Here is a 72,089-nt window from a genome sequence, read left to right on the forward strand (position 1 = left end):
GACTTTGTATTTAAGCTATGATGAGTTGCCACCTCGTCTGAAGCAGTGTTTCCTTTATTGTGCTTTGTATACTGAAGATTCTACCACTCGTCGTGATGAAGTTACCTGGTTATGGATTGCTGAAGGCTTCATCGAGGAGCAGCAAGGCCAAACTACTAGAATACATATCACAAGAGTACTACTATGAGCTAATCCATCGGAATCTTCTCCAACCAAATAAGGTGTTTGTTAACCAGGTTGAATGCAAAATGCATGACTTATTGAGACAACTTGCTTTGAATATATCAAAATAAGAATGTTTTGTTGGAGATGTTGATACATTAAGCGGTGAAAATATGAAAAAACTGCGGCGTGATACTGCTAGGAGTAAGAAGGATAAATTAGTGTTACATGGCATGGATAAGGTGGAAATTAAGGTGAGAACTTTTCTAGCCCAACATGGTCTGTGGAGGATTGAGGATACATTGTTCAAAAGATTTATTATTCTTCGTGTTTTGGTACTGGATTACTCACCTGTACAAACCATTCCATATAATATAGGAAAACGGATACATCTACGCCTACTTAACCTACATTATACTGGTGTATCTTGTCTTCCTGCATCCATTGGCTCCCTAAAGAACCTTCAAGTACTGAGCTTGAGATGGTGTGTTGATCTGCATAGTCTTCCTTTGGAAATTACCCTATTGTGCAATTTAAGTTTTCTTGACCTTTTTGGCAAAGAAATAAATCAGATTCCCAAAAGGGATAGGAAAACTAAAGTTTCTTACTGTTCTAAGAGGTTATCACATTGGTGACGGAAGTGATAATGATGTTGTAGAATATGTATGGAAGTTGGAAGAGTTGTCTTCTTTGACGCATATGAGGTATCTTTGTCTTGTTAAATTGGAAAGAGTGTCTCATTGTAGTGCAACTGAAATGCTGGTGGACAAAAGGCATATGAAAAAACTAGTTCTGGAGTGTACTAAATGGAGAGATGGATCATATTCAGAAGAAATTGTTAGCAATACTGAGGTCTTTGGGCAGCTAATACCCTCAAGCAACCTAGAAGACCTAACAATTCTTGTATTCATTGGTCGGCAATATCCCACCTGGTTTGGTACGACCTGTTTGTCTTCATTAATATACTTGAAACTCATAGATGTGTGATCATGTGTGCATGTTCCACCCATTGGGCCGCTACCCAACTTAAAATATCTGAAAATTCAGGGAGACGACGCAGTTACCAAGGTTGGACTTGAATTTGTTGGTTGCAGGATAGTTGATCCCACATGCAATGAGTTAGTTGCTTTCCCTCAACTGGAATGTTTGGTCATCAAGAACATGCCCAACTAGGAGGAGTGGTTCTTTTTAGAGGAAGAAGTTACTGCTAGTGAACGGGGAGATGAGATTCAGAAACATGATGCCCAATCTGCAAGATTGCAAATGATTCCTCGTTTGGTGTTCTTGGATCTTTTAAATTGCCCTAAACTGAGGGCTCTCCCAAGACAGCTTGGAGAGAACATTGCCAGCTTGAAGAAGCTCGTATTAATTAGAACAAACAACTTGAAGGTCGTGGATGACTTCCCACACCTGACTGAGCTCCTTCGTATTGAGGATTGTGAAGGCTTAGAAAGGATCTCCAACCTCCCTCAAGTGACAGAACTTTTTGTATACGGTTGTCCAAAATAAGCCATGTAGAGGGGTTGGGCCGTTTGCAGCGTCTGGGGCTAGGCGAGGATATATGCAAGTGATCTCTTCATGCTGGGTGCCTGGGCTTCAAGAGCATCACCAGCGACTTCACGGGGAAGACCTAGATGTCTATACACTGTCTACCAGTTAGAGGGCACAAGGTATCATGCACTTATATTAGTTGGACATTAAGTTTTGTGTCTTTGATTCTCGGAACCATAATTCATATTGTGTTGTCTTTTTTATCATTGGACATACAAATTGCAAGCTTTGTTCAATTTTATGTAAGTTGCTTAAGCAATATAGTTTCTTAAATCTATTGTGCATGTACATATTCCAAAAGAGTTCTAGTAGATGCCCATGGCAGTAGATTGCCACTTCCGCTTCAGTATAACCCCCTTAGACACATCAATGGTTCAGATTAGCCCATACCCGTTCATAAAAATGGGAAGGATGGGGATAAAAATGTGCGTGCCGTATCGTGCCCAAGCGCGCCGCACTCCGCCGTACGCGGCCCGTACAAAGACGGGTCGCCTATACATGGCCCGCGTACGGCTGACCAACGCAAATCCTACCACGCCCTCCGCCCGCGTTACTGCGACGCAGAGGGCCCATTAGTCGCACCGCCCGCCATTACTCCGGCGCGGATTGTCGTGCTCATTACTCTGACGCGGACCGCCGAAGCATCCCGTCTACCGCATCGGTGGCATGCGTTTTCCCGCGCGGCGTCGATCCGCACGTCATATCGGTCAACCCGCCGACGCTTCATTCCGCCCGCCTTCTCGAACCCTACCTCGCCCTCCGCCCGCATTAGTGCGGCGTAGACGGCCGTTTAGTCGCGTCAACCGCCCGCCATTACTCCGGCACGGATTGTCGTACTCATTACTCCGACGCGTACCGCCGAAGCGTCCCGTCGACCGCGTCGGTGGCGCGCGTTTTTGCGCTCAACGTTGATCCGCACGTCGCCTCGATCAGCCCACTGCCGCTTCGGTCCGCCTGCCTTCGCCATCAATGCCCCTAACCACCGTCGCCGTTCTCCTCCTCCCGCTCGCCCTATATAAACGCCCCGCCCCCGGCGCCTGACTCCCGCACCAGCTCGCCCCTCTTTCCCTCTCTCCCTCGTCGCCTCTTCCCGCTCCTCTCTCTCCCGCCTCCGGCGATGATGCGCCCCAACCAGACGCTTGAGGAGGCGGAGGAGCTCGCCCACTTCGGCATCCCCACGGTGACGGATGTACGGATGCCGTCGAGGTGGTGCCTGAGCATCGACAGAGTGCCGGTGGCACCGGTGCCCGAGCCCGATACACACCTGTTCGCCCGCGCCGTCGGCCTCTACCGGGCGCGGCTGTCGCCGAAGGAGCTGCGGAACCTTTGTATGCCCCAACATGCTTGCCGCCGACCATGATGCGTGCCTCCACGCATTCCCAGGCCCACGACCGCCGGTGAAGGACAACGGTGCCCAGCGTCACGAGCTCTGGGACGGCCGCAACTTGGAGGAGGTCATCGGACCACATCGCGCGCAGGTGGCTGTCAGCGCCATTCCAGCCCCCATCAATGCTGACTTCGCTGCCTTCCGCCGTGGCGCCGCGCGGCCCTCCCGCATCTCCGTGACCATGGAGGCTCCAGCGGACGTGCATCGGTCTTGCTTGGCAACGGTGACCGCCGCACCGTTGCCCCTCGCACGACGGCGGGTGGCGCTGGATCGAGTCGCGCGCCTCCACCGGAGCCGGAGCCGGAGTAGGATCCTACCCTTTTGGCGGAGTACCAGCAGGTTGCGGCGCAGGAGGGCGACCCGGACAACATGTCGGGGCTGTAGGAGGCCATCCGGGCGTCAGAGATGGTCGTGCCATCACAGGTTGTCCAAGACTACATCCACATTGCGCCTGTCGCTGGCCACCCCGAGGACTCGCCCGACTTCCCCGGCAACAATGATGCCATTGCCGACTCCATTGCACTTGTCGTCGACGTGAGCAGCAACAGCGGTGGCAACGACGACGAAGACGGAGGCGAAGCGTTTGGCTTCGACGAGGAGGACCTCGGCGGCATCGATGACGACTAGGTTAAGACCTAGAATGTTTAGTTTAAATTTCATTCAACCGTTATGTAATATTTCCTAAAAAGTTGAATGAAATTAAGCATTTTAAATTTTAAATAATTGTTTCAATGAAATTGACTAAGTATTTGCGTTAATTTTTTAAAAGGAAATTGTAACTTTTTAAATAAATTTATAAAAAATGTTGGGAAATAAAGTTTTATAAAAAATGAGTTATAAAAATGTTATAATAATAAGTCCCCGTCCGAAGACAAGACTCTAAATCAATGTCAAACAACGTTTTTGAGTTCACAGAATGATAATATGTAAACATTATAATAATGTAAATATAGCGCACTTCCCGAATTACCAAACATTGAGTTTCCCATGCGAAACAAAAAAGTTTTGACATAACGTCTGTTGGGGAACGTCGCATGGGAAACAAAAAATTTCCTACGCGCACGAAGACCTATCATGGTGATGTCCATTTACGAGAGGGGATTTTCGATCTACGTACCCTTGTAGATCGCACAGCAGGAAGCATTAAGAAACGCGGTTGATGTAGTGGAACGTCCTCCCGTCCCTCGATCCGCCCCGCGAACCGTCCCGCGATCCGTCCCACGATCCGCTTCGATCTAGTGCCGAACGGACGGCACCTCCGCGTTCAGCACACGTACAGCTCGACGATGATCTCGGCCTTCTTGATCCAGCAAGAGAGACGGAGAGGTAGATGAGTTCTCCGGCAGCGTGACAGCTCTCTGGAGGTTGGCGGTGATCTATCTCAGCAGGGCTCTGCCCGAGCTCCGTAGAAATACGATCTAAAGGAAAAACCGTGGAGGTATGTGGTTGGGCTGTCGTGGCAAAGTTGTCTCAAATCAGCCCTAATACCTCAGTATATATAGGAGGGAGGGGGAGGGACCTGCCTTGAGGCTCAAGGGAGCCTCCAGGGGTCGGCCGAAGGGGGGAGGAGGAGGCCTCCTCCAATCCTAGTCCAACAAGGATTGGAAGGTCGAGTCCTTCTCTACCTTCCCACTTCCCCTTTTTTTCTTTAATTTTTTCTATCTCCTCGGCATAGGGCCTCTTGGGCTGTCCCACAAGCCCACTAAGGGCTGGTGCGGCACCCCTAAGGCCTATGGGCTTCCCCCGGGTGGGCTGCCCCCCCCCCCCCCAGTGAACATCCGGAACCCATTCGCCACTCTCGGTACATTCCCGGTAATGCCGAAAACTTTCCGGTAATCAAATGAGGGCATCCTATATATCAATCTTCGTTTCCGGACCATTCCGGAAACCCTCGTGACGTCTGTGATCTCATCCGGGACCCCGAACAACATTCGGTAACCAACCATATAACTCAAATACGCATAAAACAACGCCGAACCTTAAGTGTGCAGACCATGCGGGTTCGAGAACTATGTAGACATGACCCGAGGGACTCCTCGGTCAATATCCAATAGCGGGACCTGGATTCCCATGTTGGATCCTACATATTCTACGAAGATCTTATCAATTGAACCTCAGTGCCAAGGATTCATATAATCCCGTATGTCATTCCCTTTGTCCTTCGGTATGTTACTTGCCCGAGATTCGATCGTCAGTATCCGCATACCTACTTCAATCTCGTTTACCGGCAAGTCTCTTTACTCGTTCCGTAATACAAGATCCCGTGACTTACACTAAGTCACATTGCTTACAAGGCTTGTGTGTGATGTTGTATTATCGAGTGGGCCCCGAGATACCTCTCCATCACACGGAGTGACAAATCCAATTCATGATCCATACTAACTCAACGGACACCTTCGGAGATACCTGTAGAGCATCTTTATAGTCACCCAGTTACGTTGTCATGTTTGATACACACAAAGCATTCCTCTGGTGCCAGTGAGTTATATGATCTCATGGTCATAGGAATAAATACTTGACACGCAGAAAATAGTAGCAACAAAATGACACGATCAACATGCTACATTCATTAGTTTGGGTCTAGTCCATCACATGATTCTCCTAATGATGTGATCCCGTTATCAAGTGACAACACTTGCCTATGGTCAGGAAACCTTGACCATCTTTGATCAACGAGCTAGTCAACTAGAGGCTTACTACGGACAGTGTTTTGTCTATGTATCCACACAAGTATTGTGTTTCCAATCAATACAATTATAGCATGGATAATAAACGATTATCATGAATAAAGAAATATAATAATAACTAATTTATTATTGCCTCTAGGGCATATTTCCAACAATCTCCCACTTGCATTAGAGTCAATAATCTAATTCACATCACCATGTGATTTCAACGAATCCAACACCCATATAGTTCTGGGGTCTGATCACGTCTTGCTCGTGAGAGAGGTTTTAGTCAACGGTTCTGAAACTTTAAGATCCGTGTGTTCTTTACAAATCTTTATGTCATCTTATAGATGCTACTACTACGTGCTATTCGGAAATACTCCAAATATCTACTCTACTATACGAATCCGTTTCACTACTCATAGTTATTCGGATTAGTGTCAAAGCTTGCATCGACGTAACCCTTTACGACGAACTCTTTAACCACCTCCATAATCGTGAAAAATTCCTTAGTCCATTTAGTTACTAAGGATAACTTTGACCGATGATCAGTGATTCAATCCTGGATCACTCTCTGTACCTCTTAACAGACTTGCTGCAAGGCACACATCAGGTGCAGTACTCAGCATGGCATACTTTAGAGTATACGGCTAAGGCATAGAAGACGACCTTCGTCTATTCTCTTTATTCTGCCATGGTCGGGTTTTGGGTCTTACTCAAATTCACACCTTACAATACAGCCAAGAACTCCTTGTTTGCTGATCTATTTTGAACTCCTTCAAAAACTTGTCAAGGCATGCATCTTGTTGAAACTTCTATTAAGCGTTTCGATCTATCTCCATAGATCTTGATGCTCAACGTTCAAGTAGCTCAATCCAGGTATTCCTTTGAAAAACTCCTATCAAACAACGTTTTATGCTTTACAGAAATTCTACATTACTTCTGATCCACAATATGTCAACCACATATACTTATCAGAAATTCTATAGTTCTCCCACTCACTTCTTTGGAAATACAAGTTTCTCACAAACCTTGTATAAACCTAAAAGCTTTGATCATCTCATCAAAATGCATATTCCAACTCCGAGATGCTTGCACCAGTCCATAAAAGGATCGTTGGTGCTTGCATACTTGTTAGTATCCTTAGGATCTACAAAACCTTCTGATTGTATCACATACAATCTTTCCTCAAGGAAACCGTCGAGGAAACAATGTTTTGACTTCCTATGTGCAATATTTCACAAATAATGCAGTAACTACTAACATAATTCCAACAGACTTTTAGCACCACTACGAGTGAGAAAGTCTCATCATAGTCAACTCTTTGATCTTGTCGAAAACATCTTTGCAACAAGTCGAGCTTTTCTCAATAGTGACTTATCACCATCATCGTCTGTCTTCCTTTTAAAGATCCATCTGTACTCAATACTTCTACGACCATCAAGTAGTTCTTCCAAAGTCTACACTTTGTTTTCATACATGGATCCTCTCTCGGATTTCATGGCCTCTAGCCATTTGTCGGAATCCGGGCACACCATTGCTTCTCCATAACTCGTAGGTTCATTTTTGTTCAACAACATAACCTCCAAGACAGGGTTACTGTACCACTCTGTAGTAGTACGTGACCTTTGTCGACCTACGAGGTTTGTAGTAACTTGATCCGAAGCTCTAATGATCACCATCATCAGCTTCTACTTCAATTGGTGCAGGCGCCACACGAACATCTTCCTGCGCCCCGCTACACACTGGTTGAAGTGACGGTTCACTAACCACATCAAGTTCCACCACCCTCCCACTCAATTCTTTCGAGATAAACCTTTCCTCGAGAAAGGACACGTTTTCTAGAAAAAACACTTTGCTTCCGGATCTGGGATAGGAGATGCACCCAACTGTTTTGGATATCCTATGAAGATGCATTTATCCGCTTTGGGTTCGAGCTTATCAGACTGAAACTTTTTCACATAAGTGTCACAGCCCCAAACTTTCAAGAAATGACAGCTTAGATTTATCTAAACCTCAGTCTATACTGTGTCATCTCAATGGAATTACGCGGTGCCTTATTTAAAGTGGATGCGGTTATCTCTAATGCATAACCCATAAATGATAGTGGTAACTATATAAGAGACATCATAGTATGCACCATATCAAATAGGTCGCGGCTATGACACCATCACACCATGGTGTTCTTGGTGGCATGAATTGCAAAACAACTTCCACATCGTCTTAACTGTGTACCAAAACTCGCAACTCAGATGTTCATCTCTATGATCATATCGTAGACAGTTTATCCTCTTGTTACGACGAACTTCACTCTGAAACAGAATTGAACTTTTTCAATATTTCAGACTTGTGATTCATCAAGTAAATACTCCTGTATCTACTCAAATCGTCATTGAAGTAAGAACATAATGATATCCACTGCGTGCCTCAGCACCCATTGGATTGCATACACCAAAATGTATTACTTCCAACAAGTTACTATCTTGTTTCATCTCAATGAAAACAAGTCCTTGCTCATGTAGTATGTTTAGCATGTCACAAGTGATTCAAAATCAAGTGAGTATAAAGATCCATCAGCATGGAGCCTCTTCATGCAATTTATACCAACATGACTCAAGCGGCAGTGCCACAAGTAAGTGGTACTATCATCATTACCTTGTATCTTTTGGCACCAATATCATGAACATGTGTAACACTACGGTCGAGATTCAATAAACCATTGAAGGTGATTATTCAAGCAAATAGAGTAACCATTATTCTCTTTAAATGAATAATCGTATTGCAATAAACACGATCCAATCATGTTCATGATTAACGCAAGCACCAAATAACAATTATTTAGGTTTAACACCAATCTCGATGGTAGAGGGAGCGTGCGACGTTTGATCATATCAACCTTGGAAACACCTCCAACACGTATCATCACCTCGCCTTTAGCTAGTCTCGGTTTATTCCGTAGCTTTCACTTCGTGTTACTAATCACTTAGCAACCGAACCGGTATCCAATACCCTCGCGCTACTAGGAGTACTAGTAAAGTACACATCAACATCATGTATATCAAATATACTTTTGTCGACTTTGCCAGCCTTCTTATCTACCAAGCATCTAGGGTAGCTCCGCCTCAGTGACCGTTCCCCTCATAACAGAAGCACTTAGTCTCGGGTTTGGGTTTAATCTCGGGTCTCTTCATTAGTTCAGCAACTGTTTTGCCATTTCACGAAGTATCCCTTCTAGCCCTTGCCTTTCTTGGAACTTAGTGGTTTTACTAACCATCAACTATTGATGCTCCTTCTTGATTTCTACTTTCGCAGTGTCAAACATCGTGAATCGCTCAAGGATCATTGTATCTATCCTTGATATGTTATAGTTCATAACGAAGCTCTCACAGCTTGGTGGCAGTGACTTTCGAGAACCATCACTATCTCATGTGGAAGATTAACTCCCACTTGAATCAAGCGATTGTCGTACTCAGACGATCTGAGCACATGCTCAACGACTGAGCTTTTCTCCTTTACTTCGTGGACAAAGAATCTTGTCGGAGGTCTCATACCTCTTAACAAGGGCATGAGCATGAAATCACAATTTCATCTCTTTAGAACATCTCTTATGTTCCGTGACGTTTCAAAATGTCTTCGGTGCCTTGCTTCTAAGACATTAATGATGTGATCCCGTTATCAAGTGACAACACTTGTCTATGGCCAAGAAACCTTAACCATCTTTGATCAACGAGCTAGTCTAGTAGAGGCTTACTAGGGACAGTGTGTTGTCTATGTATCCACACATGTATCTGAGTTTCCATTCAATATAATTCTAGCATGGATAATAAATGAGTATCTTTAACAAAGAAATATAATAATAACTATTTTATCATTGCCTCTAGGGCATATTTCCAACAGGGATGGCTTCAAGCCAATTATGCACGAGCTGCCACAATCGCTACCCAAGAAGAGGAAGCGCATGCAAGCCGCAATGAGGATGATCAAACCAGAGACGACCAACACAATGAGGAGATCCGACCTACCACACCTATCAAAGTGATCCATATTGTGGGGTCAAAGCTTGGGAATTGCTCTGGAAAAGATGACGGTGGAGCTTCTTATGGAAGATCCGGCTGAATCCTCCAAGGATAATTCTGATGATTAAGATGAATGTTTTTCATTTGCTTCGGGGTGTGCCTGTGTTGCCCCCCCCCCCCAAAATCGTAGTTATTTCCTTAAAACTTGTTATATCAGGTGCTCTTTTGGCTGTCCTCTATTGGTGAACTCGAGACTATCTTGGTGCGGATCGTTCTGAAACTGTGATTTTGATGATTTTATCTTAAGTTTGTATCGATAGTATGTCTTCTAGAAGGTGGCTTGTCCTTTGCTAGAATGTGAGAGGGCTCAATTCTGACGCGCGTCAAAGAGCGGTCAGGAACAAAATTGATGAAAGTCTAGCTTCTGTTGTCTGTCTTCAGGAAACAAAAATGCAGCACATTGATCACAGATGCATTCAAAATTTCTGCCCTAAACGGTTCGATTTCTTTGCATATTGCCCTTTGATTGGGGCATCAGGTGGCCTTATTGTTGTGTGGAATTCCTCTTTCCTGAATGGATCGTTAGTGGATTCTCAACATTTTGGCATGATCATCTCCTTCACTTTGAAGCATAATAATGAGAAATGGACATTGGTCAATTTCTATGGGCCCTGTTAGGGTGAAGCCACGAACTTATTTGTAAGTTGGTTATACAACCTGAATATACCTGCTGATGAAAACTAGTTGTTGCTTGGATCTTTTAATTTTATTACGTCCCCTACTAATAGAAATCTCCCTGGGGCTGATGTTAATGATATTTCATCTTTAACGAAATAGTAAGTCATATTGGTCTCCTAGAATTAACTCTTAAAGGAAGATCATATACATGGTCAAACATGCAGGATAGCCCTTGATACGTCTCCAACGTATCTATAATTTTTTATGGTTCCATGCTATTATCTTGTCAACTTTGGATGTTTTGTATGCATGAATATGCTATTTTATATCTTTTTGGGGACTAACCTATTAACTCAGTGCCACGTGCCAGTTTCTGTTTTTTCCGTGTTTTTGACCTTTTTCAGAGAAGAATATTAGACGAAGTCCAAACGGAATAAAACATGCGTAATGATTTTTTTCCATAACAAAAGATACGCAGGGGACATGAGAACCAAGGCAAAGGACCCCGGGGGAGGTCACAAGCCCCCTAGCCGCGGCCTCGGGGGCGCGCCTAGCAAGCTTGTGGGCCCCCCATGGCTCATTTGCCCTACTTCTTCCGCCTATAAATTCTCTAAAAATCCAAAACTGCCACAGAGAGCCACAAAATACTTTTCCGCCACCGCAAGCTTCTGTCTCCACAAGATCACTTCTGGGGACCGTTCTGGTGCCCTGCCGGAGGGGGGGTTCGAACACGGAGGGCTTCTTCATCAACACCATTGCCTCTCCGATGATGCGTGAGTAGTTCACCACAGACCTTCGGGTCCATAGCTAGTAGCTAGATGGCTTCTTCTCTCTCTTGGATCTTCAATACAAAGTTCTCCATGATCTTCATGGAGATCTATCTGATGTAATCTTCCTTTGCGGTGTATTTGTCGAGATCCGATGAATTGTGGATTTATGATCAGATTATCTATGAATATTAGTTGACTCTCCTCTGATCTCCTATATGCATGATTTCGTATCCTTGTAATTCTCTTCAAGTTGTGGGTTTCGTTTGGCCAACTTGATCTATAATTCTTGCAATGGGAGAAGTGCTTGGTTTTGGGTTCATACCGTGCGGTGTCCTCACCTAGTGACAGAAGGGGTAGCAAGTCATGCATCGTGTTGTTGCCATCAAGGGTAAAAAGATGGGGTTTATATCTATTGCATGAATTTATCCCTCTATGTCATGTCATCTTGTTTAAGGCGTTACTCTGTTTGTTATGGACTCAATACAATAGATGCATGTTGGATAGCGATCAATGTGTGGAGTAATAGTAGTAGATGCAGACAGTATCGGTCTACTTGTCTCGGACGTGATGCCTGTATGTATGATCATTGCCTTAGATATCATCATGACTTTGCGTGATTCTATCAATTGCTCGACAGTAATTCGTTCACCCACCATAATACCTGCTATCATGAGAGAAGCCTCTAGTGAACACTATGGCCCCGGGGTCTACTTCACATCATATTTTCAGCTCTACACTTTTACTTTGTTGCACTTTCCACCTTCAGATTTCACCTTGCAAATAATCGTGAAGGGATTGACAACCCCTTTATAGCGTTGGGTGCAAGTTTGTTTGTTTTTGCGCAGGTACATTGGTGCCTCATCTCGATACTCCTACTGGATTGATACCTTGGTTCTCAAACTGAGAGAAATACTTATTGCTACTGTGCTGCATCACCCTTTCCTCTTCATGGGAAAAACCAACGCAAGCTCAAGAGGTAGCAAGAAGAATTTCTGGCACCGTTGTCGGGGAGGATCAAGTCAAGAATAGTCTCCCGTCAACATGCCAATTTCTGGCGCCGTTGCCGGGGAGTATTCAAAGTGAAGCATATCCAAGTAACTGTCGCAAACTCATCTCTTGCATTTACTTTGTTTGCCTTTTGCCTCTCGTTTTCCTCTCCCCCACTTCTGAAAAAAAATACAAAAATATTTTCCTTTTTCGTTCGCCCTTTTCTTTCGCTTGCTTTCTGTTCGCTTGTGTGCTTGTCTGCTTGCTGAGTCACCATTACTGAAAACACCAAATTGTGTGACTTCTCAAATACTAATAATAATGATTTTATTAGTACTTCGATTGCTCCCGCCACTAGTGTGGAATCATATGAAATTGATGCTGCATTGCTGAATCTTGTTATGAAAGAGCAATTTTTTGGCCTTCCTAGTGAAGATGTCGCATCCCATCTTAATACCTTCATTGAGTTATGCAATATGCAAAAGAAGAAAGACGTGGATCATGATGTGATTAAATTGAAGCTATTTCCTTTCTCATTCCGAGATCGAGCAAAAACTTGGTTTTCATCTTTACCCAAAAATAGTATTGATTCTTGGAACAAGTGTAAAGATGCTTATATATCCAAGTATTTTCCACCGGCTAAGATTATCTCTCTCCGTAATGATATGATGAATCTTAAGCAACTAGATCATGAACATGTAGCACAATCTTGGGAGAGAATGAAATTAATGATTAGAAATTGTCCCGCTCATGGCTTGAGTCTCTGGATGATTATACAAATCTTCTATGCTGGTTTGAATTTTGCTTCTAGAAATATCTTGGATTCCGCCTCCAGTGGCTTTCATGGAAATCACATTAGGAGAAGCCACAAAACTCCTAGACAATATCATGACAAACTATTCTCAATGGCACAGTGAAAAGTCACCTACTAGTAAAAAAGTGCATGCTATAGAAGAAATTAACTCTTTGAGTGCTAAGGTGGATGAGTTAATGAAATTGTTTGCTAGTAAAGGTGCTCCTCTAGATCCAAATGATATGCCTTTGTATTCCTTGATTGAGAATAGCAATGAAAGCTTCGATGTTAATTTTGTTGGTAGGAATAATTTTGGCAACAACAATGCTTATAGAGGTAACTTTATTCCTAGGCCTTTTCCTAGTAATCCCTCTAATAACTTTGGCAATTCCTACAACAATGCTCATGGAAATCACAATAAATTACCCTCTAATCTTGAGAGTAATATTAAAGAGTTTATCAACTCGCAAAAGATTTTCAATGCATCCATAGAAGAAAAACTGCTCAAAATCGATGAGTTGGCTAGGACCGTTGGTAGAATGCGTCCATAGAAGAAAAACTGCTCAAAAAAGGTTGTGGGGGGGGTTCCCTACAGTAGCCGGTCAAAAAAAAGAATGTCTCTTGATATTGATGCTTTGAAATTTAGATGTGCTCCTCCCAAGATTAATGTGGATGAAACTTTGAAAGCTATGCGTGTTTCCATGAATGAGAGTAAAGAAAGAACCGCCCAAATTCGTGCTAGACATGAATGGCTTAAAAAGGCGTGTTCTCGTGATGAGAATCACGAGATCTTAAAGTGCTTGGTGTGACTCCTATTGAATCCTTGTTTTCTAATGTCAATCCTAATGATGATGGGGCTGGATATGAATCCACTTTGGTTGAGAAATGCCCCAATGATTCGGAGTCTATCTATCTTGATGCTAAAAGCACTGAAAGTGGAGTAGAGGATATCAAAACTTTGAGTAGTGATGAAATTACTACTTTGGAGTTTAAGGAATTAAATTATGATAGTTGGTCTTTGATTGAATGTATTTCCTTGATGCAATCCATGCTAAACTCTCCACATGCTTATAGCCAAAACAAGGCTTTTACCGATCATATCGTCGATGCTATGATGAAATCTCTTGAAGAGAAACTTGAGTTCGAGATATCTATTCCTAGAAAACTTCATGATGAGTGGGAACCTATTATCAAAATCAAGATTAAAAACTATGAATGCAATGCTTTGTGTGATTTGGGTGCTAGTGTTTTCGCTATTCCAAAGTCTTTATATGATGTTCTAGGCTTCAATGAGATTGATGAGTGCTCTCTTAATTTGCATCTTGCGGATTCTACTGTTAAGAAACCTATGGGAAGGATCAATGATGTTCTTATTATTGCAAATAGGAACTATGTACCCGTAGATTTCATTGTGCTTGATATTGATTGCAATCCGACATGTCCCATCATTCTTGGTAGACCTTTCCTTAGGACTATTGGTGCTATCATCGATATGAAGGAAGGGAATATTAGATTTCAATTTCCATTAAAGAAGGGCATGTAACACTTTCCTAGAAAGAAAACAAGATTTCCTTATGAATCCATGATGAGGGCTACTTATGGTTTGAGCACCAAAGACTACGATACTTGATTTTATCGCCTTATGCCTAGCTAAGGGTGTTAAACAATAGCGCTTGTTGGGAGGCAACCCAATGAATTTATCTTTGCTTTTTGCTTTCTGTTTTGTTGTGTACACACCATCATAATTCTGTTATGATTGTGTTTTTTGTGTTTCTTTTTGTGTTTGTGCCAAGTAAAACCTTTATAACTAGTTTTGGTGATGGTTGTTTGATCTTGCTGAAAAAGACAGAAACTTTACGCTCACGAAATTATTTTTAGTTCCTATCCAGAAAGATATTTTGAGTTGATTCATTTTGCTTCTGGTTGATATGCAAATTTCCCTAATTGTAATGATTGTTCAGATTTTTTTGGATACCAGAAGTATACGAAGTATACAGATTGCTACAGACTGGTCTATTTTTGACAGATTCTGTTTTTGTTGTGTTGATTGCTTATTTTCATGAAACTATGGATAGTATCGGGGGGTACTAGCCATGGAAAAGTGATAATGCAGTAATCTAACATCAATCTAAATAGAAATCAAGTTTACTACAGTATCTAAAGAGTTGGTAGTTTGTTTTCTTATGCTAATGATATCACGAGTTTCTGTTTAAGTTTTGTGTTGTGAAGTTTTCAAGTTTTGGGTGATGTTCTCATGGACAATGGGGTAAAGAGTGGAAAGATCTCAAGCTTGGGGATGCCCAAGGCATCCGAAGCCAAATTCAAGGACACCAAAAAGCCTAAGCTTGGGGATGCCTCGGGAAGGCATCCCTTCTTTCGTCTTCAATCCATCGGTAACGTTACTTGGAGCTATATTTTCATTCACCACATGATATGTGTTTTGCTTGGAGCGTCGTGTATTATAGGAGTATTTTATTTTTGTGTTGTCGCAATCATCCTTGATGCACACCTTTTAGAAAGAGACATGCACTCATTGTGAATTTGCAAGAATACTCACTGAGCTTCACTTATATCTTTTGAGTTAGGCAATTTAGCTCGCATGTGCCTCACTTATATATTTTGAGCTAGATAACTTTTCTCTAGTGCTTCACTTAGATCTTTTTAGAGCACGGCGGTGTCATATTTTGAAGAAATAAAAACTCTCGATCTTCACTTATATCTTTTTGAGAGTTCTCTCTCTCAGTAACTTGGTAATTGGCTTGTGCTATGAAAGTCGTCCTAAAGATGACAGGCATCCAAAGAGGATATAATAAAAACTTCCATATTCAAGTGCATTGGTTAGTAAGAGAAGTTTGATTCCTAACAATTAAGTTTTGAGATATGGATTTAGTAATATTAGAGCTATGTTAGTAGGGTGTTGTGAATCTAGAAATACTTGCGTTGAAGTTAGTGAATCCCGTAGCATGCACGTATGGTGAACCGCTATGTTAGGAAGTCGGAGAATAATTGATTTATTGATTGTCATCCTTTGTGTGGCGGTCGGGATCGCGCGATGGTTAACACCTACCAACCCTTCCCCTAGGAGTATGCGTTTAGCACTTTGTTTCGATTACTAATAAAACTTTCGTAATAAGTATATGAGTTCTTCATGACTAATGTGAGTCCATGGTATAGATGCACTTTCACCTTCCACCACTGCTAGCCTCTCTATGTCGCGCAACTTTCACCGGTACACAAACCCACCATATACCTTCCTCAAAACAGCCACCATACCTACCTATTATGGCATTTTCATAGCCATTCCGAGATATATTGCCATGCAACTCCCACCGTTCCGTCTCATGACTTGTGTCATCACTTACATATTGCCATTGCATGATCGTAAGATAGCTAGCGAGATGTTTCAACGTCATACGCTAATCTAGATCATTGCACATCCCGGTACACTGTCGGAGGCATTTCCTATAGAGTCATCATTGCTCTAAGCATTGAGTTGTGAGTAAATAAAAGTGTGATGATCATCATTATTAGAGAATTGTCCCATGTGAGGAAATAAAAAAGAGGCCAAAGTTTCCCACACAAAATAAATAAATGAAAAGAGGCCAAAGAGCCCAAACAAAAAAATGAGAGAAAAAGAGAGAAGGGACAATGCTACTATCTTTTTCCACACTTGTGCTTCACAATAGCACCATGTTCTTCATGATTGATAATCTCTTGTTTTGACACTTCCATTTACTAGTGGGAATTTGCATTATATAACTTGTCTTGTATATTCCAATGATTGGCTTCCTTAAAATTGCCCTAGGTCTTCGTGAGCAAGCAAGTTGGGTGCACACCCATTAGTTCTCCTTTTGAGCTTTCACACACTTATAGCTCTAAGTGCATCCGTTGCATGGTAATCCCTACTCATTCACATTGATATCTATTGATGGGCATCTCCAAAGCCCGTTCATACGCCGAGTCGATGTGACTATCTCCTCCTTTTTGCCTCACAACCTCCACCACACTCTATTCCACCTATAGTGCTATATCCATGGCTCACGCTCATGTATTGCGTGAGAGTTGAAAAAGTTTGAGAAAGTAAGAGTGCGAAAACAATTACTTGGCCAATACCGGGGTTGTGCATGATTTAAATTCGTTATGTGGGGATGATGGAGCATAGCCAGACTATATGATTTTGTAGGGATAACTTTCTTTGGCCTTGTTATTTCAAAAGTTCATGATTACCTTGCTAGTTTGCTTGAAGTATTATTGTTTTCATGTCAATAGTAAACTATTGTTTTGAATCTTACGGATCTGAACATTCATGCCACAAGAAAGAAGTTACAAAGGACAAATATGTTAGGTAGCATTCCACATCAAAAATCCAGTCTTTATCACTTCCCTACTCGAGGACGAGCAGGAGTTAAGCTTGGGGATGCTTGATACGTCTCCAACGTTTCTATAATTTTTGATGGTTCCATGATATTATCTTGTCAACTTTTGATGTTTTGTATGCATGAATATGCTATTTTATATCTTTTTTGGGACTAACCTATTAACTCAGTGCCACGTGCCAGTTTTTGTTTTTTCCGTGTTTTTGACCTTTTTCAGAGAAGAATATTAAACGGAGTCCAAACGGAATAAAACCTGTGGAATGATTTTTTCCATAAGAGAAGATACGCATGGGACTTGAGAACCAAGGCAAAGGACCCTGGGGGAAGTTACAAGCCCCCTAGCCGCGGCCTGGGGGGCACACCTAGTAGGCTTGTGGGCCCCCCGTGGCTCCTTTGCCCTACTTCTTCCACCTATAAATTCTCCAAAAAGTCAAAACTGCCAGAGAGAGCCACGAAAATACTTTTCCGCCGCCGCAATCTTCTGTCTTCGCAAGATCCCATGTGGGGACCGTTCTGGTGCCCTGCCGAAGAGGGGGGTTCGGACACGGTGGGATTCTTCATCAACACCATTGCCTCTCCGATGATGCGTGAGTAATTCACCACAGACCTTCGGGTGCATAGCTAGTCGCTAGATGGCTTCTTCTCTCTCTTGGATCTTCAATACAAAGTTCTCCATGATCTTCATGGAGATCTATCCGATGTAATCTTCCTGTGCGGTGTGTTTGTCGAGATCCGATGAATTGTGGATTTATGATCAGATTATCTATGAATATTATTTGAGTCTCCTCTGATCTCTTATATGCATGATCCGTATCCTTGTAGTTCTGTTCGAGTTGTGGGTTTTGTTTGGCCAACTTGATCTATAATTCTTGCAATGGGAGAAGTGCTTGGTTTTGGGTTCATACCGTGCGGTGTCCTCACCCAGTGATAGAAGGGGTAGCGAGGCACGCAACGTGTTGTTGCCATCAAGGGTAAAAATATGGGGTTTATATCTATTGCATGAATTTATCCCTCTACATCATGTCATCTTGCTTAAGGCGTTACTCTGTTTGTTATGAACTCAATACACTAGATGCATGTTGGATAGCGGTCGATGTATGGAGTAATAGTAGTAGATGCAGACAGTATCGGTCTACTTGTCTCGGACGTGATGCCTATATGTATGATCATTGCCTTAGATATCATCATGACTTTGCGTGATTCTATCAATTGCTCGATAGTAATTCGTTCACCCACCGTAATACGTGCTATCATGAGAGAAGCCTCTAGTGAACACTATGGCCCCCGGGTTTACTTCACATCATATTTTCAGCTCTGCACTTTTACTTTGTTGCACTTTCCACCTTCAGATTTCACCTTGCAAATAATCGTGAAGGGATTGACAACCCCTTTATAGCGTTGGGTGCAAGTTTGTTTGTTTTTGCGCAGGTACATTGGTGCCTCGTGTCTATACTCCTACTAGATTGATACCTTGGTTCTCAAACTGAGGGAAATACTTATTGCTACTGTGCTGCATCACCCTTTCCTCTTCAAGGGAAAAACCAACGCAAGCTCAAGAGGTAGCAGCCCTCTTCTGGAGCAATTGGATTGGTTCTTCAACTCTGCTAGGTGGATTTCTTGTTACCCACTTACACCGTTACACAGGTGTTGCCTTTGGCCAAAACTACATCAGACCATGTGCCCTGTGTGGTGGCCATCAACACAACCATCCCCAAGAGCAACCTCTTCCGTTTTGAGAACTATAGGGTTGATCTTGATGGTTTCGTGGAATGTGTGGAGAAGTCTTGGAAGGTACCTCTAGGAAAAGCCATATAACTGCAATAATCACGGATAAGTTTAAATCCTTGAGGCAATCTCTAAAAAGATGGCAGACTGGGTTGTCAAAGATCAAAATTTTAATAGGCAAATGCAACCAGGTGATTTTTCTACTGGATAACATTGAGGAACTCAGACCTCTTTTCAGGCCTGAGGAAAATTTCAGCGTGATTGGGAAACTACATTTGGAACACCTGCTACATCTCAAGTTTCTATAGTGGAAGAAGATGGATACTATTAGGAACATCAAAGTGGGAGAAGAAAATACTAAATTCTTTCATGCCATGGCTACTAAAAGATATAGAAGGAATTCAATTTCCTCCTTGAAGCTTGAGTATGGAACTGTCACTACTGATCATGAGCAAATTGCAGGGTTTTTTGGTCAACTTTCAAAGCCAGGATGGGTCAATCACAAGGAATTAATCTTGCTTTTGACCTGCATTCTCTATTGAGCAAGGTGGGTAACTTGGATGATCTTACATTGCCCTTCACCAAAGAGGAGATGGATAGGACTGTTAAGGAGATGCCCATTGACAAGGCTCCAGGACCTGATGGGTTTAATGGTTTGTTTTTCAAGAAGTGTTGGCACATCATCTATGAGGATTTTACACACTTGCACATACCTAAGGCTCCTCCTCAGTTCTGTTAAATGGAGTCCCTGGCAAAAAAAAATATGTGCAAAAAGGGTGTGAGGCAAGGTGAACCTATGTCACCCTTGCGTTTTGCTATTGCTGCATATTTTCTATAGACTTTGGTAAATGATATGTTTATCAAGGGTAAAATTGAGCTCCCAATACCTTTTCATGACAAGGACTTCCCAATTGTGCAATATGCAGATGACACACTTAGGTATGGAGTCACAACTTCTGGAATTAAAAGCCATGCTGCTATTGTTCTCTCAATCCACTGGGCTTCACATCAATTACCATAAATCTGCTATGCTCCGAGTTAATGTGAACCAAGATGAGTTGCATATGCTATCTTCTTCTGTTGGACGCAAAGTTGGTACCATGCCCTTCACTTATTTGGGCTTCAAGTTGGTACAGCTAGGCCAACGATTGTTGATTTATTGCCTCTAGTGGGATAATATGGGAAGAAGGCTCTCTGCAAGGTCTTCATTCCTGGCTCAAGGGGGTAGGTTGCAATATCTCAACTCTCCTCTTTCCTTAGTACCAATCTTCTTTCTCTATAGCTTGGACATACCACCGGGAATTCTCAAGCAATTGGAGAGAATTCAAAGGCAGTGCCTATGGAGAACGAATGGTCGGGGTCAAGCACCAGCCCTTGCTGCTTGGAATTTGGTGTGCACACCAAAGACAAAAGGTGGGCTTGGCATTCTCAATCTTGTTGTACAAAATGATGCTCTGCTGCTCAAGCATGTTGATAAAGTTTTCAATAAGGCAGATGTGTCGTGTGTTCATCTAATATGGAATACATACTATCATGACATAACGCCACAAGGTACAGTTGTGTGTGGATCTTTGTGGTGGAAAGATATCTGCAAGAGGCTGGATAGTTTCAGGGCTATTACTTACATACAGCCAAACAAAGGAGACACTTTCCTATTCTGATTAGACTCTTGGATGGTGGGAAACTACAAGATCCCCTTGGCACATAGGTTCCATAGTTTATTCTCTTTTGCAATTGATTCTTACTCCACAGCTGAGGAGGTTTTCCTTCTTTTTGAAGCAAATGACATGACCAGTTTGTTCCACCTTCCACTATCTGAAAGAGATTTTGAGGAATTACAAACTGTGCAACGCCTAATACAGAACTTACATAGGGATCAGTTAGTGAATAATGTCTGGTTATGGAGTGAAGATGGAAAAGGGTACTCAGCCAGGAAATTTTACATGCATGTTCGCAAACCAATTATTTCCAATCCTTTACTCAACTAGATCTGAGAGAGTTGTTGTACTATGAAGGTCAAAGTTTTTGCGTGGATGCTAATCATGGATAGGTTGAATACCTAGGATATGCTGCAGAGAAGACACTGGAATGTCCATGAGTCTAACTTATCTGTTCTATGCCATGCAAGGATTAAAGAAGATAGGGATCATTTATTCTTCACTTGCATGTTCAACATGAGAGTTTGGAACTACCTGCAAATTTGTTGGCAGGGAGACTCCATGTGGGAAACTTCCAACGGGCAAGAAAATACTTCCACCATCCTTTCTTCACTGAAGTGGTTTTCACTGCTTGCTGGAACATATGGACTACAAGAAATGCAAGAGTCTTCAGGAATGAGCGCCCTAGTTAAAAAGATGGAAGGCCAACTTTCTGCATGGAATTTCCTTACTGGCTCATAAAATTAAGGCCAGTTATACGGATGATCTGTTAAAGTGGGTGTCCTTCTTACCCCCTTAAGGTTAGTTCTTAGAGTCTTACATGTATACTCCTAGACTAGCCTTGTACATTGTAATCTATGTTCTGGAATAAAAGAAAAGGCTTTGGGGTGTTTTGCCCTATAGTAGTCGGTCAAAAAAAGGTTCTTTAGCTGCAAGATGGAATGAAACAACTCAGTCAGTGAGCATGTCCTTAGAATTTCCGGGTACTATAATTGCCTAAACCAGTTGGGAGTTAATCTTCTAGATGAATTATTGGTTAAAAGAGTTCTCTAGTCACTGCCACCTAGCTACAAGAGCTTCAGATGAACTATAACATGCAAGGGATGGAGAAGACGATCCCTAAATTATTCGATGCTTAAGTCTGCGGAGCTAGAAATCAAAAAGAAGCATCAAGAGTTGATGGTAAACAAGATGACTAGTTTGAAGAAAGGCAAGCACAAGAAGGGAAACTACAAAAGGAACGGCAATCCATTTGTTGCGCCCATGAAGAAACCCAAGGCTGGACCCCAAACCTAAGATTGAGTGCTTCTACTACAAAGGGAATGGCCACTCGAAGCGGAACTGCCACAACTACGTGGCAGAAAAGAAGGCCGGTAACGTCAATAAAGGTATATTTTATATACATGTTATTGATATGTTCCTTACTAGTTCTCGTAGTAACACCTGGGTATTTGATACCGGTTCAGTTGCTAATATTTATAACTCGAAACATGAGCTACGGAATAAACGGAGACTAGCTAAGGACGAGATGACGATGCACGTCGGAAATGGTTCCAAGGTTGATGTGATCGCCGTCGGCACGCTCCCTCTTCGATTACCTTCGCTATTAGTGTTAAACCTAAATAATTGTTATTTGGTGCCTACATTGAACATTATATATGGATCTTGTTTCTTGCGAGGTGGTTATTCATTTAAGGCAGAGAATAACGCTTCTTCTATTTATATGAATAATATCTTTTATGGTCGTGCATCCAATATGAATGGCTTATTCTTACTGAATCTCGATCGTAGTGATACACATGTTTATAACATTGGTGCCCAAATATGCAAAGTTAGTGATCAGAGTACCACTTACTTGTGGAACTGTTATTTAGGTCATATTGGTGTAAAGCGCATGAAGAAGTTCCATGCTGATGGACTTTTGAAATCACTCAATTTTGAATCGCTTGAGACATGTGAACCATGCCTCATGGGCAAGATGATTAAAACCCCGTTTTCCGAAACGATGGAGTGGGAAGTGACTTGTTGAAAATAATACATATTGATGTATGCACTCCAATGAGTGTTAAAGCACACGATGGATATTGTTATTACAGTATCTTCACGGATGATTTGAGTAGATACGAGTATATTTACTTGATGAAACACAAGTCTGAAATTTTGAAAAGTTCAAGCAATTTCAGAGTGAAGTTGAAGATCATCGTTAGAGGTGAATATCTACAATATGATCTTAGAGGTGAATATCTTATTTACGAGTTTGGTATGCAAGACAATGTGGAAATTGTTTGACCACCTTGCCTCCTATAAATAGTGGAGGCATGCGGCAGCCCCCCCCCCCCCTCTCGTTTCTCCCTACGTTTGCATTTCGGGAGTGATCGGCAAGCCCTGCGAGGATAGCACCACCACCATCACCGCCACGCCGTTGTGCTCTCGGTGGTCCCATCTACTACTACGTCTCGCTTGTTGGATCAAGAAGGTGGATACGTTATATACACTTTCGTTTAACGATCTATAAGGGTACGTAAACACACTCTCTCCCTCTTGTTGCTATGCATCTTCATAAATAGATCTTGGTTGCTCGTAGGAATTTTTTGGTTTTCCATGCTTCGTTCCCTAACACGAGCCACATTCTTGATTGCATTAGAGAAAAAAATGAAGGAATTCACAAAACCGAAAAAATTCGTGTATTCACAAAAGTTCATGGATTTTGAAAAAAAGTTCATGACCTTGAAAAATCGTTCATCGACTTGAAAAAAGTTAATCGATTTGAAAACATGTTCATCAAATTTCAAAAAAGATCATTGAATTTCAGAAATGTTCATCAAATTTGAAAAAGGTTCATCAATTTTTCTAAGAAAGATCATTGAATTTGAAAAAACCATTCATCATTTTTGAAAAATATTCTTTGATTTTGAAAATTAGTTCAGCAATTTTGGAAAAGTTCATCGTTTTGAAAAAACTTTAATTGGATTTGGAAAAAGATCATAGATTTTGAAAAAAAATCATCAAATTTGTAATAAGGTGCATGAAAATGAAAGAAATCATTGATTTTGAAGAGAAAACGTGGAGAGTTTAAAATTGTTTATTGACTTTGAGAAAAATATCATTTAGTTGAAAAGAGTTGACGCAATGAAGAATAACAAGAAAAAAGGAACAAGGAAAAAAACTAAAAATTAACTCATGATTCACGCAAACTGAAGAAAGGATAAATGGAGAAAAAAACTAAAAATTAACTCTTGATTCACGCAAACTAAAAAAATTGTTGGAAAGTCAAACTTTTTTATTGTTTGATCATATTTATACAATAATACATCAACATTTATGCCATCAAACTGGTAGCATTAGATTTATGATAACATATGTTTTCATCATATACTTATTTGGTTTCACAAAAAATGATATAAATTTTTGCACAAACTCGGCCAAACTTTGAAATAGTTTGACCCTCCAACAAACTGAAAGTACACTCTCTGAAGGATGGAGGGGGTAGTGGTTACTAGCGTTCTTTGTTACTCCACAGGTCTCTAGTTTGATCATCATCGGTCCCATCCTTTTTGAAGCTTAGCAACAAGGAAACAAGATGTCAATGGGCCGGCCTAGCTTGGATGGGGGTGTGCACGGGATGGTGAAAATGCTTTTAACCGACGCGTACAGCGAATGCCGCTCTCGAGTCCCATACAAGCCTCGCCTCATGCGAGGTTATAGTGGGCCAGACTAATATAACATTGTGGGCTTCTCACGCAGGTGTTATTCATTCTTTTTTATTTTTTTATATTTTTAAAATATGATAAATACATAAATTCAAAAGGTTATTTTACTTATTTTTTTGAAACATTCATCGCACATTTAAAAATCATGCATGGTGAAAAAATGTCCGTGTAACTTTTAAAAATGTTGGTACGATTCAATAAATATGTTCATGGCATTTAGAAAATATTGAAACATTTCAATAAAAATGTTCATGACATTTAAAAACTGTCCATGCCATATAAATAAGATTACAAATGTCAAAACATTCTTCCATACCATTTGGGAGACATGTATATGAATTGTTTTTAAATGTTCACGTGTTTGAAAGATATTTTCGTGAAATTTTCAAAACAAAACCGTGTAAATAAATGTTTATGTAGTTTATAAAAACTTCTTTGTTTCATTGCAAAAAAATAAATCAACGTGCTTTTGAGAAATCTTTAACATGTATTAAAAAATCAAAACATATACTTTGAAAAATTGTACATCGTGTACTACATTTGTATAAAAAAATGTTTCACGTGTACAAGGAGATGTACACTCTATATTTTCGAAAAAGTAGACATGTATAGAGAAAAGTTACAAAGAAAAGTAAAAACACGTATAACATTCTAAAACCAGTTCAATCGCTCACAGAAGTCGAGCACATCTATGTCTCGCTTGTAGCGAGGAGGGTTCACTATGCTGACATCAGGTTAACGTCTTGTTGTGCTAATTACATTTAAAAAAAATGAATGTATTTTAGAAACATAAAATGACTTGTAAAAAATAAAACAATGAATATAAGAATTCATAATGCAATATTAAAAAATGTATGCGCAACTAATAAATGTTGATAGATTTCAAAGAAAATGTTTGTGACAATGAATAATGTTCCAACCAGATTCAAAACATCTAAAAACAAGCTAATTAATCGATCCAAAGATTGCAACACAAAAGGCTCAATTAACGCACAAGCTGTGGCGAAATCTAGTTACAATCATACTACAAAAGCATGCGCGACTTAAGCAAAGTTGTAGATAGCGACAAGCTTCCAAGTCTACATATAGTCGGTAATTTCGCTACAGTTGATAGTTCACGACAAACTCAAAGTTATTATGTGTACACTAGACTAAACATAGATATCATATCATGTATTACCTTGGTAACAAAGTGTAAGACGTTTTTAGGTTAGTTTAGGCTGTACAGCCATTTTATATTTTTATACTGACTGAAGGACAACAAAGTATTCTATTATGGCTGAAGAATAACAAAGTATTTTAACATCTGAAAAGTGGGAGAGATCAATCTAGTGTCTTGGAAAGCTGATATCAAGAGAGAGTTGGAGGTGATTGAAAGTATGGAAGAAGCTAGCCCCTTAGACCCTGAGATGTATGAAAAGAGAACTTTGTTGTATCCTGAGCTTAATGAGATCTTAGCCAAAGAAGAGCTTTTTTGGCTTCAGCAATCTAATGAACGTTTGTTGCTTAAGGGAGATCAAAACACTGCCTTTTTTCCATAGGGGTTGCTAATGGGAGGAAAAGGAAGAATACTATTCACTCATTCACTAATGGTGATGTAGTGATTGAGGGGACCGCAAATCTTTTGGCGCATGCCACTGAATATTACAAAGAGCTGTTTGGCCCTGCTAGGGGAAACATGTTTCACCTTGACCCTGACATGTGGTTTGCGGGGGAAAAGATCAGTGTTGAGGATAATAATCTTCTCACTAGGGAATTTACTGAGGAAGAAGTGAAGAAAGCTTTGCTTTCCATGGATAGTAATAAAGCACCTCGCCCTCATAATATTCCAGCTGAATTTTATAAGCATTGTTGGGAATTTGTCAAGTATGACTTGAAGCTGTTTGAAGCTTTTCATGATAACTCTTTGGATGTGGCACGTTTGAACTATGGGGTGATTACCTTGCTCCCTAAGTTGAATGGTGCAAAAGAATCAACAATATAGACCCATCTATTTGTTGAGGTGCCATACAAGTTGATCACTAAGGTCCTGAATGACAGAGTTGCTTTGTACTTTGATATTCTGATTAGTAGACATCAAAATGCTTTCATTAAACATAGGAACATTATGGATTTCATTCTTACTATTCATGAGGTTCTTCACTACACACAACGCAGAAACAAAATTGGGATAGTTTTGAAGTTGGACTTTGAAAAAGCTTATGATAAAATCAACTGGGACTTCCTTTTGGAGTGTCATAGAAATCGGGGTTTTGGGAATACCTGGTGTGGCTGGGTGAAGAAAATCCTCTATGATGGCACAGTGTGTATCAAGCTAAATAATGAGAAAGGACCATACTTCCAAAGTCATAAAGGGGTGCGCCAGGGAGACCACTTCTCTCCGTTTCTTTTTAACCTTGCGGTTGAAGCACTTTCTAAGATGGTGTTAAATGCTCAAAAAGAGAGTCTGCTTACTAGTCTTGCTCCTAACCTAATTGAGGGGAGTGTAGAGATTCTTGAATATGCAGATGACACATTCATCTACATTGAACATGACTATGATGCGGCTGTGAATATGAAACTTCTCGTGCATATGTTCGAGTTGATGCCTGGGCTCAAGATTAATGTTGATAAGAGTGAAATCCTTTGTGTGAGGAGTGATGATGGCATCCTGAAAAGTTATGCTGATTTGTTTAATTGCCAGATTGGTCATTTTCCTATGGAATATCTGGGGGTTCCAGTTAGCTATACTAATCTCAGAAACTTGGATTGATCTTTTGTGGATGAGAAATTCCTTAAATGCTGTGAAACTTGGATTGGTAATGCAGCATCCTCCGGGGGTAGGTTGATCCTGTTGAAGTCCTCCCTTACCAGTATTGTTTATTACTACATGTCGATGTTCTTGCTTCCTAAGATGGTAATATATAAACTGGATAAGCATCGGAAAAAATTCTTCTGACACGAGTATGAGGGAAATAAAAGGTACCATTTGGTGAGATGGGATCGTATCTGTAGGTCTAAGAAGAAGGAGGGTCTGGGAATGAAAGATCTCCACAAGAAAAATGTCAGTCTCCTTGCTAAATGGTGGTGGAAGTTGGAAACCCAGGAAGGGTTGTGGCAAGATGTGATAAAAGCCAAGTATTTAAAAAAAGATGATGTGGCCTCGGTGTCGAGCAAATCACAGACTCCCCAATATGGAAAGCCATTATGAAGGTGAAACCTCAATACATGGCTAGCAGAAAAGTTGTATTAAACTCTGGTAACATTACAAGATTGTGGCATGATCCCATCCGTGGTAATCCACCTCTAAAGAGTACTTATGCTAACTTGTTTTTTATTTGTAACCACCAGAACATTACTGTGGGGAAATTTAAAGCTGGGTGAAAAATGATTTCTTTAGGAGACAGATGAACCATTCATTGGTTTGTCGATGGGAAGAGCTTAAGAGTACTGTTGATAGTTGGACTTTGTCTGAGGTTTCAGATCAGGTTATCTGGACGCTGGGGAGTGGGAAAAGATTCTAAATCTGTTTATGAGTACCTAGAAAGGAACATTGTTGGGTGTGACTATAGATGGATATGGAGAGCTAGAATTCCTCTTAAGATCCATATTTTTCTATGGCAATTATTCTAGGATGCTATTCTTACTCGTGATGTGATGAAAAAAAGGAAATGGAGAGGTAATCCCAGGTGCTCGTTTTGTAAGGAGAGGGAAACCTCACAACACTTATGCTTTACCTGTCCTGTTGCTAGGGTAACCTGGAGAACTATTGGATGCATGCTTGGGACTAGTCTGGCCCCTAACAATATATGGCAATTCTAATCGTGGTGTTTTATTTATCTTCCTAATGGGGCTAGATTTTATACCTGTAGTCTAGCTGCTGTGTGTTGGGCATTGTGGAGCTGTCGTAATCGTGCTACCTTTGAGAATAAGAAGTTGAGATCCCCCTTTGATGTAATATACACTGCTTATGGTCTCCTCACATACTGGGTAGGTCTACTAACAAGAGATGATCGGGGGGCTATGAAGCGAGGTGCTAAGATGCTGAATATCAATGCGACGAACTTGATGCAGATCTGTGCTGCTTCAGAAGGTGCTCAGTGATGTTGGTGTTTCTGCAGGCTGTAGCTTTTGTTGTCACGTGGTTTAGTCTTCCATTCCCCCTCCGTGGGCGATCTAGTCGATTCCGGAGTGAATCTGACTATGTTCTTTGTTTCGTCTTAGACTTGTTTCCCTGTCGTGTGTCTGGTGGGTTCTGGACTATTTGGTTGTGTTTGATAGGTGTTTTTGGATTTTCGCCCTGCGGTAGGCTGTTCGAGGACGAGTGCCTACGGTGGGTTTTCCAAAAATGCTTTGAACTCGCACCCCTTTCTATTTTTTCCTTTATCGAACTATGTATTTCCGTTATGATAAGTAATGGAGAGGGGTTTGCCCGGTTTAAAAAAAAATCTAGTGTCTTGGATGGCAAAATGAAAACAGGATACACATTTGGCAAAATTGATGGTGATATACAAGATCCAAGGAACATCCTAAAAAACATGAAGAAGAAAATAGGTAAACGCTTCCACCCCACGCGCTGGCCGAATCGTTCCGCCAGTCGCGCGCGCGCCACGCCCCGCTCTGGCAGATGCTTGCAACATTTCTCGTTAAAATTACTCCAACCGTGTGTTTTTCTGATACAAAATTTTTTCATGCAGCTTTTTTTCTCGTGTAAATTTGTTGCAACCAACGTCATTTTTGCTGCAAGCGTTTTTTTTCTACATTTGTCCAGTAAAAAAGCTGCATATACGTTTGGTTGTAACCCCAGTTCGTCGGATTTTTTGTTACAATCGATGTTTTTTTACTTTTGCTACAACCGTGTTAATTTTTGCTACAACCGGCATCTTTTTTTGCTGCAACCGTTCACTAAAAAAGTTGCATACACGTTCACGTAGATATTTATTACAACCGGCGTTTGACTTTTGCTACCACGCACCATCAGCTTCGTTTTTTTGCTACGATCACGTAGATATTTATTTTTGCTATAAATTTTATTTTTTGTTACAACCGTTAAAAAATTTGCTACATCACGTCGAATGTTTGTTGCATCGGAAGGAAAAATGTTGCATGGAGATCCAACGGTACGGACGCGCGGGGGTTGGTGAATCGTGCAGCCCGCGCCCGGCCGGCCAAAAGTTTCGGCCGACGCGCCAGCGCATAGCATTGCCCAAAAAAATATCATCCTTTTCAATATCACAAACCACAATCTTGTGTCCAAACTTAAAAACAAGAAAACGTTGCCCGGAATCATACTAAACATGGGGCTAATCTCGAGAAGAAAACTTGTTCGCTCTTTCCGTTCAAACAAAAGAACCAATGCAATGAATTCTTACTCCTTTTACTCTCGAGTCGGCTGACCAGGTCAAGAAACTTAACAGGTACTAGCTGGCAGCTGCTAGCAGAAAGACCCAGCGCCGACCACCGTGGGATGGTGGAGCATGTTGTGGGCGATGTTGTCTCGCATCTGCCCGGCGGCCGAGGATGACACGGGGTCATTGGCGACCATGCTGTCGTCGTCTAGGTCGAGCTCCAAGCCCTGCAGCAGCTCGAGGTCGAACGGCTCGCCACTGCGCTCGCAGATGTTGTGGAGCGCGCAGCAGGCGCCGAGTATGACGGAAAGGTCGTCCACCTTGACCTCGGTGCGCCTCTGGAGGCAGGCCCAGCGCGCCTTGAGCCTCTGGAAGGCGCTGACGGCCACGGCGCGCGCCTTTGCCACTCTCCGGTTGAACTCGTGCTGCGTCCACGTCAGGTTCTGGTGGGAGTAGGGCACCAGCATCCAGTCCGTGAGTGGGTAGCCGGCGCCGCCGACCAGGCGCATGCCCTGGCCAAGGGTCTCCCCGGTAAGCTTGGGCTTGTTCAGCGACCAGAGGAGCAGGGTTTGCTCGTCGGTCATGGCTCCTGGGCCGACGCGGATGTCGGTGAAGGTCCCCTCCGCGTCCACCGACGCCTGCAGGGTGATGCTGTAGCATGTCTTGTTGTTGCGCGCCGTGGCCCGGGGGTTTAGGTAGTTGATGACGTGGTGCTTGGGCGCGATGATGGCGACGTGGGTGGTGTAGACGGCGCCGATGATGCCTGGTATGCCAGACAAGGCCTCGAACTTGGCTGCGTTGGTGGCCATGGCGGCGGAGTCCGACCACTGGATGACGCTGGGCAGGACCGTGGCCTGGATGGCGCCGCAGACGTCGAGCACGAGCTTGTGGCAGGTGGAGACCCCGATGGCGAAGCGATCGGCGACCTTGCGGAGGGGCTCCCCGGTGGCGAGGCGCCAGACGCAGACGGCGACGCGCTGCTGCACGGGGATGGCTACGCGCAGCGCGGTGTCCTCCTTGCGGACGGCGGCCGCCAGCTGCTCGCACAGAACCTGGAACGTGTTGGGTGACATGCAGAAATGGTGCCTGAAGTCCGCCGCCGGGTAGCCGAAGCTGCTGACTGTGTCCCACCACGCGCTGTGGCGGTCCTTCTTCCACAGCCGCCTCCCTCCGCCGCCAACCCCGGTCCCCGTGGCCGGCGCCAAAGACTCATCCGCGATCGCGCCTCCGCCTCCGTCTTCGTTGCTGCCGCCGCTCGCGGTCTCCATGGAGCCCGACGGCGAGCGCTGCCTCTTGCACCCCCGCGCCTCCGACGCCGAGGCCGACGGCACCCCTCCCATCCACTCTGCTCCCAGTCCCAGGTTGACCATGGCATGCACCTGCGGCACCCCAAACCCCACCGACGACTCAACCACATGAAGCGCTAACCCGCCGCTGGTATCCATTGAATCCCACGGCGAGTTCTGCATCTTAAACCCCGGCAACCCCGTCCCCATCTCATTCCACAGGTTAACCACGCCCTGCCCCTGCGTCGCCTCAACCTCCATCGCCGACGCCCCCCTCTTCTTACTCCCCTGCGGGTTCACCGGAGCCGTCACAGACTCAGACACAGCGCCCTGCTCAAAATAGTAGTCGAGGTAGGACAGGTCTTCGCCGTCGGCCATGTTCTGCGCGGAATAGGGGTGCGACCCCACGCAGGACTGGTTTCTCGTCATCTAATATATGGAGAGCTCCGTGGATATGGTGGAACAGAAACAATGGTGGGCTGGGAGATGGAGGAGAGGGAAGAGACCAGGACGAGCAAGTCGATCGATCCTCCAGCGAGAGAGAGGGCCGGGGTTTATAAAGGTTCTGGGCACGCGGAGAGATGGAAGGCAACGGTTGGTGGCGGCGCTGGAGCCGCGGCTCGCTCACGCGGTCGGGGAGAACACGGGAAAGCAGCGAGTGGGAGAAGGCACCTCGCGACGTCGCTCTCGGACCCTAGTGAGTGGTATCAGTAGTAGTCTGATCGATTGTTTTGTTAGTTGCCGAAAGAATGTTTTGACGCCGCCTAATGGAGCCGTGGCTTTGCGTCACGACTGGCGTGCTGTACGTACGTACGTGTTGGGCTAGCAGATCATGTTTATTCAAATGTTGTGCCGTGGGGATTAGTTTTGGACTGGTTTACGTTAAGAAAGGAACGGAATGGATTGACCCGTTGGTGCTACGTTATCCTCACGGAATAAAAGGATATTATGCCTTTTCACGGTACAAAAAGGGAAAAAACTGCTACGCTCATTCAATAGTTGTTTTGCCTTGACTTTCTTTTTCTTTTTTGAATCAAAGGGCTTTCCCCCACCTCAACTTTTATTAAAGCCAAGGCAACATAGTTATCGGCTTGCAGCCGAAGTAAGAGCATGTTTACTAGTGCCCTCAAACCTTTAAATCTCAAATCAGTTTTAAGGGTTGAGAATTGGTTATTTTTGACACTTTTAAGGGTTGAAAAACAGAGACAAAGACTAGAACCCTCAAACCCAGCCCTTATAACAGATTCTGTTATAAGGGCTAGGTTTGAGGGTTCCAGTCTTTACCCCAACCCCAATCATTAAAACTGTCATTTGACATATCGCAATTTTCACTAGCAAAACACAATAAACCTTCAAACAAACACGGAAATAAAAATCATTAATGCATGGTTTAATAGTTTTTACATCACACAATCATCATCTTCCCCCTCTCATCGGCACCATCACCAAAAAGTTGCACTTGGCGCCATTTCCTAGACCACTTCCACATACATCAAGCACCACCATTGTCGCCGGTGGTGGAGTCTTCCACACCTCCATCGCCACCACCACTCATCGGAGTGTCACCTCGAAGAGTAGAGGACGCGCCACGAAATATCCTCTTCCTCTCCGCGATGTCCTCCTTGTACTCCTACCACCACATCAATTGGTCTTCATCCATGTCCTTCTTGGACATCATCATGTGCTCCTTCTCTTTCACCATGAGTTCTTTCCATGCCTTTGCTTCTTTGACCTTGATCATCCTCTCCTCCAAGTCGGCCTTGCGCTTGGCATCTTCACGCCTTGCTTCAACTTGTGCAAGCTTCACCTCTTTCTTCTTCTCGTTGATAAGAAGCTTTGTCCCCAATGTCTTCATTGTCAATGCCTCCTTTGACTTCATCATATGTTCTATATTCTCCCTTATGCTTGACGCCTATCCTTCCATCTTCTTCCTTAGCTTATCTTTCTTGTTTTCAGCGGGCTTGTGCTCGTTCCTTCCCTCCTCTTCACTATGATCCATCCTAAGCATTGCGGACTTCTTGGGTGCGGTCTCTTGATCCCTCAACTTCCACTTGTCATAAGTTTGAAGAATTTTCCAAACATGTTTAAATGGGAATGCTTTGCCCTTCAAAGCGGCCATCTCCTTGTACCTCAAGTCGGCAATTGCCTCCTACAAACCCACCAATAGCATAGTAAACATATATGTACTCACATAACAATAGCATAAAAAATCAATGTGAAAAACATATATGTACTCACATAGTCACTCTCCACGGTTCAACTAGGCGGTGCATCCTTCACTTGGTCCATTGCCGCACTCCAACGAGCACAATGGGGCTTCATCAACTCCCACCGGCCTTGAAGCGACCGGTAACTACGAGGGGTGTATCCACTAGTCTTCGGCTTGATCTTACAATAGACGTCCTCTGTGCGTTGCCAATAACATTTACCGGTTTGATCGGTACCGGTGCTTGCATCCAACCCCACATGTGCCCAAGCACGAACCAAGAGGATATCTTCAGCCTCGCTATAGTTTGTCGACCGCACGGTGGGTTTTCCAACGGCGGCGAATGCCTCCTCCTCTATCTCGGTCACCTCCTCCTCATCTTCCCCTTCCTCCTCCTCATCATCCTCTTCCTGCAAATCATCACCAAACCCAAAGGGTTCGAGAGGAGGAGCCCCGATGTCCACCTCGGCTTCTTCAAGAAGCCCCATGAACGACATTGACGGGGCAGGCATTCCGTCGAGCACCTCGTGCACGACGGGCGGAGGTGCGGGAGACGGGGCGGCCGTCGGCTTCTTCCTAGAGGTCGTCTTCTTCACCTTCGGCGTTGCTGCCCCCTTCGACCCAAGTGAGGGCTTCTTCCTCACCTTGGGCGCCGCTGCGACCGGGGCGACGTCCGGGACGGGCTGGGGGAGGACGACATACTGGCCAGCACGCCGCCTCTTCACGCCGACGGCCGGGGCGACGGCCGACGCGGGCGGAGCGAGCGTGGCCGCGGGCGGGGCGGCCGAGGCGACGGAAAAGGCCGACGGGCGGAGCTGCGGGGGCGGGGCGACGGGCGGAGGAAGAAGGACGCGGGCGGGGGCGGCCGGGGCGACGAAGGAGGCCGGCGGCGGCTCCATGGCTCTGGCGGCGGCGACGGGAGCTACGAGGGCGGGGTGGGCGGCAGGAACTTTCCCTCCCGCTCAACGAACTGTCGACTTCGGGTTGGAGCTGGGGTTCCCTCTCCAATCCTCACTTTTACAGATTGGGAGGGCAATCCCAGATCCAATCCATAAAAAAATTTAAGGGTTTAGGGGTTTAGGGGTTCTAGTCTACCCGCTTTTTATTCGCCCAACCTGTAAAAAAAACGGTTATTTCTGTTTATTTGAGAGTTTGAGGGCTCTACTAGACATGCTCTAACTGCAACGGTCCTTATTAATCGCAGCAGCAAGTTTTGCAAATCTCAGGGTAAAGCTAGGAATGCAAAACCACAACAAAAATGTAGCTTAACTACAGCTCAAAGAAGACTTCCAAGATGTACGTCCTGATCCTGCCAGAACGAATTGTTCTATGTGCAGAACACAGGCCCAGTCTTGAGATATTATAGGCCCGGGACGAAATTAGAATAGGGGCCCTTTATATAAAACATCAAAATAGTGGAATATGCCTCTATAAAATTAAAGTTTCAATAGACATTTAAACACATAAAAAATTGCCATCTCAAGTAATTTATAAATATTGTCAAGGAAATAAATATAATACGCTCAGATGTAAAGTCACTAATTGTATTGTCATCTATGGAAGGTAATCAGAGAATTCTTTATCTAAATTCTAGAGGTAGCAGTGATTGGTGGGTGCGATGTAGTCTCCTCTCGATGTGGACGGCGGGACGGGGGATTGAGCGTCTTCGGACAGAACGGATGGGTGACTATACATTGGTCGTAAGAGATAAAGCGTTGGTCGCTCGAGGTAACACAAGCCAAACTACGTCTGCCATGGTGTAGGAAGAACTAACCTTTTGATACGGTAAAATTAATAACAGTGATATTTCTGTGACCTAAAATGTATAATCAGCTAGATAAGAACTGCAAATGGTCCTATACGAACATATTAAGGTCGAAGATCGATTTATAAATGTACATCACTAAGTAAAGCTACTGCAATAATGATCCGCCAAGTTATAACATGAAATCAACTTCTTAAAATATACAAATTAATACGGGTACAAAATAGGAAAGAGGAGTAACGACAGCGTTGTCCTTGTTGGCTATTCCTATTTTTTTTAGTGTATCTTTTTTGAGGTTTTTTTAGTGTATTCCTTCTTCCAGAAGAGGGATCAATAATTATATTGAACCGATGGTGACCCATCACCACTTTTTTCTTAGAACTGACTTACCATCCTACATGGATCCATGTCAAGGAAAGAAAAAGGGCCAAGCCCAGTCACTAAAGAAAAATAATGTTTCAGCCTCTTCTTCCTAAGACCAACGAACAACTTTCAGATCGTTAATGCCTGCTCCCGGCTCCACGCTCCACCAAGCGGTTGTGATCCTACAGAGCTACACGCACATGCCTGCACGCGCGCGGCCCTACCAAAACATCATTCCGTATAGGGCAATGGGTGCTTGGAAGGCTCGTTTTTGTAGGAGATATGTCTTAAAGGCAATAATAAATGTTATTGTTTATCTTCATGTTCATAATTATGTTTACGTTTCATGCTATAACTGCTATGGTTCTGGAGTCTACCATTACCACGAGGCTCGGAGGAAGACTCATATGCACGTATGGAATAATAAACGGTAAAAAGTATTCCTAGTCTGGCCTCTAAGACTAGCTCAAGTGTTGCATGATGGTTCTGTTTTCCTCATCATGGGCATGGCTATGCCGGTAACTTTGAGGGCACAATGTTAGTAAACACTTGTGTTGAATCGACCCAATTGATGTTGTGCCATGAGATACATTCGTCACAAGTTAATGGTTAATAACACTGAGAAAATTAACGTTTGCATAATTCCTTAGACCATGAGAGTATCGAGTTCCTTCGTACTTGCTTCGTGAACTTTGGGGTTTGTTAACGTCATCTGTAACAGGGTGGCTATTACGACTGCTTACGGGTTCACAGAGAAGTATGACAAGTAACTTGGTAGCTTGAGATTGGGGTTTACTCCTCAGGCGATGGAGAGATATTCTTTGGGCCCTCTCGGTGTCACGGTATCCATCATCGTCTGGCCAGACACATTGTGATTTGATCACATGGATGCCGAAACACGAAAACGAGAAAAGAGAACAAAACTGGTAACGAGGTAACTGGCATAGTGGACAAGTGTTGATTCACGGGGATGCCGAGTGTTTGTAACATATTGTGAAGTAAAAGGAATAGCACACGGTAACTGGAGGTTCTCTTGAATATTTATTTGTGTGGGTATAGGGGGTCAATATGGGTGTCAACGGCTCCGATGTTGATCATTGATCGGAAAGTGTTCCGGTCATGTCTATACTGCACCGAACCTATAGGGTCACACGCTTAAGGGTCATCTATATGCTGAATACTAGACATGGAGTCTGAGAAAAAATCACCAGAAAAGTTTCGGGGACAACGGAAGAGTTCCAGGGAAAGAGAACACTGGAAGAGTGTCGGTAAAACCGAAAAGTTGTTTCGGAGTACACCATTAAGTCGAATTGGTTTTGGCACACGCCTGGAAATTATTGGAGGGTACTAGAATTGTTCTAGGAACTTTTGAGGATTTTCGGAGAGAAAAATTAGAAATGTTCTGGACTATCGGAACCGCTTTGGTTGCTATTCGAAGAAGAAAATCATTGATCTGAAAATGTTTTGGAACGCGTCCAGAATTATTTTAGTGGGTACTAGAAATGTTGTAGGCCTACAGAAAATGTTTCAGATTTTTCAGACGCAAAAAAATGTTTTCGATGAATAGTGAAAATTCAATTATGGTTTTGGTTGGAAGTTGAGCTTCCACAAAATATATTGAGGGGATGATATGAAAGGATAAGAGCACCCATTTGCTTTCCCTTTATGCCCTTGTGAAGGACCACCTTCATGGGGGTTTTGCGTATTTCAAGTGCCACCCCACCCCTTGAGTTTTCCTATAAATAGAGGTGGAGATGCACTCTCCACACTCGCTCTTTCTCACATACACATGCCATGCATGATCTGCCTTTCTCTCTCCCTCCCAACGAAATAGTTTCATAGAGACGAAAGGTTGTCTCGGTTTCGCTGGGAACTAGTTCTGGACGGCCAAGACCGTATGTGTGCAACTCTATAGAGAGATTGTAGTTTCAGTCTTAGTTCGAGAGTGCTTCCCGAAAAGTTGTCCGAGTTTCGAGGGTCCTCCCGAAGGGCTGTCCGAGTAACCGTTCGGTTTTCGATGGTCCTCCCGAAGGGCTGTCCGAGAGACCGTCTGAGGGATTGTCTGACCGCCTCCAGGAGGGATTTCCGAGGGGCAAGCGAGGGAGTATATCCTCGCGGTTGGGTGGTTGTAAATCCTAGCTGCGGGGATCTGCACCACGAGTCAGTAACGAAAATATCGAATCTTGTATGCAGTCTCCATAGTGATCTTGGGCGTGCTCGTCGGTCGGAAATTTTTTGTTTTCTATCGTGTTCCCCAACAGTGGCATCAAGAGTCAGGCTATGCGCAGATGCAGGTTGCGATCTAGAATACATGAGATGTATGGGTGTTGCACAATATAATTTGTAGTATATGACTTATATTACTAAAAATTATTTGTGCGGGGTAGCAGATGAAATCTGTTACCCGATGTTCCCGTTCCTTCCTTTGAATTTACGTAGTCCTGATCTTGACGGCATGGTGGAATCTGAAAAAGTTCTGGCAATCCGCGATCCTTTCATGCTGCTCCAGAGTATGCTGGTTGAGAGATCAATGAAGTGCTAACAGTTCTTTGGGTTCCACCATAGTTGAGAAAGATGGATGTTTTGCACACGAAAGGGCAATGCAGATATGATATGTACGGAGGTCATGCGTATGACGAAGTTTAGTATGGGGCTCGAGATTTTATTATCTCGTGTTTCATACACCCTGGAAAGTTAATCTAGCAACTTGAATTATCATACCTGATGACGAACGTTGGTAGTTGCGGTTTAAGTCAAAACTTTAGAAGCCACGTAAAATAAATTTTGCATTAGCCGATTGAGGTGTCTAACTTGGTTTTGCAGGATGTGCATAAGATGTGGTATAGCAATGCTCATATTCAATTTGATTATGTATGAGATGACTATATATGTAAATTAACATGACCTCTGTGTCATGATTCGGCATGATGGCTGGAGCCATATGATTGTCACTTCAATGACATGCGTGTCAACCTTAAGTAATGCATTTATTCTATCTGCTATGGAGATATCAATATTATCTGATGCATCGATAAGGTGGCGGCAATCTTCGCGAAGGTGAACACCGACGTGAATGCCGAAAATGAAGAAATACTTGACTTCTCCGTCAGAAGGGGCTATACCATATCATGCTATTATGAATTGGCTAAGATGTTTATCCCTTATAATGCACCCTTTTGATTGCACGGTAGTCGCTTTTTATTAAGGTGATCTCTCACTTAAAATATCAAGTAGTTAGTGTTCTCCCAATTGTAGCACCATCACGGCACCTATCTCTTTGGGGCATCACATGATCTCCATGGGTGCGAACGATTAGAGAAGTGTGAGGCGGGTGAGTTGAGACCTCGCAGCAAGATCACTTGGTCGACTTGACGATGAGGCAGGACAGTCCTGAGCTCAGAACACACGCATCGAAAGATGAACAATAATTACATAGAGATGTGATCGACAAGTTTGCCTACCGATTGAAGTTCACGCCATTTTAGTTCATCTTGAACCGTGGCGTTGAATTGAAATATGGGTCTTGAATCACTCACAATCAATTATGAGAGATATTGATTTGACTCGGAGCACACTTTAGAATTAACTTGTTTAATTCTGAGTGCAATTAATTATGAACATAGTCCAAGTATGTTTTGTATAATAGTTATAGAATAATGGCTTGCGTTTTCACCTTCCTTGTTAAAATTGAATAAGCTTCCATTTATGTGGTTAGATCTTTACGAATGGTAACGTAATGTGAGGATTGTCCTCAAGAGTGCCGAGAAGGACTTTGTCCTATCGCATGCTTTCGGTATTCTCCCACTGTGCTATGGATGATGCGACTCTCGTCCTTTGATCCAAAAACTAGAATTTAGTTATGGTCAAGTGTAATGTGTTTGCTTCCATAAGACCCGAACTTCACAAATTTGGGATAGTTATGTGATATTTATGGAACTGAAAATTATTTTTAGATACAAACAAAGGCTAAAAGATGTGAGATATCCGAAGCAATGTTTGTTTGCAAAGTATTAGTAAAGTGTTTACTGGGAACTTGAGTGGTAAGAGAGGGATCCAACAGAACGCCTGTCATATGATGAAGGTGAATAAACAACAACTTAAAGAGAAAGGAAATGTTCAAGGGGTGTCGGTGTGACTTACACACCTAGGAAGTCTGGGGCTAACGCCACTCTTTAAGTTGGGTGCTTATTCTGAGAGTAGGAGAAAAAGTGAAAGTTAAACTGTTAGAAGTATAAAGGCAAATACGAAAGAAGTCTAGAATGTCCAACTCATGTATGAAAGTCATACAAGTTATCGATGTTTGGAAGGCTGGTAAAAAATAAATAGTTCTTGGGAATTGTGATTAAACTGTTAGTCCGTAATTGTTGGGTATTGTGATTAAAATTTGATCACAAGAATACCCGCTTGATTGCATTCTGTTGCAACTCGATGCAAGAACCACTACGGCCTAAAAGACTTGCGAGTAATGAGGTTTAGATACGCGCTGGGAACATAGTAAAAGTTACTATAACCTCCATCTGTGTATTACCGTCTGTATTTATTTTCATAATTAATTTTAGAGCTTTATACACTCTAGCCCATTGCATAATGTTTGTTGCAAGAAGGTTGTTCATAAGAGAACTTTTAATGTTCGTTATTATGAATACCATAAGGGCCATACTTTCATTGTGAATGAGATGTATGTTATGAATATTGATAATAATATATTATCTCTATGTTTACCTTCATAATTAATTGTAGAGTTTTATACACTCTATCCCATTGCATAATGTTTGTTGCAAGAGGGTTGTTCATAAAAGAACAATTGTTGTTCAATATCATGAATAACATAAGGGCCATGCTTCCATCAAGGACGGGATGTGTGTTATGAATATTGATGGTAATATAATACATGATAAAACTGATGCTAAATGTCGCAAGACTAAAATAATACCACATATGTGTGGCACTACATTTGATCACATTGGAGAAACCCGCATGGAAAATTTCCATAATGATGGATTTTGAAGTCATTTGATTATGAATCACGTGACCCTTGCAACTTTCCTCTGAAAAGTGAAGTGACTAAAATACCATTCACGGGACAAAAGGAACGAGCAACAAACTTATTGGTGATCATACATTTTGATGTATGTAGTCCGATAAATGTTGTGCTAGTAGTGGATTTATCTATCTTTAAAAATGACTCAAGAAGATATATGGATATTTACTTGATGAGAAATAAGTCTGGATCTTTTGAAATCATTCAAAAGGTTTTCAAAAAGGAACTAGAAATTATTGTAACTAGAAAATTATGTTTCTACAGTTAGATTGTGGAAAGGAAATTTTGAGTTACATGTTTAGCGAATGCCTGATTAGTTGTGAAAAAGGTTTCATAACTTACACCTCCCGGAACACCACTCTGATTGGAATGTCCGTGAAGATGTAATCAAACCATTTATGACATGGTGAGATCAAAGATGACATAAATCAATTTGCCATTATCCCTCTTAAAGTAATGCTTTAGTGACTACGACTTTTACACTGAAAAGAGCGCCATCAGATCTGTTGAAATGACTCCATGGTATGGTGACAGAAACAACGGGCAGGCCAACTACAGGTCCGTATTTGTCTTTCGTGTGAGGTTTAGCAATTCTAGCGGAGTCCTCACGGAATTTGATAACATGCCCATCTATGTCTTCAGCTAAGAGATCTTTGATAATAGCAACACTAGGTTCAACTCTAATCTCCTCAGGGGGTGCAAGTGGTCTAATGTAACCCCTACGTATCACAGTTGGAGCTTTAGAATAATCCTTTTTCCTAGCAGGATAAGGTGGTTTCTCAGCGTAGGCACAAGGAACATCAAGATCACTAAAAGCAATGACTTTCTCCTCAACTAGATTGGTTTTGACTATGTTGCTTTCTACAGGAGGATGATACTTAAACCACTTCTCTTTGGGAATATCAACATGACCAGCAAAAGATTCACATAGAGAAGCTACTATCTCAGAGTCAAGTCCATACTTATCGCTAAAATCTCTAGAAGTGTTTGTCTCAACAAAAGATTTAACGCAATCAAACTGGAAATTCATACCCGACTCCTTACCTTCCTCCAGCTCCCAATCTTCAGAGTTACGTTTGATTCTTTCCAATAAATTCCACTTGTGGTCAATATCCTTCTTCATAAAAGAACCGGTACAAGAAGTGTCAAGCATGGTACGATCTTCATGAGAAAGCCGAGCATAAAAGTTTTGAGTGATAATTTCTCTCGAGAGCTCATGATTGGGGCATGCATATAGCATTGATTTAAGCCTCCCTCAAGCTTGAGCTATGCTTTCCCTGTCACGAGGCCAAAAGTTATAAATATAATTCTGATCACGATGTACTAAATGCATAGTATAAAACTTTTGATGAAATTCCAATTTCAACCGATTGTAGTCCCATGATCTAGTATCATCACATAGCCTATACCATGTCAACGCCTTATCCTTCAAAGATAAAGGAAAGACTTTCTTCTTTACCTCATCCTCGGGCAAACCTGCAAGCTTAAATAAACCACAAACTTCATCTACATAGATGAGATGCAAGTCTGGATGTGAAGATCCATCTCCTGTAAAAGGATTAGCCAGCAGTTTCTCAAGCATACCCGAAGGAATTTCATAAAATATATTTTCAGTAGGTACCTCAGGTTGAGGAAGACCTCCTCATGCTTCCGTTCATGGTGAAAATACCCCGAACAAACTCCTCAAAGGAACAGCTTCCATAGTGACAAGTGACAATAAATTTCAGCACAGTATATAAATGTTTCCTTACCAAATTCCACTTACCAAAGGCGCTTTACCTCCCCGGCAACGGCGCCAGAAAAGAGTCTTGATGACCCACAAGTATAGGGGATCAATCGTAGTCCTTTCGATAAGTAAGAGTGTCGAACCCAACGAGGAGCGGAAGGCTCTGATAAATGGTTTTCAGCAAGGTAATAACTGCAAGCACTGAAAGTAGCGGTAACAAGTGATGATGTAGCGAGGTGAAACGTAGCAAGTGAAAAGCAACAAGTAACAAGTAGTAGCAATGGTGCAGCAAGTGTCCCAATCCCTTTTGTAGCAAGGGACAAGCCTGAACAAAGTCTTATAGGAGGAAAAACGCTCCCGAGGACACACGGGAATTTCTGTCATGCTAGTTTCATCATGTTCATGTGATTCGCGTTCGTTACTTTGATAGTTTGATATGTCGGTGGACCGGCGCTTGGGTACTGCCATTACTTGTACAAGCATCCCACTTATGATTAACCCCTCTCGCAAGCATCCGCAACTACGAAAGAAGAATTAAGACAACGTCTAGCCATACCATTAAACTAGTGGATCCAAATCAGTCGCTTACGAAGAAACGCATAGACTGGGGTTTAAGCTTCTGTCACTCCAGCAACCAATCATCTACTAACTACTCCCCTATGCCTTCCTCTAGGCCCAAGTATGGGGAAGTGTTATGTAGTCGACGTTCACATAACACCACTAGAGGAAAAGACAACATACAGCATAGCAAAATACCGAACGAATACCAAATTCACATGACTATTATTAGCATGACTTATCCCATGTCCTCGGGAACAAAAGTAACTACTCACAAAGCATAATCATAATCATGATCAGAGTTGTAATGAATAGCATCAAGGATCTGAACATAAACTCTTCCACCAAGTAATCCAACTAGCATCAACTACAAAGAGTACTCAACACTACTAGCAACCTTACAAGTACCAATCGGAGTCGCGAGACGGAGTTTGGTTACAAGAGATGAACTAGGGATTGGAGAGAAGATGGTGCTGATGAAGATGTTGATGAAGATGCCTCCCCTCCGACAAGAGGAGTGTTGGTGATGACGATGGCGGCGATTTCCCCCTTCGGGAGGGAAGTTTCCCCAACAGGATCGTCCTGCCGGAGCTCTAGATTGGATCTCCTCAAGTTCCGCCTCGTGGCGGCGGCGAAACCACGAAAAAGCTCCCTCTTGATTTTTTTCTGGAACGAAACCCTTCATATAGAAAAAGAGGGGGCCAGTGGGCCGTCAGGGAGCCCACAAGCCCTGTAGCCGCCACCAGGGGGTGGCGGCTACCAGGCTTGTGGGGCCCTGGTAGCTCCCCTCTGGTACTTCTTTCGCCCAGTATTTTTTATATATTCCCTAAAAATTCCATGTAAATTTTCAGGGCATTTGGAGTTGTGCATAATAGAGGACTAAGATTTCCTCCTTTTCCAGTCCAGAATTCCAGCTGCCTGAATTCTCCCTCTTCAGATAAACCTTGCAAAATAAGAGAGAAAAGACATAAATATGGTATCACAAAGTAATATAACAACCCATAAAGCGATAAATATCAACATGAAAGCATGATGCAAAATGGACGTATCATACCTCACACGAGGCGAGTTGCCTTCGGATGAGGTGTTGACCCGTCAAATCGTTCCTCGGAGCAAATCCATGGTCGTCATCAACGGCGAGTTATACAAGCGAAGTACTTCTGAGGTATTTCAAAGATGTGTTTCTTCTGATGAAGGGTGCATAATTCTCAATGAAATCCATGCAGGAGATTGCATGCATCATGTTGGGTCACGTTCCCTGGTTTCCAAGGCTTTCCGTCATGGGTTCTTTTGGTTGACGGCTCATGCGGATGCAGAAGAGATAGTGCGTCGATGTGATGGTTGTCAACGTTTTGGACGACGGGTTCATGTGCCGACTCAAGAATTAAGGATGATCCCCATCACTTGGCCTTTTGCGGTCTGGGGGTTAGATATGGTTGGTCCATTTAAGATGTCATCCAATAAAAAGACTCATCTACTCGTGGCGGTCGATAAATTCACCAAGTGGGTCGAAGCAGAGCCTGTTGGCAGCTGTGACGCGGAAACAGCCGTCAAATTCTTGAAAAAGTTGATATTCCAATTTGAATACCCACACAACATTATCACTGATAACGGTACCAACTTATCACAAGGGGCGATGCAGGAGTTTTGCAAACAGGAGCATATCTGGCTTGATGTGTCTGCGGTTGCTCATCCACAATCTAATGGGCAGGCAGAACGGGCGAATCAGGAATTGCTGCGGGGAATCAAACCCCGACTTATGGTTCCCCTGGAACGCACCCAGGGTGTTGGGTTGAGGAGTTACCTTCGGTATTATGGAGCATTCGAACCACTCCGAATCGTTCTACTGGTTTTACTCCTTTCTTCTTGGTGTACGGAGCAGAAGCCGTTCTTCCGAGTGACATTAGGCATGACTCGCCCCGAGTCGCCGCTTATGTGGAGCAGGATAATGAGTTGGCACGTCAAGATTCTTTGGATGCTTTGGAGGAAGCACGCGATTTGGCTGCCTCCCGATCGGCTATTTATCAGCAAGACTTGCGGCGTTATCATAGCCGCCGGGTCAAGACCCGAGCTTTTCAGGAGGGCGACTTAGTGCTCCGGTTGATCCAAGATTGCACTGGCATGCATAAGTTGTCACCACCATGGGAAGGACCGTTTTTCTTCAGCAAAACTCTTCGCAATGGGCCATACTATTTGGTGGATCTTCCGCCTGATCGGCCAACCACAGAGGCTCTAGCAATATGTGCATCAAGGAATGCACCAAGTGGCAAAGCAGTATCAGGCATAGCAGGCATAGTATCTACCATAGCATCATCAGGCATAGTATCAAGCATAGCATTATCAGGCATAGTATCAAGCATAGCATCATAAGCATCATGGGCAACAAAAGTAGCATCATCAAGCACAGGCGACATATCAAGATTTCTAGCATGAGGCGAAGTCGCAAACTTACTCAAAACTGAAGGTGAATCAAGTGCAGAGCTAGATGGCAGTTCCTTACCTCTCCTTGTAGTGGAAGGCAAGATTTTAGTTCTTGGATCTTTCGAATTCCTCATAGTGATCAGCAGACGTCAATCCCAAGTGACTTAGAGAATATAGCTGCGCCTCCTCGGCAACGGCGCCAGAAAAAGCCTTGATGTCCCACAAGCGTATGGGATCGCAATAGTTTTTGAGGGTAGAGTATTCAACCCAAATTTGTTGGTTCGCACAATGGGAAACGAAAGAATATTCTCACGTATTAGCAACTGAATGTGTCAGATTCAACCACACCTGAAAGATTAGTGTATGCAAGCAAAATATCAGTAGCAAAGTAGTATGATAGCAACGGTGCAAGAAACGATCTGTTGACGGCAGACTATTCCTAACTGTTGTATCAATGGCGTCAGTAAAAAGCACGTTGACGGGGGATTATTCTTGAGAAGAATGCTTCCCCGGGTACGGCTTCAGAAAAGTCTTGCAACAAGTAACGACGAAGTAGCAAGGAACAGCAGTAGCAGCAAAGTGGCCCAATCCTTTTTGTAGCAAGGGACAAGCCTAGGCAAAGTAACGTAGCGAGAACCTGTAATAAAACACTCATAGGCAGTGGACGTTAATGGATGAGTGTGCCGGATGTGATTCATAATGTAACAGCTATAACACGGAGAGATAAGTAACTAGCTCCCGTTCGTCAATCTAATGTAGGCATGTATTCCGTATGTAGTCATACGTGCTTAGGGAAAAGAACTTGCATGACATCTATTGTCCATCCCTCTCGTGACAGCGGGGTCCTAATGGAAACTACGGGATATTAAGGTTCTCCTTTTAATAAAGAACCGTACCAACGCATTAACACGCGGTGAATACATGAACTCCTCATACTATGGTCATCTCCGTGAGTGGTTCCGGCTATTGTCACTCCGGGGTTGCCGGGTTATAACACATAGTAGGTGACTACAACTTGCAAGATGCGATCTAAAACACACATATATTGGCAACAACATAATAGGTTCAGATCTGAAATCATGGCACTCGGGCCCTAGTGACAAGCATTAAGCATAGCCAAGTAGTAGCAACATCAATCTAGAACATAGTGGATACTAGGGATCAATCCCCGTCAAAAACTAACTCGATTACATGATAGATCTCATCCAACTCATCACCGTCCAGCAAGCCTACGATGAGATTACTCACGAACGATGAAGAGCATCATGGAATTGTCGATGGAGAAAGGTTGATGATGACGATGGCGACGATTTCCCCTCTCTGGAGCCCGAAACGGACTCCAGATCTGCCCTCCAGATGAAGAACAGGATGTGGCGGCGCCTCCGTATCGCAAAACGCGATGAAACCTTCTCTCTGATTTTTTTTCCGGGCAAGACGGAAGATATAGAGCTGAGTTTGGGGGCGGTGGTGCCACGTGGGCCTCACAAGCCTGCACGGCGCGGCCTAGGGGGGTGGCCGCGGCCTGTGGGCTTGTGGCCCACTCGCACGCCCCCTCCGGTGGATCTTTGCGCAGGTATTTTTATTTTATTCTAGAAAAAATCTCCGTAAATTTTCAGGACATTCCGAGAACTTTTTCGTTCTGCACAAAAACAACACCATGGTAATTCTGCTCAAAACAGCGTCAGTTCGGGTTAGTTCCATTCAAATGATGCAAATTAGAGTCCAAAACAAGGGCAAAAGAGTTCGGAAAAGTAGATACGACGGAGACGTACCACCCCTCCGGGAGGGAAGTTTCCCCGGCAGGATCGTCCTGCCGGAGCTCTAGATTGGTTGTGCTCAAGTTTCGCCTCGTGGCGGCGGCGAATCCACGAAAAAGCTCCTCCCTGATTTTTTTTCCTGTACAAAACCCTTTATATAGCAGAAGAGGGGGGCCAGTGGGCCAGCAGGCTGCCCACAAGCCCTCATGGCGCAGCTAGGGGGGTGGCCGCGCCATGCAGGTTTGTGGCCACCTGCTGGCGCCACTCTGGCGCTTCTTCGGCCCAGTATTTTTTGCTAAATCCGGAAAAAATCATCGTTGATTTTTACGGCGTTTGGAGTTGCGCAGAATAGGTATCTCAAACTTGCTCCACTTTCAGGCCAGAATTCCAGCTGCCGGCATTCTCCCTCTTCATGCAACCCTTGCAAAATAAGAGAGAAAAGGCATAAGTATTGTACCGTGAAGTGAAATAACAGCCCAAGAAGCGATAAATATCAACATGAAAACATGATGCAAAATGGACGTATCGCTTATCTCAAATTTTTAATGAGGGATCATCTTATCTTTACTACCGTCATTCTAAGCAATAAGATGAAAAACATGATAAACATCACATGCAATCATATAGTGACATGATATGGCCAATATCATCTTGCTCCTTTGATCTCCATATTCGGGGCACCAAGACCATCATTGTCACCGGCATGACACCATGATATCCATCATCATGATCTCCATCATTGTGTCTTTGCGAAGTCGTCTCGCCAACTATTACTTCTACTACTACAGCTAACGGTTAGCGATAAAGTAAAGTAATCACATGGCATTGCATCTCATACAATAAATTAAGACAACTCCTATGGCTCCTGCCGGTTGTCATACTCATCGACATGCAAGTCGTGAATCCTATTACAAGAACATGATCAATCTCATACATCACATATGTAACATCACATCCTTTTGGCCATATCACATCACATAGCATACCCTGCAAAAACAAGTTAGACGTTCTCTAATTGTTGTTGCAAGTTTTATGTGGGTGATTTGGGTTTCTAGCAAGAACGATTCTTACCTACGTGACAGCCACAACGTTGATATGCCAATTCTATTAACCCTTCATAAGGACTCTCTTCATCAAATCCGATCCAACTAAAGTGGGAGAGACAAACACCCGCTAGCCACGTTATGCATCAAGTGCATGTCGGTCGGTGGAATCAGTCTCACATAAGAGTACGTGTAAAGTCGGTCTGGGCCGCTTCATCCCACGATGCCGCCGAATCAAGATAAGTCTAGTAACAACAAGAAATTAACAAAATCATCGCCCGCAACTTTTGTGTTCTACTCGTGCATAGAATCTACACATAGAACCTGGCTGTGATACCACTGTTGGGGAACGTAGTAATTTCAAAACAATTCCTACGCTTCACAAGGATCTATCTAGGAGAAACCAGCAACGAGCAAAGGTGTAGAGCATCTTCATACCTTTGAAGATCACTAAGCGGAAGCGTTACAAGAACGCGGTTGATGGAGTCGTACTCGTAGCGATTCAGATCACGATGGATTCCGATGTAAGCGTTGAACAACGGCGCCTCCATGTTCAACACACGTGCAGCCCGATGACGTCTCCTACGCCTTGATCCAGCAAGGAGAGAGGAGAGGTTGAGGGAGAGATCCGGCAGCACGACGGCGTGGTGACGGTGGAGCTATGTAGTTCTCCGGCAGGGCTTCGCCAAGCACCGGGAGGACGAGGACGAGGAGAGATAGGGTTGCGCCGAGGGAGAGCTCAAAATTGCATGTAGCAGCCCCAAAATCCTCCACTATATATAGGAGGGAGGAGGAGGAGGGCCGGCCACCCCTAGGGAAACCCTAGGAGGTGCGGCGGCCAAGGAGGAGGAGGAGGTGGCGCCCTAGGGTGGCTTGCCACCCAAGGCAAGCCCTTCCACACCCTAGGGTTGGCCCCTCTTTCCCTTGTGCGCCTTGGGCCTTAGGTGGGTGGGGCACCAGCCCACCTAGGGGCTGGTTCCCGTCCACTTTTGGCTCATATAGCCTCTTTGGGCTGGTGGCCCCTCCCGGTGGACCCCCGGAACCCTTCCGGTGGTCCCGGTACATTATCGAGAATCCCAAAACACTTCTGGCGATCGAAACTCCACTTCCTATATATGAATATTTACCTCCGGACCATTCTGGAACTCCTCGTGACATCCGGGACTCCGAATGACCTTCGTTAACCACGTATACTATTCTCATAACAACCGTAGCATCATCGAACCTTAAGCGTGTAGACCCTATGGGTTTGGAAACCATGCAGACATGACCGAGACACCTCTCCGATCAATAAACAACAACGGGGTCTTGATATCCATGTTGGTTCCCACATGTTCCGCGATGATCTCATTGGATGAACCACAATGTCGAGGATTCAATCAACCCCGTATACAACTCCCTTTGTCTACCGGTATGATACTTGCCCGAGATTCGATCGTCGGTATCCCTATACCTTGTTCAATATCGTTACCGGCAAGTCTCTTTACTCGTTCCGTAACACATCATCCTGTGGCTAACTCCTTAGTCACATTGAGCTCAGTATCATAATACTTGACCGAGTGGGCCCAGAGATACCTCTCCGTCACACGGAGTGACAAATCCCAGTCTCGATTCGTACCAACCCAAGAGACACTTTCGAAGATACGTGTAGTGCAGCTTATAATCACCCAGTTACGTTGTGACGTTTGATACACCCAAAGCACTCCTTCGGTATCCGGGAGTTGCACAATCTCATGGTCTAAGGAAATGATACTTGACATTAGAAAAGCTTTAGCAAACGAACAATATGATCTAGTGCTATGCTTAGGATTGGGTCTTGTCCATCACATCATTCCCCAATGATGTGATCCCGTTATCAGTGACATCCAATGTCCATGGTCAAGAAACCATGACCATCTATTGATCAACGAGCTAGCCAACTAGAGGCTCACTAGGGATACATTGTGATCTATATATTCACACATGTATTACGATTTCCGATCAATACAATTATAGCATGAATATTAGACAATTATCATGAACTAGGAAATATAATAATAACCACTTTATTATTTACTCTAGGGCATATTTCCAACAACCAAAGTGATCAAAGCACTGATCATAGGACAAAAGTGAAAATTTTCATTGAGTACTAAAGTAGCACTAATGACATGTTTTCTCGCAAGAAGAAATTATGAAGTGCTCATTGTAAGTAATTACATTGATACAGTCTTCATCAATGCTCCATGTGATTTTTGATCTAAAATAAGGTTTTGTGTAATACACAATACGGTGGCACGGTAAGTTGGAATTGTTCAAAATAAGTTACTGTGGCGAATTCTATAACAAAGGTTAAGTACGTTGATGCTTTAGAAGCGATAAAGAAGATGTTGAAGCATATAGTTCATTCATGAACTTAGGGTGTGTTCAGATGGGGGAACCAAGTGGAACGGGAAGGGTCGGTTCTGTCCCAAAGGCCCATTCACGTGTTTAGATTGATAGAGGAACCGGAACCAGTCGATTCCAGGGAACGACATATTCCCTTTGAAAGGATCGATATGGTTGACTAGAGGGGGGATGAATAGGCAACTACCAATTTTTAGCTATTCTTAACAAGTTAGAGTTAGCAACATAAAGGTTCTCTAAAAAGACAACTAGTTGAGCAACCTATATGACGCTACCAACTATAACCGATAAAGCAAGTAAGAAATACTCTACAACAATAACATACACAATGTAAAGGTTAGAGATAACCACTGATACGTCCATTTTGCATCATGTTTTCATGTTGATATTTATCGCTTCTTTGGCTGTTATTTCACTTCACGGTACTATTCTTATGCCTTTTCTCTCTTATTTTTGCAAGGTTTACATGATGAGGGAGAATACCGGCAACTGGAATTCTGGCCTGGAAGTGGAGCAAAGTTGAGATACCTATTCTGCGCAACTCCAAACACCGTGAAAATCAACGGAGATTTTTTCCCCAATTTATAAAAAATACTAGGCCGAAGAAGTGTCGGAGGGGCACCAGGGGGTGCCCACAAGCCTGCACGGCACGGCCACCCCCCCGAGGCCGCGCCATGGGGGCTTGTGCGCAGCCCACTGGCCCCCTCTTTTGCTATATGGAGGGTTTCGTCCAGAAAAAAAATCAGAAGGGCGCTTTTTCGTGGTTTCGCCGCCGCCACGAGGCAGAACTTGAGAAAAACCAATCTAGAGCTCCGACAGGACGATCCTGCCGGGGAAACTCCCCCCCCCCCCCGAGGGGGAAATCGTCGCCATCGTCATCACCAACACTCCTCTCATCGGAGGGGGCTCGTCTCCATCAACATCTTCATCAGCACCATCTCATCTCCAAACCCTAGTTCATCACTTGTAACCAATCTCCGTCTCACGACTCCGATTGGTACTTGTAAGGTTGCTAGTAGTGTTGATTACTCTTTGTAGTTGATGCTAGTTGGATTACTTAGTGGAAGAGTTTACGTTCAGATCCTTGATGCTACTCATTACACCTCTGATCATGATTATGATTATGCTTTGTGAGTAGTTACTTTTGTTCCTGAGGACATGGGATAAGTCATGCTAATAATAGTCATGTGAATTTGGTATTCGTTCGATATTTTGATATGTTGTATGTTGTTTTTCCTCTAGTGGTGTTATGTGAACGTCGACTACATAACACTTCACCATTATTTGGGCCTAGAGGAAGGCATTGGGAAGTAGTAAGTAGATGATGGGTTGCTAGAGTGACAGAAGCTTAAACCCTAGTTTATGCGTTACTTCGTAAGGGGCTGATTTGGATCCACTAGTTTAATGCTATGATTAGACTTTGTCTTAATTCTTATTTCGTAGTTGAGGATGCTTGCGAGAGGGGTTAATCATAAGTGGGATGCTTGTCCAAATAAGGGCAGTACCCAAGCGCCGGTCCACCCACATATCAAACTATCAAAGTAACGAACGTGAATCATATGAACATGATGAAACTAGCATGACAGAAATTCCCGTGTGTCCTCGGGAGCGTTTTTCCTCCTATAAGACTTTGTTCAGACTTGTCCCTTGCTACAAAAGGGATTGGTCCACTTTGCTGCACCGTTGCTACTTTTGTTACTTGTTGCTTGCTACGAATCATCTCACCACACAATCACTTGTTACCGACAATTTCAGTGCTTGCAGATTTTTCCTTGCTGAAAACCACTTGTCAGATCCTTCGGCTCCTCGTTGGGTTTGACACTCTTACTTATTGAAAGGACTACGATTGATCCCCTATACTTGTGGGTCATCAAGACTCTTTTCTGGCACCGTTGCCGGGGAGTGAAGCGCCTTTGGTAAGTGGAACTTGGTAAGGAAACATTCATATAGTGTGCTGAAATTTGTTGTCACTTGTCACTATGGATACTAATCCTTTGAGGGGCTTGCTCGGGGTATCTTCATCTCGAATGGAAGCACAAAGAGTTGCTCCTCAATTTTCTGCACCTACTGAAAATATTTGCTTTGAATTTCCTTCGGGTATGCTTGAGAAACTGCTGGCTAATCCTTTTACACGAGATGGAACATCACATCCAGACTTGCATCTGATCTATGTAGATGAAGTTTGTGGTTTATTTAAGCTTGCAGGTGTGCCTGAGGATGATGTCAAGAAGAAGGTCTTCCCTTTATCTTTGAAGGATAAGGCATTGACATGGTATAGGCTATGTGATGATACTGGATCATGGGACTACAATCGGTTGAAATTGGAATTTCATCAAAAGTTTTATCCTATGCATTTAGTACATCGTGATCGGAATTATATTTACAATTTTTGGCCTCGTGACAGAGAAAGAATCACTCAAGCTTGGGGGAGGCTTAAATCAATGCTATATTCATGCCCAAATCATGAGCTCTCGAGAGAAATTATCATTCAGAACTTCTATGCTCGACTTTCTCATGATGATCGCACCATGCTTGACACTTCTTGTACCCGTTCTTTTATGAAGAGAGATATTGACTTCAAATGGAATTTATTGGAGAGAATTAAATGCAACTCTGAAGATTGGGAGCTTGAATAAGGTAAGGAGTCAGGTATAAATTTCACTTTTGATTGCGTTAAATCCTTTGTTGAGACAAATACCTTTAGTGATTTTAGCGCTAAGTATGGACTTCACTCTGAGATAGTAGCTTCATTGTGTCAATCCTTTGCTGATCATATTGATCTCCCCAAAGAGAAGTGGTTTCAATTTCATCCTCCTTTAGAAGTCAGTGTAGTTAAACCCACTCCAGTTGAAGAGAGAGTCATTGCCTATAATGATCATGTGGTTCCCAGTGCTTACATTGAGAAACCACCTTTCCCTGTTAGGATAAAGGATCATTCTAAAGCTTCAACTGTGATACGTAGAGGCTATATTAGAACACCTACACCCCCTGAGCAAATTAGAGTTGAACCTAGCATTGCTATTATCAAAGATCTTCTGTCTGAAGAAGTTGAGGGACATAATATTCACTTTTGTGAAGATGCTGCGAGAATTGCTAAACCTCACGTTAGAGACAAACATAGGTCTGTTGTTGGCATGCCTGTGGTTTCTGTTAAGATAGGAGATCACTGTTATCATGGTTTATGTGACTTGGGTGCTAGTGTTAGTGTAATACCTCAATACTTATACGATGAAGTCAAAGATGAGATTGCACCTGTTGAGATAGAACCTATAAATGTCACTATTCAGCTTGCCAACAGAGATACTATCTGCCCTGCGGGAATTGTTAGGGATGTTGAAGTCTTGTGTGGTAAAACGAAGTATCCTGCTGATTTCCTCGTTCTTGCTACCGCTCAAGATAGTTTTTGTCCCATCATATTTGGCAGACCTTTTCTCAATACTGTCAATGCTCATATTGATTGTGAGAAGCAAACTGTCACTGTTGGCTTTGAAGGTGTGTCACATGAGTTCAATTTCTCTAAGTTTGGTAGACAACCTCATGAAAAGGTGTTGCCTAGTAGGGATGAAACTATTGCCTTAGCTTCTATTTCCGTGCCCCCTACTGATCCCTTAGAGCAATACTTGCTTGAGCATGAAAATGATATGCATATGGATGAAAGGGATGAAATAGATAGAGTTGTCTTAGAACAATATCCTATCCTTAAGAATAACTTGCCTGTTGAACTGCTTGGGGATCCACCTCCACCAAAGGGTGATCCTGTGTTCAAGCTTAAACAGTTGCCTGATACTCTTAAGTATGCCTATCTTGATGAAAAGGAGATATATCCTGTTATTATTAGTGCTAGCCTCTCAGAGCATGAAGAAAAGAAGCTACTAAAAACTCTGAGGAAGCACCGTGCTGCTATTGGATATACTCTTGATGATCTTAAGGGCATTAGTCCCACTCTATGCTAGCACAAGATCAAAACTGATCCTGACTTCAAACCAGTTGCTGATCATCAAAGGAGATTGAATCCTAAGATGAAAGAAATAGTAAGAAAAGAAATACTAAAGCTCTTGGAAGCGGGTATTATCTATCCTGTTGCTCATAGCGATTGGGTGAGTCCGGTGCATTGCGTTCCTAAGAAGGGAGGCATTACCGTTGTCCCTAATGATAAGGATGAGTTGATCCCACAGAGGATTATTACTGGCTATAGGATGGTAATTGATTTTAGGAAGTTGAATAAGGCCACTAGGAAAGATCATTACCCTCTTCCTTTTATCGACCAAATGCTAGAAAGGTTGTCTAAACACACACACTTCTACTTTCTAGACGGTTATTCTAGTTTCTCCCAAAATACCAGTCGCACAATCTGATCAGGAGAAAACCACTTTCACCTACCCTTTCGGTACCTTTGCTTATAGACGTATGCCTTTTGGCTTATGTAATGCACATGCCACCTTTCAAAGATGTATGATGGCTATATTCTCTAACTTTTGTGAAAAGATTGTCGAGGTTTTCATGGATGACTTCTCCGTTTATGGGTCTTCCTTTGATGATTGCCTGAGCAATCTTGATCGAGTCTTACAGAGATGTAAAGACACCAATCTTGTCTTGAATTCGGAGAAGTGCCACTTTATGGTTAACGAAGGCATCGTCTTAGGACATAAAATTTCTAAAAGAGGTATTGAAGTCGATAAGGCTAAGGTTGATGCAATCGAGAAAATGCCATACCCAACAGATATCAGAGGTATAAGAAGTTTCCTTGGTCATGCTGGTTTCTATAGAAGGTTCATCAAAGACTTCTCTAAGATTTCTAGGCCTCTTACCGATCTCTTGAAAAAGGATATTCCTTTTGTTTTTGATGATGATTGTGAGGAAGCCTTCGAAATACTTAAGAGGGCTTTGATAACTGCACCTATTGTTCAACCACCTGATTGGAACTTGCCTTTTGAAATCATGTGTGATGCTAGCGATTACACTGTTGGTGTTGTTCTTGGGCAAAGAGTTGATAAGAAGTTGAATGTTATTCACTATGCTAGTAAAACTCTAGATAGTGCCTAGAGAAACTATGCTACTACGGAGAAGGAATTTTTAGCAGTCGTGTTTGCATGTGAAAAGTTCAGGTCTTACATAGTTGACTCCAAAGTCACTATTCACACTGATCATGCTGCTATTAAGTACCTCATGGAGAATAAGGATGCTAAACCTAGACTTATCAGATGGGTTCTCTTGCTACAAGAATTTGATTTGCACGTTGTCGACAGAAAGGGTGCTGATAACCCAATAGCAGATAACTTGTCTAGGTTGGAGAACGTTCTTGATGACCCACAACCTATTGATGGTAGCTTTCCCGATGAGCAACTGAATGTCATCAATGCTTCACGTAGTGCACCATGGTATGCTGATTATGCGAACTATATCGTTGCCAAATATATACCACCTAGTTTCACATACCAGCAAAAGAAGAAGTTCTTCTTTGACTTGAGATACTACTTTTGGGATGACCCTCACCTTTATAAGGAAGGAGTAGATGGTGTTATTAGATGTTGTGTACCTGAACATGAACAGGGACAGATCCTACAGAAGTGTCACTCCGAGGCCTACGGAGGGCACCATGCGGGAGATAGAACTGCACACAAGGTATTGCAATCAGGTTTCTATTGGCCCACTCTCTTCAAGGATGCCCATAAGTTTGTCTTGTCTTGTGACGAATGTCAAAGAATAGGTAATATTAGCAAACGTCAGGAAATGCCTATGAACTATTCACTTGTCATTGAACCATTTGATGTCTGGGGCTTTGATTATATGGGACCTTTTCCAAAGTCCAACGGGTATACGCATATCTTAGTTGTTGTTGATTACATCACTAAGTGGGTAGAAGCTATCCCCACTAGTAGTGCTGATCACAACACCTCTATCATGATGTTGAAAGAAGTTTGCTTCCCTAGATTTGGAGTCCCTAGATATCTAATGACCGACGGTGGTTCACACTTCATTCATGGTGATTTCCGTAAAACGCTTGCTATGTACGATGTCAACCATAGAATTGCGTCTCCCTATCACCCTCAGTCCAGTGGTCAAGTAGACCTAAGCAACAGAGAGATTAAACTAATTTTGCAAAACACTGTCAACAGGTCTAGAAAGAATTGGTCTAAGAAGCTCGATGTTGCACTGTGGGCTTATAGAACTGCCTATAAGAATCCCATGGGCATGTCTCCGTACAAAATGGTGTATGGGAAAGCATGTCACTTACCTCTTGAGCTAGAGCATAAAGCTTATTGGGCAATCAAAGAGCTCAAATTTGATTTCAAACTTGCCGGTGAGAAGAGGTTATTTGACATTAGCTCGCTTGATGAGTGGAGAACTCAAGCATATGAGAATGCCAAGCTTTTCAAAGAGAAAGTTAAGAGGTGGCATGATAAGAGGATACAAAAGCGTGAGTTCAATGTAGGTGATTATGTCTTGCTATATAACTCTCGTTTAAGATTCTTTGCAGGCAAGCTTCTCTCTAAATGGGAAGGTCCCTATGTTGTTGAGGAAGTATATCATTCCGGTGCTATCAAGATCAACAACACGGAAGGTAATTGTCCGAGAGTGGTAAATGGGCAGAGAATCAAGCATTATATCTCAGGTACTCCCATAAATGTTGAAAGCAATATCATCAATACCATAACTCCGGAAGAATACCTAAGGGACATTTATTAGCCTGTTTCAGACTCCGAAAACGAAGAGGTATGTGATTCGGTAAGAAAACAGAGTCCAAAACTTTTCCAATAGGAAATTTTCTCCATTTTGGAGTATTTGAAAAAATACAAAAATTGAAGTAGTCCGGAAAGTGCACGAGGAGGCGACAAGCCTGCACGGGGCGGGCCCACCCCCGGTCCACGCCGTGAGGGCTTGTGGCCACCTCGTGCGCCTCCCGGACCCTGTTTTCGTGCAGGGGACTCCTTCTGGTCTGGAAAAAATCATTATATATACTTCCGTTTGGTATGACCTCTACATCACGCAGATTTCTTATGTCTTTCATTTCGAGCCTGTTTTCTGCCGCAGATCTAGGTCAAGATGTCGGCCCAGGAATCTGTGGGGGAGAACAACCTCCGTCATATCTATGGGGAAGTTCATGCTGATCTGAAAAGGATGGAGGTCATGGAGGCTAGAGAGAGGCTACCTAAAGAAAACAAGGGCAAAGCCAAGGAGAAGGATCACGCATGGGATGAAGTGCAATCTGTTCTCAACAAGGAAGAAGTTGAAGGAGTGTATTTCCTCCAACCCTACCTCCACCTACTGTCTCCATCCTTGATTGAAGTCTTGAGGTTTTGTGAAACAACTCGTGCTCGCAATACTTGTCTCACTCGTGAAGTTGTTTTGCTGGAAAAACATATCGCAGATCTCCAAGGTATAAATCAAAGATTAATGGCCCTCTTGGAGTCAAAGATTGCAACAACTACTCCACCATCACCACCAAAGGAAGACAACTGAGCATTGGTATGGGCAATCCCCTTGGCTTGTGCCAAGCTTGGCGGAGTTGCCCTGGTATCGTATCACCATCACATCTTTTGCCTTTACCTTTGTTTTAGTTTTCCTTTTCAGTTTTCTCTTTCTCTAGTAGTTTAAAAGTTTTAGTGTTTTAGTCTTGAGTTTTGCCTTGTGTCACCCCCGACGTGTTCTTGCTCGTGAGACATATAATAAAGAGTGTCTTAGTTAGAGGGCTTTGCCTCTTGCCATGATCAAAAGAGTGAAAATAGAACAAAAGCATGAAGGATCATGTAGTGATATTATGGGAAGTGATGGCTTCACATATAAAAAGAATGAGGATTGAAACTTGTTGAGGGTAGGCAAATGTAGACCTTGGTCATTGTTGCAATTAATAGGAAGTGATAAGGAAGGAGAGGCTCACATACAAATATATCATCTCTGACACCATCTATGATTGTGAACACTCACTAAACTATTGCATGCCTAGAAGTAGATGTTGGACAGGGAAGACAACATAATGAATTGTGTTTTCTTGGCTCAGAACAATGATATATGATTAGAGATCCCTTAGCATGTGACGATTGCTTCCACCTCACAATAGCCAAACCTCCCACACTAAGTAGAGATACTACTTGTGCATCCATAAACCATCAAACCAGTTTTGCCATGAGTGTCCACCATACCTACCTATGGATTGAATAAGATCCCTCAAGTAAGTTGTCATCGGTGCAAGCAATAAAAATTGCTCTCTAATATGTATGATCTATTAGTGTGTGGAAAATAAGCGTTATACGAACCTGTGATGAGGAAGACATGAAAGCGCCAGACTGCATAATAAAGTTCTTTATCACAGGGGGCAATATAAAGTGGCGTTCCTCTGCACTAAGAGGACACGCATCCAAACCTCAAAAGCGCATGACAACCTCTGCTTCCCTCTGCGAAGGGCCTATCTTGTACCTTTACTTTTTGCCCTTGAAAGAGTCATGGTGATGTTCACCAATTCCTTATTTTGTCTTTGTCTTGGCTACCGTCACATGCTTGGGAAAGATCTATATTCATATGTCAACTTGGAGGTAAGTATTCATGAATTATTATTGTTGACATTACCCTTTGAGGTAAGCAGTTGAGAGGCAAAACTATAAGCCCCTATCTTTCTCTGTGTCCAGCTGAAACTTTGATCTCATGAGTACCACGTGAGTTGTAGCAATTGTAGAGAACGAAAGAATGATTGAGTATGTGGATTTGCTTTACAAGCTCTTACTTGACTCTTTCTGATGTTGTGATAAACTGCAATTGCTTCAGTGACTAAAGGCTTTCGGTTGTTACTTCTCGGTAAGGTTCTTGATCCATGCTTTACTTTGTGAAGGAATTATCACTTTAGCATGAGAGATTATATGTTGGTATTGTTGTTCTGATCATGATCATGATGCCTGCATGTTCGTATCTTGTTTTGTCGACACCTCTCTCCCTAAACATGTGGACATATTTATTGAGCTCGACTTTCGCTTGAGGACAAGCGAGGTCTAAGCTTGGAGGAGTTGATACGTCCATTTTGCATCATGTTTTCATGTTCATATTTATCGCTTCTTTGGCTGTTATTTCACTTCATGGTACTATTCTTATGCCTTTTCTCTCTTATTTTGCAAGGCTTACATGAAGAGGGAGAATACCGGCAACTGGAATTCTGGCCTGAAAGTGGAGCAAAGTTGAGATACCTATTCTACGCAACTCCAAACGCCGTGAAAATCAACGGGGATTTTTTTCCCAATTTATAAAAAATACTGGGCCGAATAAGTGTCGGAGGGGCACCAGGGGGTGCCCACAAGCCTGCACGGCGCGGCCACCCCCCTAGGCCGCGCCATGGGGGCTTGTGGGCAGCCCACTGGCCCACTGGCCCCCCTCTTTTTCTACATGGAGAGTTTCGTCCAGAAAAAAAATCAGAACGGAGCTTTTTCGTGGTTTTGCCGCCGCCACGAGGCGGAACTTGAGCAGAACCAATCTAGAGCTCCGGCAGGACGATCCTGCCGAGGAAACTTCCCTCCCGGAGGGGGAAATCGTCGCCATCGTCATCACCAAAACTCCTCTCGACGGAGGGGACTCATCTCCATCAAAATCTTCATCAGCACCATCTCATCTCAAAACCCTAGTTCATCACTTGTAACCAATCTCCGTCTCGCGACTCCATTGGTACTTGTAAGGTTGCTAGTAGTGTTAATTACTCTTTGTAGTTGATGCTAGTTGGATTACTTGGTGGAAGAGTTCATGTTCAGATCCTTGATGATACTCATTACACCTCTGATCATGATTATGATTATGCTTTGTGAGTAGTTACTTTTGTTCCTGAGGACATGGGATAAGTCATGCTAATAATAGTCATGTGAGTTTGGTATTCGTTCGGTATTATTATATGTTGTATGTTGTTTTTCCTCTAGTGGTGTTATGTGAACGTCGACTACATAACACTTCACCATTATTTGGGCCTAGAGGAAGGCATTGGGAACTAGTAAGTAGATGATGGGTTGCTAGAGTGACAGAAGCTTAAACCCTAGTTTATGTGTTACTTCGTAAGGGGCTGATTTGGATCCACTAGTTTAATGCTATGGTTAGACTTTGTATTAATTCTTCTTTCGTAATTGCGGATGCTTGCGAGAGGGGTTAATCATAAGTGGGATGCTTGTCCGAGTAAGGGCAGTACCGAAGCGCCGGTCCACCCACATATCAAACTATCAAAGTAACGAACGTGAATCATATGAACATGATGAAACTACATGACAAAAATTCTCGTGTGTCCTCGGGAGCGTTTTTCCTCCTATAAGACTTTGTTCAGGCTTGTCCCTTGCTACAAAAGGGATTGGTACACTTTGCTGCACCGTTGCTACTTTTGTTACTTGTTTCTTGCTACGAATCATCTCACCACACAATCACTTGTTACCGACAATTTCAGTGCTTGCAGATTTTTCCTTGCTGAAAACCACTTGTCAGATCCTTCTGCTCCTCATTGGGTTCGACACTCTTAATTATGAAAAGGACGACGATTGATCCCCTATACTTGTGGGTCATCAACCACAAGTGGAACCGATGAAGACGAGGATGTGTTACCGAAGTTCCTTCCCTTTGACAGGAAGTACGTCTCCGTTGGAGCGGTGTGGAGGCACAATGCTCCCCAATAAGCCACTAGGGCCACAGTATTCTCCTCACACCCTCACACAATGCAAGGTGCCGTGATTCCACTATAGGTGCCCTTGAAGGCAGCGACCGAACCTTTACAAACAAGGTTGGGGCTATCTCCACACAAAGCTTGGAGGTTCCCAACAAGACCACGGAGCTTCACCACAATGGAATGTGGCTCCGAGGTGATCTCAACCGTCTAGGGTGCTCAAACACCCAAGAGTAACAAGATCCGCAAGGGATTAGTGGGGGGAATCAATTTTCTCTTGGGGGAAGTGTAAATCTTGGCCTTCTCAACCAATCACTAGGAAATCAACAAGTTTGACTGGCTAGGGAGAGAGATGAGGCACATATGAGCTTAGGGAGCAAAAATGGAGTCTTGGAGGGTCAAAGGTAGGGTTCACGGAGTGGAAGAACCCTTTATATAGTGGGGGAACAAAACCAACCATTACTCCCACTTATTGCACAAGCAGAGCGGTACTACCGCTAAGGGGTAGCGGTACTACCGCTGCCCCCAGCGGTACTACCACAAGCCCAGCAGTACTATCGCTAGGACTAGAGCGGTACTACCGCTTTACCCAAGGTAGTGCAAGAGCTACTACCGGGCCTACCACCGCTGAGAAAGTCTTCGCAAAAAGTCTGACGTAGCATAACTGCTACGAGAGCGGTACTACAGTCTTGGAGCGGTACTACCGCTAGCCAGGGGCGGTACTACCGCTTACTAGCAGTACTACCGCTATGCTAGTGGTACTACCGCTTACCTCTAGCGGTACTACCGCTAGAGCCTTTTTGCCAAGAGAGAGAGAGAGAAAGAACAAGGGGGAGCTCCATAGCAGCAAGGGAAAAGCGGTGGAGATAAAATGTGCGCGTGAGAGTTTGATTCCACCCAACCTTTCCGACACGGATCCCCTCTTAATAGTACGGCGTTCCTACGACTCAAAACCACCAAAGATAACCGTAGAAGCCACCGTGCTTCTAATCCATGGAGGGGAGCCGAAACGTCTTGTACCTTTGTCATGAATTATCTGAAATGCTCAATGCACATGATTAGTCCGTTGAGGTACTGTCATCAATCACCAAAATCACTTAGGGATAAATATGCCCTAACAATCTCCCCCTTTTTGGTGAATTGATGACAATACCGGATTTGCACAAACGGAAAGTATATTGAATACAACTGCAAACCCAGAGTCTATGATCTAGGGACTGGCTCCCCCTGCATGAGTGCATGATTTAGGTTAGTGCTATGAACAGTAGTGCACTTAGTCCAAGGAGAAGGCTCCTCCTAGAAATCATATGCTAATACTCCTTGAAATGACCTGATACAATATTAAGTGAGGAAGCAAGGTATAGCATGTGAGCATGAAGATAGGGGCACAAGATAATTAACTCACAAACTATCATATAGGGAGATAAAGAAGATAATAATAAAGATAATTTAGGGATAGCATATGTCTCACACCATATGATTAAAAAAAATCTCACAACCATGATAAGTAATCCAACACGATAAAACCAGCCACGTTCAGCACGGAAAGCCTCAGAAAACAAAGCAACGATAAAGCAAATCAAATACCTACACTCTCTCCCCCTTTGGCATCAAGACACCAAAAAGGGCAGAGAGGACACCTAGGACACATGTGGTAGCTCAGGCATCCGCATCAGACTCTTCTGTAGCATCTGCATCCTCCTCATCCTCCTCCTCCTCAGCGCCCTCGTCATATGCCTCCTCCTCAGCATCAGACTCAGCCCACTGGTAGTCACATGCCTGCATCCAGTCAGCCTCTGGAGTGATGATTTCCTCGGAGCCGCTCGAAATATGCACATCAAGCATCCTCAAGACATGCTTGTGCCTCTGACAGTTCTCCTTTTGGGCCACATGAGTCTGATACTGTCCCTTGGCTTGCATTCAAAAGAGGGTCTTCATCTTGTCCTTCAGCTTCATGACCCAAGATGGCACAACAGAGGAGCGGGTATGCGAGGCAGGGCCTCCCTCGGCAGCAGCAGTCTCCCTGTGAGTCTCCATGTGTTGAGCAGAACTTGAAGTTGAGGTGTTGGCCCACTTCTCCTTATGGCACAACTTGATAGGATCATGGCTGACACACCCAGAGCCAGCAGGAAAGGGCACTTGCGGAAAGGACTCTGCACACTTTTTCTTGATGAAAAAGAACAAGTAAGGCCCATAGATGGGGACCTTACGGTGAGAGATCGAACTCTTAAGCTCACAGAACATCACATCAGATATGTCGAGTGGCCCAGTGTTCTTTGTCCTTCCCTTCTCACACATCAGAAGCATTTCCACCAAATAGGAATGAACCTCACCTTTGTTGCCAACACGAGGAAACAGCGTGTTGCAGAAGATCCGGTGCATGATATCCAAGAGCGGGGGAAGCACATTCTTCCTCACATAGAGATGCTGCAGCTTCTTCTTGGGGGTGGCACCAGGTTGGGCATGAGGGCGCAAGCCAACAACAGTCCACGGCCCCTCGTCAGGCACATTCAGAAGCTTCATGAACTCTACCCAAATTCCATACATTCTCTCGCCATTCGTCATCCAAGTCATAGTGCGAACCTCATCACTATGAAAATGGACAGTGACATAGAACTGGGCCACAATCTTCGGATCGAAGTCATGATGGAAGGTGATGACGTTCTCAATACCAAGTTGCTCAATCAAAAAGAGGGCCTCTCCAAAATAATCAGGATACCTCTGGAGATGATGGAGATCAATCCACTGCACAGAGACATAGATCTTCTTGAAGGACAGGATCACATCTTGATATATGAGGGCTTGCTGCTTTGTCCAGAACAAATCACAGCCTCTGAGCTAAACTCTCTCATTGATATAAGGATTGCTCCCACGACACCGCATAAAATCTTTAGGAGGAATAGTGTTGTAGTCAATGTTGGCCTCCTTTTCCTTCGAGGCAGTCTTCTTGAAGTGGCGCTTTGGAGGATTGGGATTAGAACTTTGTGAACCTTCTGGGATGTCAGGATTGCGAAACCTCTTCGACTGGGTGTCACGGATCGGGTTAGAATGACAGGAACCACCACCTGCGACACACAACACAAGCACGCAGAAAAGGCGGCAAAAAGAGTCATGACAAGGTCCAAAACACATAAGAAGAAGCACAAGACATCAAAGAGAAACAACCATATATGGCACAGCGGTAGTACCGCTAGCCCCCAACGGTAGTACTGCCAGGCAAGCGGTAGTACCGCTGCCCCCCAGCGGTAGTACCACGCAGGGCTGGATTTCTAGATGGGATCCACATCTAAACTATATCCATAGCAATTTTGACAAGAACCAACAGATTTTAAAACATGTAGAACTCTAGGGCATGTCAGATTGATTCAAGTAAAAAACAATGTACCTAAAATCTCCTAAGATTCCTCCTCCATTCCATCCAAAAACAAAGCATACATCATAACCATGAATCTAGTACATCAAGCTCCTAACTCTAGAAGCAAGAACACCACCCAAGAGAGGAAGGAGAGGAGTTGTACCGGAATCCATAGCACCCGAAGGAGGAAGGAGGAGGGGGAGCAATCCCTCCAACTGGAAAGGGAGGAGAAGCTACGCGGAGGAAGATTAGATCTGGGAATTTCGGGATAGAGAGAGAGCTCCACGAAGAAGAAGGAAATGGGGCAGAAAAAATGGCCCCCTCCCTTTATATACCCCCTAGGTCACGGGTAGGGCGGTAGTACCGCTCGGGCCAGAGCAGTAGTACCGCTCGGGCCAGAGCAGTAGTACCGCTGGGCTGGCGGTAGTATTTCTCACGTCATGAGCGGTAGTACCGCTCCCCCTGACAAAGATGCAGAATCAAGCCAACCTAACCCTAGCCAGCGGTAGTACCGTGTTGGTCATCGCGGTAGTACCGCTTGGGTCATAGCGGTAGTACCGCTACCCGGGCGGTAGCACCGCTCCCCCTGGCGGTAGTACCGCTTCCTCTGAACGGTAGTACCGCTCCAGAGAACACATAGAGATTCAGAACTTGCCAGAACAATGAGAAATCATCATAGGCACAGACTAGTCAGTATGGGAGAAAAATCACAAGCAAAATATACAGACTAGCCACATTATAACCTTCCTTTATCTGGGGAGGAAGGGGGAGGGGGCGGTGGCTGGAGCCACCTATGTTTGAGACAAAAGGTATGACAACGCGAAGAATTATCCTTGGGTTCATAACCAATGCTCATCTTTGAAGCACAAGTGCCATCAATAATGGCCGATGTGAAAGACTTGATCGCTTTATGCATAATGGGGGGAGGGAAAGTTCATTGAGAGAACAACACTCCCCCTATGTCCATGACTACACCTAGAACTAGATATAATGCGGAATGAGGTGCAGAGTGCCTAGTTTCAATCCACATTACTTGAATCAATGATATTTAGCTCATGCCTTAACTCCCGGAACCTTGCTTCATCTAGGGGCTTAGTGAAAATATTTGCAAGTTGCTCTTCAGTGTTGATGAAGTGAACCTCAATATCACCATGCTTGATATGCTCACGAATGAAGTGATGACGAATATCAATGTGCTTGGTCTTGCTATGTTGCACCGGATTGAGGGAAATCTTGATAGCACTTTGATTGTCACATAGAAGAGGCACTTTGTCACAAGTGACACAGTAATCCTTTAAAGTTTGCCTCATCCATAGCAACTGTGAACAAGAACTCCCAGCTGCAAGATACTCAGCTTCGGTGGAAGACAATGAGACACAGTTCTGCTTCTTTGAAGACCAACTTACCAGGGAACGACCACGAAATTGACATCCTCCAGAAGTTGACTTCCTCTCCACACAATCTCCCGCCCAATCTGAGTCAGAATAGCCTACTAGGTTGAAGTTTGCTCCTTTGGGATACCATAGGCCAAAGTTTGGGGTATGGGCCAAATATCGAAAGATTCGTTTGACAGCCATACAATGTCTTTCCTTTGGTGCAGATTGAAACCGTGCACAAATCCCTACACTCAACATGATATCCGTGCACAAAGGTAAATGAGGGATCCAATCATGGAGCGATATACCTTTTGATCCACTGCTTTACCATTGGGATCACTGTCAAGCTTGCATCTGGATGGCATGGGAAACTTGACCGGCTTGACGTCCTCTAGCTCGAACCTCTTGAGCATGTCTTGGGTGTACTTGGCTTGTTTGATGAAGGTCCCTTCTAAACCTTGTTTAATCTCGAACCCGAGGAAGAACTTCAACTCACCCATCATTGACATCTCAAATTTCTCGGTCAGTAGTGCAGCAAATTCTTCATTGAAAGATTCGTTAGGGGAACCAAAAATGATATCATCAACATATAGTTGGCATATGAACAAATCCCCTTTGACCTTCTTGGTAAAAAGAGTGGGATCAATCTTCCCAATTTCAAACCCACGATCTTGTAACGACTCGGTAAGGTACTCATACCACGCATGTGGGGCTTGTTTAAGGCCATAGAGTGCCTTATTAAGTTTGTATACATGATTGGGGAGCTTGGGGTGTTCGAATCCCAGGGGTTGTTGGACATAAACCAACTCATTTAAAGGACCATTAAGAAAAGCACTTTTCACATCCATTTGTTGTAATTTGAAATCATGATGAGAGGCAAATGCAAGCAGCATGCGAATAGATTCTAGACGAGCAACAGGGGCAAAGGTTTCACCATAGTCGATACCCTCGACTTGGGAGTAGCCTTGAGCCACCAATCTTGCCTTGTTTCGAACCACAATCCCATTGGCATCTTGCTTGTTTTTGAAGATCCATTTGGTCCCGATGACATTATGTTCCTCCTTTGGTCTTGGCACTAATTTCTAGACTTGATTACGCTCGAAGTTGTTGAGTTCTTCATGCATGGCCATAAGCCAATCCTCATCATCGAGCGCTTCATGTACCCGTTGAGGTTCACAATACGAAACAAACGCGTGAGGCTTACAATAATTTGAAATTTGTTGATGAGTGGATACTCCCTTTTTAAACTTCCAAGCATGTTCTTCATAAGATGTGACTTGACTCTCAGCTTGGATGCAATCTTGGATGCGCGACGCTCCAAGAGTTCTGCGCTTGATAACTGGGGAGCATCAACTTGATCACGTTGCTTGGCCTTGAGTTGTGATCCTTCCTTGGCACCGCGACCCCTCTTAGGTGCTGCAGAAGGAAATTGAGAAGCAACATCCTGATCAACTTGATTTTCGTCTTGAGCAGGTTCATTGGTTTGTTCTTGATCTTGTGGCTGCTCTTGATCTTGATCTTGATCTTGTAGCTGCACTTGATCTTGATCTTGATCTTGAGAAGATTCAGAACCTTGTGTAAGCACTTGGACATCATGTGGTGCATCACCATCTTCGAGTGGTTGATCTTGCCCTTGATCCTGTTCAGCTGGTTGAGGGTTTTCTCTTTGTTCATCGGAAGCGTGTGGGGCTTGCGAGGGTGATGGCTCCACTTGAGTAGAGCATTGTCCTTCTCCTTTGGCCACAAGGGGTTTGTCAATGGGGAGTATTTGACAAATTCCCATTTTTCTTATGGCTTGGGGAGGAATTTCATCACCTACATCACAAAGACCACATTGCTCCACTTGGGAGCCATTATTTTCATCAAACTCCATGTTACACGTTTCCTCTATGAGCCCGGTGGACTTGTTGAGGACACGATAAGCATGAGAGTTTATGGCATAACCAACAAATATGCCCTCTTGAGCTCTAGAATCAAATTTAGCTAAACGTGCACCTTTCTTGAGAATGAAACACTTACACCCGAATACCAGGAAGTACTTGAGATTGGGTTTGTTTCCGATGAGAATCTCATATGGGGTCTTGTTCAAGCCTTTACGGATATAGAGCCGATTGGATGCATGACATGCTGTGTTGATGATATTGGCCCAAAAGTTATACGGAGATTTGAATTCCGCCATCATTGTTCTTGCCGCATCCATCAACGTCCGATTCTTCCTCTCCGCCACACCATTTTGTTGAGGGGTGTATGGTGCTGAATATTGATGCTTGATTCCCTCATCACTAAGAAACTCGTCCAAGGTGTAGTTCTGGAACTTGATGCCATTGTCACTTCTAATCATCAAAATCTTTGCTTCATGTTGATGTTGAGCTTCATTAGCAAAGTTGATGATGGTTTGTTGAGTCTCACTCTTCCTCTTGAAGAAATATACCCAAGTGTATCTTGAGTAATCATCAACAATCACCAAGCAGTACTTTCTGCCCCCAAGACTATCAAACGATGGAGGGACAAAGAGATCCATATGAAGGAGCTCCAAAGGCCTCTTAGTGTAAATGAGAGTCATTGGACGATGAGCAGTTTCGTGAATCTTCCCTTCAATACAGGCACCGCAAGCACGATCTCTGGCAAAACTCACATTCATTAGTCCATGAACATGGTCCCCTTTGAGGAAACTTTGCAAAGATCTCATATTGACATGAGCTAGTCGGCGATGCCAAAGCCAGCCCACATCAACTTTAGCCATTAGACAAGTCGCAGTCTTAGTGGGTCGCTGTGAAAAGTTCACCACATAGAGACCATTTTCGACATATCCAACATAGGCTACTTTAAGAGTCTTGCTCCACAAAAGGACCACGGTATCAAGATTAAAGAATGTGGCAAAGCCCATAATTGCAAGTTGACAAACAGAAAGTAAATTGTAAGCAAGGGACTCAACAAGCATGACCTTCTCAATAGATAACTCTTGAGAGATGACCACCTTACCAAATCCCAATACCTTGGACGTTGAAGCATCAGCAAATTAGACATGGGTGGGCATAGATGGGGAAGGATGTACGTCCACCACTAAGTCCTTGCTTCCGCTCATATGATTTTTTGCTCCACTATCGAGCAACCATGACACCCCACCGGAAGAAAACTCCTGCAATGGATCAAGGCTTGGTTCTCGTTATCCATTTTTGAATGGGTCCTTTAATGTTAGAAACAAGGGTCTTAGGAACCCAAATAGCCCATTCAATGGACTCATAGTAAGAACCAACAAATCTAGCATAAACATGCCCATCACCAGCACGACATAAAACATAAGATGGATTAAGTTTGTCGGCTGTGTTGGTAGGAATGGTTTTGCCCTTCTTGACGATACCATCCTCCACCTTGTTCCTGTTCGCCTTCTGAGTCCCTTCGCCCTCTTTGACAAAGATGTCCATCAGGGTAGGAGATCGCTTGTTCCTATTCTTCCTTTTACTTTTCGACTTGGATGTAAGTCCAAGTCCCTCCTTTCCTACAACTCCCTTTTGATTACTCAAAAGGTCGTTTAGGTTCTTCTTGCCTTGGATGCATGACACAAGGCCCTTCTCAAGTCGATCCTTCAACTTAGCATTTTCCTCCACAAGATGTACATGCTCACAACAAGGGTTAGTTGTACAAGCATTATCAATTATAACAAAAGGAGGACAGGTAGAGATCTCCTTGGTAAAATTTTCTTGGAGTTGATCATGAGACTCTTTCAGGGAGAAATGAGCACCTTTCAAGACCTTGTGAGCCTTGTCAAGTGTATCAAACTCCTCCTTGAGTCTGTCATGGCCAACCCCAAGTGCAGCCTTTTCAGACTTAAGCACACGTGTAAGGACAATATTGTGATCTAGCTCCTTTTGTATTTTAGCACAGCCATCGTTGTGTGACTCCACAAGAGCCAAACGAAGACTGCACTCTTTTTCTAGAGCAATAGATAATTTAGCAATCTCATCGGCATAGTCACGACTATGTCCTTGCAGCTCGGAGATAGTCTCCTCATGAGACTCGATGAGGTCATTAGCCTCACCCAGTTGTTCTAAAAGAGCAACAAAGTGCTTCTTTCATTCTCCTTTGATTTTACACAGAAATTTGTCAAAATCATGCTCATTAAGTTCCACAACATCACTATCATCAACACGGTTTAACAATGAAGGAGCAGTAGTGATGGTGGTCTTAATGCTGGGTGTTACCTGATCGATACCTTTGGCCATAAGACACTTGGCGATGCGGTTATCGTTGGGGGCGCCGAAGAGAGATACCTTGGGAGAGGGGTGGCAATGTCTACAGTAGCCGTTGCCACCATACCATCATCGTCATCATCTTTGGAGGGGTACTCTTCAAGTGCCACCATACCCTTTGGATGGGGTTTCTTGACAAAGTTGTTCTTCTTTGCGAAAGACTTGGCTTTGTCTTTGCGAATGAGCTTGCCCCTGTTGTCTTCCCTCTTATCATAGGGACACTCTGCCACGAAATGACTCACATTGCCGCAGTTATAGCATGTCCTCACACGTTGCTTGGTCTTGAACCCACTTGAGTTATTCTTGGAGAAATTGGGCCTTGATTTTCTCTTGTTGCCCCAGAATTGCCTTGACGAAAGAGCCATGTGCTCCTGATAAGCATACTTAGTGTATTCAGGGCAGCCTTCCTCTTCCTCCTCCTCCTCTTGTTCTTCAGAAGCAGCCTTTGCTTTTAAGGCAAGGTTGGGTGAAGTTGTCTTTGACCGAACGCGAGCAAGAGCATTATCAGCGGTCTTGTTCATGATTGACATTGCAATGAATTCCTCTAACACCTCACTCGAGGACAAGGAGTGGAAATCTGGTCGTTGGCGAATGACGGATGACATGGCTTTGTTGAATGGCATGATAGTCTTGAGAAACTTGCGCTTGATCCATGTGTCATCCACATCCTTGCTTCCATGATCCTTGAGGGAAACAGCAATAGAAGTCACCCTTCGATAGAGATCTCGAGGGTCCTCATCTTCCTTCATCACAAACTCATCGGCCTCATCAAGAACCACTTCATAGTTGGACCGTTGAATGCTTGAGCTTCCCTTGTACATCACCATAATGTGCTCCCAACAGTCCTTAGCCAGAGTGAAGGGGCGCAAGTGAGGAAGATCTTCAGGAGGCACTGCGGACTGGAGAATGAATAATGTGGAGTGATTATATTGATTGTCCGCTTCTTCTCTTGGAGTGAGAGTTCTTGGGTCATGCGGGTAGTATACTTGCTCAACGATTCTCCATAAATGTGTTGAGCTGTGATTCAAATGAGACTTAATGGAAAACACCCAGTTAGCTTCCTTGGAGGAATTGGCCTCTGAATCCGTGTTGGCGGGTTTAGCCACCAACGCCGGTTCGGGAGAACTTTTAATCCCCTCAATTAACTCTTTAAGCACGGTCTTGACTTTGTTTGTCAAGGACGTCCTGAGGTTGGCCATAGCCGCATTCAAATCGTCCCTTGTGACCGAAGTCAAGGCCATGGCCTCGGGTTGTCCATGGACTCCTCCCTCATCATCATCCATACTCTTCGGATGGTGAAACCCTTAATAAAGAGACGTGGCTCTGATACCAATTGAAAGGATCAATATGGTTGACTAGAGGGGGGTGAATAGGCAACTACCAATTTTTAGCTATTCTTAACAAGTTAGGGTTAGCAACATAAAGGTTCTCTAAAAAGACAACTAGGTGAGCAACCTATATGATGCTACCAACTATAACCACTAAAGCAAGTAAGAAATACTCTACAACAATAACATACACAATGTAAAGGTTAGAGATAACCACAAGTGGAACCGATGAAGACGAGGATGTGTTATCGAAGTTCCTTCCCTTTGACAGGAAATATGTCTCCGTTGGAGTGGTGTGGAGGCACAATGTTCCCCAATAAACCACTAGGGCCACCGTATTCTCCTCACGCCCTCACACAATGCAAGGTGCTGTGATTCCACTATAGGTGCCCTTGAAGGCGGCGATCGAACCTTTACAAACAAGGTTGGGGCTATCTCCACACAAAGCTTAGAGGCTCCCAACAAGACCACAGAGCTTCACCAAAATGGAATGTGGCTCCGAGGTGACCTCAACCATCTAGGGTGCTCAAACACCCAAGAGTAACAAGATCCGCAAGGGATTAGTGGGGGAATCAATTTTCTCTTGCTGGAGGTGTAGATCTTGGCCTTCTCAACCAATCCCTAGGAAATCAACAAGTTTTTTTGGCTAAGGAGAGAGATCAGGCACATATGAGCTTAGGGAGCAACAATGGAGTCTTGGAGGGTCAAAGGTAGGGTTCACGGAGTGGAAGAACCCCTTATATAGTTGGGGAACAAAACCAACCGTTACTCCCACTTACTGTATGAGCACAGCGGTACTACCGCT

At 43.5% G+C, this 72,089-nt stretch overlaps 1 protein-coding gene and 1 pseudogene across 1 annotated transcript; one reads left to right on the plus strand and one right to left on the minus strand.

Annotated features, from left to right (window-relative positions):
- Positions 1–1,671, plus strand: part of LOC123441465 — a 2,467-nt pseudogene extending 796 nt beyond the window's left edge.
- A 27,917-nt stretch (positions 1,672–29,588) lies between these two features.
- Positions 29,589–31,621, minus strand: LOC123439490 (protein ANTAGONIST OF LIKE HETEROCHROMATIN PROTEIN 1-like). The gene has a single exon (XM_045116201.1). The coding sequence runs from the start codon at positions 31,522–31,524 to the stop codon at positions 29,896–29,898; it is 1,629 nt and encodes a 542-aa protein (XP_044972136.1). The 5' UTR covers positions 31,525–31,621; the 3' UTR covers positions 29,589–29,895.
- Positions 31,622–72,089: the final 40,468 nt, after the last annotated feature.

Source organism: Hordeum vulgare, chromosome 3H (assembly GCF_904849725.1).
Source record: "Hordeum vulgare subsp. vulgare chromosome 3H, MorexV3_pseudomolecules_assembly, whole genome shotgun sequence".
NCBI classification, from domain to species: Eukaryota; Viridiplantae; Streptophyta; class Magnoliopsida; order Poales; family Poaceae; genus Hordeum; species Hordeum vulgare.

Bases quoted from the DNA above. Each gene is read 5' to 3' on its own strand.
- LOC123439490 (XM_045116201.1), bottom strand. From the start codon at position 31,524: ATGACGAGAAACCAGTCCTGCGTGGGGTCGCACCCCTATTCCGCGCAG.